Source organism: Spinacia oleracea, chromosome 3, assembly GCF_020520425.1.
Source record: "Spinacia oleracea cultivar Varoflay chromosome 3, BTI_SOV_V1, whole genome shotgun sequence".
Lineage (NCBI taxonomy): Eukaryota > Viridiplantae > Streptophyta > Magnoliopsida > Caryophyllales > Amaranthaceae > Spinacia > Spinacia oleracea.
In genome coordinates this window covers 13,578,395-13,642,676 of record NC_079489.1, presented here as the reverse complement: position 1 = coordinate 13,642,676, position 64,282 = coordinate 13,578,395, and the positions used below count along the sequence as shown (strand labels likewise).

At 34.9% G+C, this 64,282-nt stretch overlaps 3 protein-coding genes, 2 long non-coding RNA genes and 2 other non-coding genes across 12 annotated transcripts; 3 read left to right on the top strand and 4 right to left on the bottom strand.

Moving 5' to 3' along the window:
- Positions 1 to 25,888: 25,888 nt before the first annotated feature.
- Positions 25,889 to 27,761, bottom strand: LOC110801492 (uncharacterized). Its single transcript, XR_002536928.2, has 3 exons — positions 27,195 to 27,761; positions 26,976 to 27,029; positions 25,889 to 26,336 (listed from the first exon to the last, which is right to left on the bottom strand). It is a non-coding gene; the product is annotated as an uncharacterized lncRNA (long non-coding RNA).
- Positions 27,762 to 31,822: 4,061 nt separating this feature from the next.
- TRNAI-AAU (transfer RNA isoleucine (anticodon AAU)) lies at positions 31,823 to 31,896 on the bottom strand. Its single transcript has one exon. It is a non-coding gene; the product is annotated as a tRNA-Ile (tRNA).
- A 1,434-nt stretch (positions 31,897 to 33,330) lies between these two features.
- On the bottom strand, positions 33,331 to 33,977 carry LOC110801484 (uncharacterized). The gene is made up of 2 exons (XM_022006852.1): positions 33,717 to 33,977; positions 33,331 to 33,633 (listed from the first exon to the last, which is right to left on the bottom strand). Exons 1-2 carry the CDS (start codon positions 33,975 to 33,977, stop codon positions 33,331 to 33,333), a joined length of 564 nt encoding a protein of 187 aa, XP_021862544.1.
- Positions 33,978 to 36,688: 2,711 nt separating this feature from the next.
- Positions 36,689 to 36,785, top strand: TRNAY-GUA (transfer RNA tyrosine (anticodon GUA)). The gene is made up of 2 exons: positions 36,689 to 36,725; positions 36,750 to 36,785. It is a non-coding gene; the product is annotated as a tRNA-Tyr (tRNA).
- A 346-nt stretch (positions 36,786 to 37,131) lies between these two features.
- On the top strand, positions 37,132 to 45,094 carry LOC110801476 (actin-related protein 2/3 complex subunit 4). Of its 3 annotated transcripts, none has more exons than XM_022006843.2 (9): positions 37,132 to 37,305; positions 38,143 to 38,208; positions 38,317 to 38,369; positions 38,644 to 38,671; positions 40,638 to 40,712; positions 40,821 to 40,925; positions 41,391 to 41,480; positions 44,362 to 44,500; positions 44,604 to 45,094. In XM_022006843.2, the coding sequence occupies exons 1-8, from the start codon at positions 37,303 to 37,305 to the stop codon at positions 44,449 to 44,451; spliced, it is 510 nt and encodes a 169-aa protein (XP_021862535.1). In that variant the 5' UTR covers positions 37,132 to 37,302; the 3' UTR covers positions 44,452 to 44,500; positions 44,604 to 45,094. The 3 variants fall into 3 exon arrangements, with proteins under 3 accessions (XP_021862535.1, XP_056694730.1, XP_021862534.1); XM_056838752.1 differs by having other exon boundaries at positions 37,162 to 37,305; positions 38,066 to 38,208; XM_022006842.2 differs by lacking the exon at positions 37,132 to 37,305 and adding an exon at positions 37,667 to 37,802.
- Positions 45,095 to 45,394: 300 nt separating this feature from the next.
- On the bottom strand, positions 45,395 to 52,351 carry LOC110801459 (serpin-ZX). Of its 3 annotated transcripts, XM_056838751.1 has the most exons (3): positions 51,827 to 52,351; positions 47,540 to 48,001; positions 45,395 to 46,828 (listed from the first exon to the last, which is right to left on the bottom strand). In XM_056838751.1, exons 2-3 carry the CDS (start codon positions 47,906 to 47,908, stop codon positions 46,019 to 46,021), a joined length of 1,179 nt encoding a protein of 392 aa, XP_056694729.1. In that variant the 5' UTR covers positions 47,909 to 48,001; positions 51,827 to 52,351; the 3' UTR covers positions 45,395 to 46,018. The 3 variants fall into 3 exon arrangements, with proteins under 3 accessions (XP_056694729.1, XP_021862517.1, XP_021862516.1); XM_022006825.2 differs by lacking the exons at positions 45,395 to 46,828; positions 47,540 to 48,001 and adding an exon at positions 50,268 to 51,104 and having other exon boundaries at positions 51,827 to 52,263; XM_022006824.2 differs by lacking the exons at positions 45,395 to 46,828; positions 47,540 to 48,001 and adding an exon at positions 50,268 to 51,180 and having other exon boundaries at positions 51,827 to 52,262.
- A 2,501-nt stretch (positions 52,352 to 54,852) lies between these two features.
- LOC110780518 (uncharacterized) lies at positions 54,853 to 58,324 on the top strand. Of its 2 annotated transcripts, none has more exons than XR_008929967.1 (3): positions 54,853 to 57,052; positions 57,175 to 57,251; positions 57,485 to 58,324. It is a non-coding gene; the product is annotated as an uncharacterized lncRNA (long non-coding RNA). The 2 variants fall into 2 exon arrangements; XR_008929968.1 differs by having other exon boundaries at positions 57,175 to 57,583; positions 57,860 to 58,324.
- The last annotated feature ends 5,958 nt before the right edge of the window (positions 58,325 to 64,282 follow it).

Genomic DNA, 64,282 nt, shown 5'->3' with positions numbered 1-64,282 from the left:
CTTAATTTTCACCCCAAACCCCAACCGGGAAGAACAAAAAGGAACAGAGGGAGTATGATTTAAAGTCTCAGTTTGCCACCTTGGGGGTGTTTGGTTAGGAGAGGTTTGAGTGAAAAAGAGCTTTTTGGGGTGAATTATAGGTTTGACCTTTAGAAAAAGCTAATTGGGAGTGTTTGGTTAGGAGAAGATTGGAAGAAAGTTTTGGGGTGAAAAAACTAATTTTGAAAAAGCTCAATATAAGAGCTTTTTGCAATTAGAGGTTTGAGAAAGTGGATGAAAATGACTATTTTGTCATACTATTGCCTATTATTACGACCACTATCAACCTTGGTACCCTACATATTTTTCTCCTAAAAACATTATCACACTTTCTTTTTCATTTCACCATATTTACTAGATTCGTTTTTTGTTGTAATAAATTTTATATTGGTACTTTGAAGCAATTGAAGTATATTGCGATCATGCTTAAAATTTCATTAGTAATATTTATCTATTTGAAAAATATATATTATTAAAAAAATTAAATAAAGAATAATTTTAAAAAAAAAATTATTTGATTTAGTCAATGTTTATTAGAAAAATATAGAGAGAAAAAATTAACACAATAAAATATTTGTCTAATATTAATAAGAAACAAAGTGTGTCAATGTCCGTAATGGTCATTTTACATATTAAACAGCTAATAGCTATCAGCTAATTTACCAAACACTTTTATACAAACAACTAATGCAACCAGCTAGTCAACTCAGCTAATGTAAATAGCTAACCGCTAACAGGTAGTCAAACCAGCTATCAGCTAACATCTCATAACCAAACAGGGCCATAATCTTAAGAGGTGGGAAGACCATAAGTCCATAACTTATCCATCTAAGGGCCCAATAGCAAAAATAGACGGATCTAAGGATCCTCTAGAGTTCTAAAATAACTCTACAACGTAGAGTTTGAGCATATCTACCATTGAATAAAAAATCAATGGTTTGTATATTATCTTTCCAAAATTCTCCCTATTTTTCTCATCAATATGAGCCATTGATTTTAAAATGTATGGTTGGATCCGGACTCGTTTTGTTAAGGTCCTTTCTTACCAAAGTAATTACCATATAAAAGGCTATTTCTAACAAATTCCAATAAAAGAGGTTTGGATTTGAGGGGGGAAATATGTTTCTTAAAAAAGATTTCCATGGTCACATGATAGGTCAACACCGGAAAATGATGGTCAACTCCGAAAAATTGTGGCTAATGCCCTTTTTTTTTTTTTACCAAATGTAACAATCAACAAAAAAAAAGGTTCATTAAGGTACCAATTTGCCACTTTACTTATAAAAGTTCTTTTTTCACGTCGTCCACCTTATAATTAAAAGGTCTTTTTTGACATATTTTTTTATAAAAAGTTCCTAAAACTCTTTATCTTACCTAATTTAAAAAAATCACTATAATAGTAAAAGACTAGATGGATGCCCGTGCGATGCACGGATTATTTTTTCTTTTGTGTTTTATTTGACATTATTTTTATTTTTTTTTGTCAAATATTGTTTTTTTTTTTAATCAATCATAAGGATATATACGACGGAGTGGTTTAGAATTTAGATGATTGTTGACATCAATTCTATCATTATTATTAATTATCTATCTAGACTATATTTTTTTAAAAAATTACCCTTGAACATACACTATTTTTTTTTTACCATAATAGCAATTTATGAGAATCCAATAAAACTTAATGCTTATAATGAAATTGCTACTCACCGGCCTTTTGTAGGTGGGTACACTTCATGAGATTTTTATCCAACTTTATAATAGCTTTAACAGTACGTAGTGCTACGTCCAAGAACAAAAAATATTATTGGTCATGACTTAGTTCTTCAATGAGGACGATGTCAAACAATTCTTTAAATCTAAAGTTTTACGGAATGAAACCTTGTCTATTTCGAAAAATACATAATCCGCACCATGTAAAATTCTTAAATGAGGACGATGTCAAACAATTCTTTAAATCTAAAGTTTTACGGAATGAAACCTTAATTATATAAAGAATATACCTGCAATGGCTGCAAATCATTTATTAATTAAGAAGCAATAACAAACAATTAGGGCTACTTTTTTTTGTATTTGTTAAAAGAATCATGAAACCATACCTGGATCATTCTTAAAATATTCTTCCTCCGTTTCTATATAGTTGCAGCATACCCCTCTACACGGTATTTAAGAAAGTGGTATTTAAGTGGGGCCACAACCACTTTAGTCACATTATTTACTTCATCATAGGTTTTCCAGATTTTTCCAGATTTTTCGATGTTTTAAAAAAGGTCGGAAAATCTTAATATTTTAATTTGTTTCCTTCTTTATATAGATTACCTTATTTACATATTTTCGTAGTAAAAATATTGCATTGATAGTAAAAATATTCAGATGATGCATAGCCTACGTGGCGCCTATATGTACTAATTAAACTCCGACAAAGATTGCGACAACTAAATGTTTTCGCAACTTGCGACCTTTATCATCACCCGACTAAAAAATGTTAAATACAATAATAATGAAATTATATGAATTTTAACCTACAACACAAGTCATAACCTAGCCTCAAACTATATTTTATTACAACATATGTTATAAAGCTACAACATTGTATCACTCGGGGGCAAAGTTTATCTGCCTAACCTAAAAAAATAACACAAAAGTTAACAAAAAAAAAAAAATACTCCCTCCGTCCTAAAATTATAGTCCTGTTTTCGAAATCGGACGTCACAAAATTATAGTTGTGTTTCTAATTTTGGCTATTAAGGTCTCCACTTTCTCATGTACTATATTAATTAAAAATGCATTTAAACCCCCACCCATGTACTATATTCCACTTTCCTACGTACTATATTCTCTTTTCCATGTACTTTATTTCACTTTTCCATGGGAGCTTATACACTTACCCCAGGGTAGGTCTAATCACCATACCCTGCAATGGGCAATGGACACGTCAGTAAGTGAAATTTCATTTTGCGGGGGGAAACATCTAACGTTAGGGGGTAAACAATTTGGTGATTACCGCCATAATCACCTGTATTAGCGGGATCTGTTTTCACCATATTTCCTCCCAAAAATCTGCTGCCCAACATTTCCATTAATTAAAAAAAAAATTACAAAAAATACAAAAAGAAATTAGATTATTTTTCTCATAACCTCCATTATCATTACAATTGGAAGTTTTACAAGGTAAATTTCTCTTCATCTTCTAAATGTAGTTGATTGTTAATCATTCAAACAGTATATGTTAATCGAATTCAAACAGTATATTTTTCTTCATCTTCTAAATGTATTTGCTTATAAATCTTCATATTCTTGTTTCATTACATCGTCAACAATGGAAGGACTTACTCATTGAGAAAATGATTTCTGCAAAACTAACAGATGCAAGACACTTCGGTATCATCGAAAACCATTTTTTGCTTCATCTAGGAATTTCAATATAAAACGAAAAAATGATGTTGCTGAATCCATTAAAACGAAGCAACATAGGCAGAAAGACAACAGATTATTATTTCCCAAAGTTGAAACAACAAATCAGATCAAGAACCATTGGAGATACAAACCACTTAGGTTTCATCGACATTTCATATACTTCCTCCATTTTTTTTAATTGCACCATCTGGGATTTCACGCTTGCCAATGCATTATTTTAACCACTAATATCTCTCATTATACATTTTGAAAAAGCATAAAAATTTGATAATTTAAAAGTATATTTCGAGACGAATCTAACAAGATCCCACATGAATATATTTTTCCTTGCATATAAATCATAAAAAAAACTATATAAAAATATGTGAATAGTGCTAAAATCAAGATGGTGCAATTATTAAAAAATGGAGGAAGTATTATTTTTTTTTCTTTTGTTTTAATTTACTTTTTGAATTTCAAATTCAAATCAGGTTTCAAATTTTTTGGGCCGACTAGGAAGTGACATGGACATGATTAAGCAATTGCAACCAATAAAGTTAGAGGTATGCTGACTAGACCTACCATGGGGGTAAGTGCAGGTTTAACGCTTTTCCATCCAATTCAATCATAATTGATACTTTATTCTACTTTTTCATATACTATATTCCATTTTCTTAAAATTCGTGTTTTTGGTCAAACGAGACTATAAATATGGCACGGAGGGAGTAATATTTGCTTGAATTTGAAGCTTTAAAGATTTAGAGAAATCACATAGCTTATTTTTCTTAAACATAAATTTTTTGAAAACAATTCTTGAAAAGTAGTTGAAAAATAACAAGTTATAAATATGTATTGTATAACAGTATGTTTAATTGACCAATTTGAACTAATTATTTTTTACACAAGTGTGAAATTTAATATGTTGTTATTTTTCATCTTTATCTCATACTTTTCAATCACGTACATGTAACAAAATCCAAATAAATTTTATTTTGCTGAATACCTATAAATTATTGTTTACGGGGAATTAATAATACTCCGTAAATAAATTTAGACATTTATGTGTTTCATGGTTTCTAAGCTTATAAGAGAAATCTAATATGACCACAACCTTAACTCCATAAAATTTAAAGTTTTTATATTTGTAATTAGAGATGATGAACTTGCTATTTTTAGTATTTTTAACATTGCATCCTTTTGAAATTTAAATTTTTTAGTATTTGAATTCTTTTAGGGCAACTGAAATTAACTACTTGGGAGATGTGATATCTCAACATGGTGTAACAACTGAATCGGAAAAAAATTAAGGCAGTCATGGACTAGCCTCAACCTAAAACTCTCAAATAGTTGCGAGGTTTCCTTGGGCTCACAGGTTATTATAGAAGATTCATAAGAGATTATGGTAAAATTTGCAAACCGTTAACTATCTTGCTCAGGAAAGATGCATTTAAGTGGACTCTAGAAGCTACCACTGCTTTTGAACAACTCAGACAAGCTATAATCACTCCGCTTGTACTAGCTCTCCTTGATTTTCAGAAACCATTTGTTATAGAAACTGATGCTTTTGGTGTGGGAATAATGGTTGTATTAATGCAAGGAGGGCATCCCATCGCATACATAAGTAGGGCTCTATTAGAAAGGAACATTTTGTTGTCTACTTAAGAGAGAGAACTCTTAGCCATCGTTTATGCAGTACAAAAATGGCATCACTACCTCATGGTACTTCCATTTACTATAAGTATTGATCAACAAAGCTTGAAATACTTGCTCGACCACAAGATTGCCGCTCCATTCCAGCAGAAATGGCTATCTAAATTAACTAGCTGGATATGCCTATGTCATTGAATATAGAAGTGGAGCAGAGAACAAGGCGTCCGATGCCTTATCAAGGGTGTCAGGTTCAGAGTTGTTGAAAATGGATGTCACAACTCTTAATTCTACTTTACTGGAAGAGATTCAGAGAGAGTGGCATGATGATCTTAATATGCATCAACTGATCAAGGAGTTGCGGGTCAATCCAGGTTCCCATGTTCACTTTAAGTGGAAAAATAATCAACTTACTAGGAAAGGAAAATGGTCATTGGTAGCAACTTAGAGCTTAAGATTAAGATCCTTATATGGTTACATCACTCTGCCTTAGGGGGGCATTCAGGAGTGGAGACAACTATGAGAAAGGGTCAAAGGTCTGTTTTACTTGTCTAGACTAAAGAGGTATATGGCCGATTACAAGGCAATGCGGTGTATGCTAGAGGTGTAAGTATGATCACAGTGCCTATTCGGGTCTAATTCAACCTCTACCTATTCCGAAATAGAATTTGGGAAGAGGTGACAATGGATTTTATAGAAGGCCTTCCTAAATATCTGAGAAAGGATATGATAATGGTGGTTATTGATAGATTAAGTATGCTCACTTCATAGCACTTTCCCACCCTTTCACTGCAATCAAGGTGGCTCAAGTATACGTAGACAACGTGTACAAGCTCCATGGGTTCCCTAAAGCAATTATTTCTGATAAAGTCAAGGTAATCTTGAGCCACTTTTGGTCTGAGTTCATGCAATTATAAGGAATCCATTACAACCTCAACTGCATACCATCCACAAACCGATGGTCAATTTGAGGTTCTTAACAGATGTCTTGAGACTTGCTTAAGATGTATATGCAACAACAATCCTAGTGAATGGGCCAAGTGGTTACCACAGGCTGAATATTGGTACAATACCACTTATCAGTCAGCAATACAGAAAACACTATATGAGGTGATATATGGGCAACTTCCTCCTATTCATAGACCTTATATGGTGGATGTTAGTGTCGTTGACAGTACGTGTAGATAGAAGCTTACAACAACGAGAAGCTACAATCACCGTGCTCAAACAAAATTTAGCTAAAGCACAAAACAGAATGAAGCAATTGCTGATAAACATAGAAGTGAAAGACAATTGGAAGTAGGAGATTGGGTTTATCTCAAGATTCATTCGTACAGACAACAATCAGTTTAGCTAAGGGTCAATCAAAATTTGGCACCTAGGTGCTATGGATCATACTTGATACTCGAGAAGATAGGCAAGGTCTCTTACACACTTTATCTCCCGACATCATCAAAAATTCACCCCACCTTCTACGTCTCCCATCTTAAGAAATACTATGGTGAACCCCCTATTCAACCCGATGCATTTATCCACCTACCTATGCATCTGAAATGCCTAAGATCCCTATCAAACTGATTGATAAGAGATCAATAAAAAACATAACCATGTTGTGGTTCAATGGCTGATTCGGTTGTCCAATTCTGCTCCAGAGGACGCCACCTGGGAAAATATTGTTGACATAGAGGAAAAATTTCCCACACTTGATCCTTGGGGTCAAGGATCATCTCACGGAGAGGGCATTGATGCAAAAATTAGTACAATTACCCCTAAAGGTGACATCATTACTCCACTAAATGCTGAAATTAAGGTGCAATCAACGGGAATAATGAGTCGTGCAAAGGCAGAAAATAACAAAGGAATGCAAGGGGAAGATTCTGATACTATTACTGAGCTGGAATAACTAAATCCTTGATTTACTCAGGAAAGTTAGGAGATAATATTCCCCTGGAAATGATGTGGATGTATTGTTGTAATTCAGTTATTTATTTTTGTCTTGTTCTAATTCTAGTAATTCCCTATTTCTAGTTCAATGAATGTAAAATCTATATATGGCCTCATACTTTTGATGAGTGGATCATGAATGAAATTACACTCTCCTTCTCTAATAAACCTCTTTCTCTCTAAAATTCTCTGAATATTTTCCTCCATATTAGTTTAGCTCTCAAGGTTTCCTTTCTTCTATTTCGGATTACCTTCAAGCGAACTAACTTTGATCACCATTAATATTGGAATCTAATCAGGTACAAGTTGCATCAAACAATTACTCTCTTGGTCACTAAAATATTTCCCCAGTTACCAAAAGTGGATGTCTCTATTTGTTTGCCATATACCATATATGGCAACTCTTCCCACTTGCAACCATTTTTGTTCCCGCTACTTAGGGAAGAAAATAAGGCAATTAAACCTTAATAAATTAGGGTGGTGGGCTACATGATGAGAGAGATGGAGAGAGCAAACATAAATTAGTTAATTAACCCATGTGCTCAACTTTCTCTCTCCACTTAAATTAATTACACTAGTAAAAGACAAAATAAGAATCCATGTGCATTTCTTTTGCCTTACCTCTTAAAAGTGCAATTGGGTGTATAGGGCAATCTTTTAGGGACGGAGGGAGTACTCCATAACAGTTTCTCTTATGCCTACCCCGAAGAAACGTTTTTTTTATCTTTCCTAAATAATAAACAATTTACATTTAGTTTTTTTTCTTTAACTTTATTTTTGAAAAATTATTGGAAATTTTATTTCATCCAAAAATAGCTTCCTATCAAAAAGAATTACGTCATTGAATTGAGGAAGACTACTCCTAAAATGAGGTTACTTCCCTTTATTGGAAGAGCACTACCGGGATTTTTTTCACAAAAAAGGTACTAGCAGTTTTTTCATAACATGCGAATTAGTTAATTAAGGAATAAAAAATCTTCTTTCTATGGAAAAGCAAAAAAAATTGACATTATTAATTATCTCAGTTTAATAACTTGACTCTTATGAATGGTACTTATGTCCATTTTTTTTCTCTTATATCACATGAGTGGTCCACCTCAACTGGGTAAACAACTTAGTGGGTATTTGGAAAGGAATGGATAAGGTGTGGGAGGTTTTCAAATCCAACATCCAATGATGAATTGGGTCAGGTGAGTCGGTGAACTTCTGGTGGGATAATTGGCTCGGTATTGGCCCTCTTAGACACTTGATAAATGGTCCCCTAACGGCCTAACCCCCATGAAAATGATTTCTCTATTACAGATTGTTGTTCCTAAGTTTTGGTTGATGACACACACATATTGCAAACTTCCTGATTATGGTTGCTAAATGACTTTGAACAGGTAAATGCCCAAGTTTCTATTAGGATAGGAACTTGAATCAGATGGTGAAGTTCCTGATGTACACTTGGAACAGTCACTGGAGTTCCAGAGCTGGAAGTTGTATTTGTTCCAGTTTGAAGTTACAAGAGGAGCAACACAGTTACATAACAAGAGTTCCGAATATTCACAAGAACTATTACAGACTCATGGCCACGAGTTCCTATTTAAACATAAGAGGAACTCATTAATGTTCCTGAGCTGGAACAAGTGAAGCTTCAGAGTTGAATGCCTCACCAAAGGAAAGACATATATGTCTAGGTAGTTTATCTTGCTTAGATTATATGTAATATGTTAATATGTTAAGTAGTATATAAGGAACTAGAGGAACTTGGATTACTCGTGTGTTTTTGTCAAAATATCAAGCAACACAGTTTTAAGGAAAATACTTTAAATAAAATATCTTTTCCTGTTTAATAAAAATAAGATTTTCATCACATTCTGTTACTTAAATAAAAACAGTTTTTATCTTCCTAAAACTTCTCCTAAATATTTTGACAAAATAAATAAACATTTTTCAGTGATTGACATAGTCTTAAACACGTCCAGCAGTTGAGGAAGTTGTGTGGGAAGTGGTCTCCCCTTGTTCCTCAAGTCTAGGGACGTGAAAATCAAAGTGTCAGTTGTTGGCAGTTGAGTTTTTGAAGGGAACAAACCCTAAGGACAAAACTCTATATAAGGCCAAGAAGTTTTCTGAAAAAAATACACAAACTTTCTAAGAGTTCTTGCTTTCCTAAAAACGCATTGTCAAAGATTTTTCTAAAAACAGTTTGTGTCCTAGTTAATCCTAAGTTCCTAAGTGACATATATACACCAAAGCATCATTAATATCTAGAGTTATCCAAACACGAATTGTATTTGGTATTAGTAAGGATAGAGTTATCTTGTTGAGACTTAGAGTTTAAGTCTGAGAGAGAGAAGTGAAAGAGCTGTAATCAGAGTAGATTACTGTGAGGAACACAAGTTTGAGAGGAACTTGTGTTGGAGAGATTATTGTAATCGAGGCATTACTATAATAAAAGAATTCTCTTCTTGATTAGTGTCAAGAAGTTTTCACAATTGTTGTTATTGTCTTCTCTATTCTCAGTTCCTTGATTGTTTCTTAAGTTCCGCAAGAAACTTTATCAAAGTTCTAATTACAATTCACCCCCCCCCCCTCTTGTGCGTGTTCCTACTGGAATAACAGTTGGTATCAGAGCCAGTACTCACTAAAACACAGGAAACCCTGTTTGAGTCAAGTTCCTGAAAGTATGAACTCACAAGAGAAACTGGAAGAAGGTTACTCGACACAAAGGCCACCTATGTTCAATGGCAAGTTCTACTCATACTGGAAGAATAGAATGGAGATATTCATCAAAGCTGAAAATTACCAAGTTTGGCGTGTAATTGAAGTTGGAGACTTCGAGGTAACAAAGACCAATGCTGAAAACGAGGTAGTTCCTAAACCAATGTCTGAATTTTCTAAAGAAGACTTTGATAAATATGAGATGAATGCCATGGCTGTCAAAATCTTGCATTGTGGGCTTGGACCTCATGAACACAACAGAGTCATGGGGTGCAAGAACGCAAAACAGATTTGGGAACTACTTCAAGTAACCCACGAAGGAACTAATGAAGTTAAGCGTTCCAAAATTGACCTTTTGATGTCTAAATATGAAAGATTTGAAATGCTTCCAAAAGAAACTATTCAAGAAATGTTCACTAGATTTACTAACATAACCAATGAATTAGTTTCTCTTGGTAGAATCATTCCCACAGATGAACAGGTAAGAAAAATACTAAGAAGCATGCCACAAGATGATCGTTGGAGAACAAAGGTCACTGCACTGTTTGAGACCAAGGACTTTACCAAGTTCAACATTGAACAACTTGCTGGTTCCTTGATGACACACGAACTGCATCTTGGAGCTGCTGTTCCTGAGAGCTCAAGAAGTCGAGGACTTGCTCTAAAGGCTGAGGAACTCGATGAATCTGAACCAGATGAAGAAGAGGCTGCCATGCTGGTCAGAAGAATGAGAAAGCTCTATAGGAACTTCAAACCAGGAAACCAGAAAGGAAGGAACTTTGCCAAGAAAATCACTAGTTCCAAAACTGAGCAAGGTTGCTTCAAATGTGGAGAAACTGATCATCAAATTCGTGAATGCCCTCTGTGGGAGAACGACAAGACCAGAGGAAAAGGGAAGGAACAGGTCAAAGATCGCTTTAACAAGTCTACCTTCAACAGACCAAACTTCAAGAAGGCCATGATAGCTGCATGGGGCGAAGCAACAGACTCAGAAGACGATGAGGAACAACCAAATGAAGAAACTGCAAATCTCTGCCTTATGGCTAGAACAGAAGGAACTGATCAAGTTCCATCAGAAGAAGTAAGTTCCTCCACTCTTCAGTGTCTCTCAAAGTCAAAACTAATTGAACTGTTGCTAGAAACTCTAGATGATTACAAAAAGCTAAGTATATTAAAAGCACAAAGTGATAGAGCCTTGGAACTCAGTAAAGACCACATAAATTATCTGAACAATATTAGATCTGATGTCCAAGGCAGGTTCTTTGAATTACTAGATAGAAATACCTCTATTAATGAGTCATTCGAAAAAATTAGAAATGAAAACATCCTTCTACAAGTTCAACTCAGTCAATATAAGATGTTTAATCTAAGTTTAGATCCTACAAAATCCTTGGAGATCAACATGGGAGTTTTTAACATCGACTTAGAAAATTTAAACAAAGATCTGATCACCACAAAGGAACAAAAAGAGAAACTGGAAAGGGAACTATCCATGGCCAGGGCACAGAGACAACCACCTAAAGTTCCTCCCAAATGGATTGAGAATGCTCAATCTAAGAAAACAGAAGGATTGGGCTTTAACCATAAAACTAGTCATAAGAAAAGGTATGTGGATCTTCCTAGTGTAAAAGTCTGTTTCTCATGTGGAAGTGGAAGTCATATAAGTACTGAGTGTTCCAAGATGAAGGAACAGGATCAAAGAAACATAAATTACGTAAAGCAAAAATGGGTCAAGAAGTCTGAAGTTATAGTTGAAAAGGAACTCGAGGAAACCCGAGTTCCTGTAACTAACCTTTGATCTCTTTACAGATTCTAGTGAAGGGGAACAGCTCGTGGTATCTCGACAGCGGGTGTTCCAAACACATGACAGGAGACAAATCTAAATTCCTCTCACTAGAAGCCTACAATGGAGGAACTGTGACCTTTGGAGACAACATGAAAGGAGAAATAGTTGGAATTGGAAAAGTTGGAAGGTCAAGTTCCTACGCCATTGAAAATGTATTTTTAGTCGAGGGTTTGATGCACAGTCTACTAAGCATCTCTCAATTCTGTGACAAAGGAAACTCTGTAAGTTTTACTTCTGAAAACTGTCAAATCATAAACAATAACACTGGGAAGGTTATTTTGGAAGGAACTCGTAAAGGGAACACATATTCTGTGGATCTCAATACAGTTCCCAGGAACAATCTAACCTGCCTCAGTGCCCTTGAAGAAAATTCCCTACTATGGCACAGGAGGTTTGGACATGCTAGTTTCTCTCTGCTTGACAAACTAAGATCAAAGGAACTGGTTCGAGGACTCCCCTCAATCAAGTTCCTAACTGATAAAGTGTGTGATGCATGTGCAAAAGGCAAGCATGTCCGAAGTTCCTTTAAATCTAAGAAATTGGTAAGCACCACAAAACCATTGGAACTCATCCATATGGACTTATGTGGACCAATGAGAATTCAAAGCAGAAGTGGGAAAAAATATGTATTAGTTATTGTTGATGATTACTCTCGCTTTACTTGGGTCATATTTCTAACAAGCAAGGATGAAACGTTTGATGAGTTTGTTACATTTTCAAAGAAAATTCAGAAAACCACAGGTCATCAACTGATCCATATAAGATCAGATCATGGAACAGAAATTGAAAATTACAAATTCGATGAATACTGCAAGGAACAAGGTATGGACCACAATTTCTCAGCTCCCAGAACTCCACAACAAAATGGAGTTGTTGAGAGGAAAAATAGAACCTTAGAGGACATGGCAAGAACCATGTTAATAGCCAGTTCCCTGCCTAGGAACTTCTGGGCTGAAGCAGTCAATACTGCTTGTTATATTATAAATAGAGTTATGATTCGAGCAATCCTAAACAAAACCCCCTATGAGCTACTAAAAGGTATAAAACCCAACATCTCTTACTTTAGAGCCTTTGGTAGCAAATGTTTTGTCCACAACAATGGAAAAAGGAACTTGGGGAAGTTTGATGAAAGAAGCGATGAGGCAGTGTTCCTAGGATATGCCTTGAATAGCAAGGCTTATAGAGTTTATAACAAAAGATCTATGTGTGTTGAGGAAATTGTACATATAATATTTGATGAATCTAACAAAACTGATATAGTACAGGAACAAGAATTTTTCGAGATTGGTTTATCTCGTGCTGCAGAAAATGATGAGGAGTTCCAACCAAGCAAACACACAGCCAGAGGAACTGCTCAACAAAATCAAGAAGTTCCCGTACTAGAGGAACAAGCAGAAAACCAAGAAGATCCAGAAACAACACCAGAGGAACCCCACAATGACCAACAGGAAACTCAGGTCATAGAAGGAACTGACGAAAATGCCACAACACCAGTAGCTCAATTTCAACCTAAACCTTGGAAGCATCAAAAGTCCCACCCAATGGAACTCATTGTGAGTGACATCATAAAAGGAACTCAGACAAGGGCACAACTAAGGAACTTTTGCGCATTCCACGCGTTCCTCTCCATATTTGAGCCAAGAAATCACACTGAGGCTCTGGAGGATGCTGACTGGATCATAGCCATGCAAGAAGAATTAAATGAATTCAAAAGAAACAAGGTATGGCACTTGGAACCCAAACCAAAGCACCAGAAGGTGATAGGGCTGAAATGGGTGTTCCGGAACAAGAAAGATGAACATGCAACAATCATAAGGAACAAAGCAAGGTTAGTGGTCAAAGGTTATAACCAACAGGAAGGTATTGACTTTGAAGAAACATTTGCACCTGTTGCTAGATTAGAAGCCATTAGAATCTTAATTGCTTTTGCTGCTTTCATGGGCTTTAAACTTTATCAAATGGATGTTAAATGTGCTTTCTTAAACGGTTTCTTAGAGGAAGATGTTTATGTGGAACAGCCCCCTGGATTTGAAAATCCCGAATTTCCAAATCATATTTACAAATTAGATAAGGCTCTCTATGGACTAAAACAAGCCCCTAGATCTTGGTACGAGAGATTATCAAAGTTCCTCCTTCAAAATGATTTTAAAAGAGGTAGAATAGACAAAACCTTATTCTTAAAATCTAGAGGAACTGACTTGTTAGTAGTTCAAATTTATGTTGATGATATATTATTTGGAGCAACTAATGAAAATTTGTGCAAGGATTTTGCAAGCTTGATGAGCAGTGAATTTGAAATGAGTATGATGGGGGAACTCAATTTCTTCCTTGGTTTACAAATCAAGCAAACCGAGGAAGGAATCATGATACACCAACAAAAGTATGTGAAGGAACTCCTAAAGAAATATGAGCTAGAATCAGCCAAAGTAAATCACACTCCCATGGGAACTGCTACCAGATTAGACACTGATCCAAATGGGAAAAGTGTGAATCAAACGAAATACAGAGGTATGATTGGATCACTATTGTATTTAACAGCCAGTAGACCTGACATTTCTTTTAGTGTAGGACTATGTGCAAGATTTCAATCAAATCCAAAGGAGTCCCATCTAACTGCGGTGAAAAGAATACTAATATATCTCAAAGGAACTGATGACCTATGCCTATACTATCCAAGAAGTGGATCTTTTGAGCTAAGAGGATATGCGGACGCTGATTATGCAGGTGACTTAGTGAATAGAAAAAGCACATCAGGTATGGTACAGTTCCTAGGTCCATGCATGGTTTCTTGGGGTTCCAAGAAACAGAACACTGTTGCTCTATCCACAGCTGAAGCTGAGTATGTAGCTGCTGCAGCTTGTTGCTCACAAATTCTATGGATAAAACAACAGCTAAGAGATTTTGGTATTATCTATGATTGTGTTCCTATCTATTGTGATAACACTAGTGCTATTTGTATTTCAAAAGATCCGGTTCATCATTCCCGGGTCAAACACATCCACATTAGACACCATTTCCTTAAAGATAATGTTGAGAAAGGTTTGATCAAATTAGATTTTTGCCAAACTGATCACCAAATTGCTGATATTTTAACTAAGCCTTTGAACAGAGAGAAACATGAGAAAATGAGAATGGAACTCGGAATGATCAAGCTAAGGTAATTGCTAAATTGAAGTTCCTCTAAGGCAAAAGCAAAAATCATGGTACATATAGACTATTACAAACACAAAATATTGTGTGCAAACATAGTTGAAGCTTACCATCGTGGCAAATTCACTCACACTCCAAATGAGCAAGGTAAGCAGTTCCTTTCAAACTAGTTAAGTCAGAGATACGAAATTAAGCAAGTCAAAGTCAAACACAATTTTTTTTCTACATTTTCCTTTTATTTTTATTTATTTATTTTTTAAAATTCAAAACCGAATACCCATATTCAAAGAATGTTTGGAACGGTTCCATTGGCAATAAATAGGAGAAACTCTTCCCTTTCCACATTCAATCCATGCAACCCCCTTTCTCTCTCTCCCACACGCCTTCTCCACTGACATCACCTCTCCTTTCACCTATAAAAACCTTCACCATGGTTCTCACAAGCAACAACACTGATCTCACTTCCCTCAAACGAAAGAGAAACCCTTCATCTCCAGTTCCCATGGATACCTCACCCATTCAATCGCCAATTCCTCTTCGATCCCACAATCCAATGCTCGCAATCACTCAGGGGGAACAAACCGACACTGACATCGAAATGAAATCCCCAATCTCAAACCCTAGATCCTCCACAAGAAAATCCAAAAAACGACGAGTGGAAGCTTCTGGTGAAAACATCGAGGAAACAGAGGAGAATGCTCAAACTCAGGGGGAAGCAAAAGGGTCCAAGAAACTCACTGCAAAGGAAAACAACCTGGTCGAGGGGTTCGCAATCAACTCAACATGGTGTGAAGCCACGAAATTTAAAGAGTTGATGGAAATCCTTGAACAACAAAAATGGGTAAGTCTGCTGAGTACCTATGCCAAATCCCCCTTAATTCCTGAAGCTATGAAAGAATTCTGCAAGAACTTTGCATGTGTTGATAATGTATGTTCAAGTAAAGTGAATGGAACTCGCATCGAATTTGATGCCTCTTATCTGGAACAGCTGTTTGGTACACCCAATAGGGGTTTTGATATGTGGCTCAAAGGTCAAATCACAGTGACCATAGATAATGTAGATGAGAAAGATATAGTTGGTTCCATTGGAGGAGATTCTAAAGTATCCACCTCCACCTCACACAACTGCTTTTCACCTCTTCAAAAATTACTGTTTAATATTGTGTGGAGAGGTGTAGTTCCTCGAACTCAGAAAAGGAACATAGCAAGTCTGTTTGATGCATGTCTCATGTATTGTCTTGAAAGGAAAATTCCCATAAACTTTCCTGCAATCATGATCAAACACTTATCCACCTGTATCCCCAAATTCAAAATTCCATACTCCTCCCTTCTTACAGAAATCTTCAAAAGCTTCTCAGTTGACCTTAGCCCATACTTTGTGATTCCCTTAAAATCCACCCAAATCCTTCAACTTGAAATGCTCCATCTATTAAATCTTAAAGTGGTTCAGGGTAAAGTCATTAGGGCTGGAAAGGAAGAGAAACAAGATGAGGAAGATCAGGAAGGAACTGTAGTTAAAGAAGAAGTGGAGGAGGAGGAGGAACTCGAACAAATAGAGGTCCCTTTATCTCGAGGGAACAGGAAGAGTGTAGGATCCCAAGGAAAAAGAAAGAGCTTGAGGGTGGCAATGAAGGAGAACAAGAAAAGAGGGTCTGTCTTCATGGAAATAAGTGAGGAAGGGGATGTCAAGGAGATGCCCATAGAGGAGGATGCTGTTCCACTGAATCAAGAGGAACTGCCTGAAACTGTTGGGCCAAGAAAAAGGACACCCAGATCCTCCAAAAAGTCCAAAGATCGTCGTGTTCCATCTGAACAGGAACATGTTCAAGATCATGGGGGTGCCTGGAACACAAAGGATGATCAGATATTGGAGCTGAAGGCAACAGTTGCTCGTCTGGTGGAACTGCAGGAGGGAACAGATCACAGGATTAGCTCAATGCAGGCCCACATAGGTGCATTGGTTACCAGTGTCAAGACTCTCCAAACCACTCTTCACCACTACTCAGAACAAGCCAATGCAACTCGTGCCACAATCCTCACCAAGATCAACAATCTGGAATCTTTTGAGGAGACTGTGATAGAAGAAACTGCTGGTTCTGGTTTCCCATCCCAAGCCTAATCACCCTATCCCATGTTTCTTTTATCTTTTGCCATGGAACAATCTTTTTAATTTGCTTTTGGTTTGTATAATTTTCAAACTTGGGTATTTGTTCCATCTTATTTTGACTTGCTTGGTTACACCTATCTGTGCTTTCTAGTTTTGATCATTACTGCTTGCTTTCAATTTATTGTATGAGTTGGTTTAATACTTTGAGGCTAGCTTAACTTGCCAAACGTTGATCGTGGGGCACTGTGTTTGGAATGGCTATATTTCGTGCTATGCTTTTTGTTGATGTCAACAGGGGGAAGTCAAGGGTGCAAACTTCCATGGCACACTCAATCCCAGTTCCTGCATCAATCTCTCTGAATCTCTCTGTAAGTTTATTTTTCTTTCTTTCTTTCTTCTCTTTAATCTTTCTCTTTTGTTTTTCAATTTTTATGTTCTGTTTCACAATAGTCTGTATAAGTTCCTGTTTGTACTTACTCTCTTTGTAAAAAGTTTGCAAGTGTTGTCATCACCAAAAAGGGGGAATATTGTTGTTCCTAAGTTTTGGTTGATGACACACACATATTGCAAACTTCCTGATTATGGTTGCTAAATGACTTTGAACAGGTAAATGCCCAAGTTTCTATTAGGATAGGAACTTGAATCAGATGGTGAAGTTCCTGATGTACACTTGGAACAGTCACTGGAGTTCCAGAGCTGGAAGTTGTATTTGTTCCAGTTTGAAGTTACAAGAGGAGCAACACAGTTACATAACAAGAGTTCCGAATATTCACAAGAACTATTACAGACTCATGGCCACGAGTTCCTATTTAAACATAAGAGGAACTCATTAATGTTCCTGAGCTGGAACAAGTGAAGCTTCAGAGTTGAATGCCTCACCAAAGGAAAGACATATATGTCTAGGTAGTTTATCTTGCTTAGATTATATGTAATATGTTAATATGTTAAGTAGTATATAAGGAACTAGAGGAACTTGGATTACTCGTGTGTTTTTGTCAAAATATCAAGCAACACAGTTTTAAGGAAAATACTTTAAATAAAATATCTTTTCCTGTTTAATAAAAATAAGATTTTCATCACATTCTGTTACTTAAATAAAAACAGTTTTTATCTTCCTAAAACTTCTCCTAAATATTTTGAAAAAATAAATAAACATTTTTCAGTGATTGACATAGTCTTAAACACGTCCAGCAGTTGAGGAAGTTGTGTGGGAAGTGGTCTCCCCTTGTTCCTCAAGTCTAGGGACGTGAAAATCAAAGTGTCAGTTGTTGGCAGTTGAGTTTTTGAAGGGAACAAACCCTAAGGACAAAACTCTATATAAGGCCAAGAAGTTTTCTGAAAAAAATACACAAACTTTCTAAGAGTTCTTGCTTTCCTAAAAACGCATTGTCAAAGATTTTTCTAAAAACAGTTTGTGTCCTAGTTAATCCTAAGTTCCTAAGTGACATATATACACCAAAGCATCATTAATATCTAGAGTTATCCAAACACGAATTGTATTTGGTATTAGTAAGGATAGAGTTATCTTGTTGAGACTTAGAGTTTAAGTCTGAGAGAGAGAAGTGAAAGAGCTGTAATCAGAGTAGATTACTGTGAGGAACACAAGTTTGAGAGGAACTTGTGTTGGAGAGATTATTGTAATCGAGGCATTACTATAATAAAAGAATTCTCTTCTTGATTAGTGTCAAGAAGTTTTCACAATTGTTGTTATTGTCTTCTCTATTCTCAGTTCCTTGATTGTTTCTTAAGTTCCGCAAGAAACTTTATCAAAGTTCTAATTACAATTCACCCCCCCCCCCTCTTGTGCGTGTTCCTACTGGAATAACACAGATGTTCTATCCAGTGGCAACTGGGATTAGTCAAGAATCTCCTTTTCTCTGCCTCCCCATATCCAAACTATTTTGGCATATGTGAATATCCTCCATGTGCTGAAAGATTGTAGTATAGCAAAAGAAGTGTGGGAATTGCAACCTGTGAACATGGCCTTCTTTTTTTACCCTCTTAAAGTTTGGCTAAAACATAACTTGTCTCACCAAAACCACAAACCCAGAGGTGATAACACCCTCCCATGGAGCTTGATGTTTTCTTACATTATGTGGTATATTTGGAACATGAGGAATGAGTGCACTTTCAAGAATACAACTCAATCCCCCCAGTCATGTTTATCCAAAGCCAAAAAAATGGCGTGGGAATTTAGTGCATCCACAAATATACCACAAAAGAACTTGTTTCCCGACCCTCACTCTCAACCAAAATGGATCCCTCCCTCCATGCTTAGGTTGTTATCAACTGTGATGTGTCTTTTGTGAACCCCCATAGTATTGCAGCGGGGCCTGTGGCAAGAGTTTGTAGGGATGAGGATGGTGCATGGCTCTGTGGATTTCAGAAAACTCTTCAGTGTGCTTCGGTTTTACAGGGTGAATGTGAGGCTATCTTGTTAGCAATTACTCTGCCGGGGGAAAAAGGCTGGATGAATGTCTCTATTCAGCCGCACTCCAAAAAGGCTATTGACAGACTCAAAGGTGAACATCCTCCTCGGGACTTAATGTACTCTACTATATGTCAATACAGAGACCAAATGTTAGAGACTACTACATGGAGTTTGAGTACACCCCAAGAGCAGGGAACAAGGTGGCAGACCGCATGGCTAAGGAGTAAGTATTGCAGGAAATCTAAAGCGATGGATGTAAAATTTGTTTTGATCTCTCACCCCCTAGTTTATTACAAGACTTATTTTGGAGGACAAAGGGTCTCATGACTATGTGTAGACGCCTACATTTGTCCCTAGGCCCGAAGCGGTGAGTTCGATGATGAAACTATAACCCGTTCGCCACAAAGCACTATAACCCACTATTAGCTGAAGAACGGCCCTCGACTGGCTGAAGAGACCATCCGGAACAGAAGCTGTTAAATATAGTAACTTCCACAAATAGAAAACTTCCTAAAATAGACTAGACACATATTTAGTCGCATTCGCATCCCGATACGGCTTAATATGTGGTTGCATCGACAGATAGATAGTATATGATTGTCCGCGTTAAAACACACCTGTACGCGCCATAATGTTCTAGTACCTGCCTTTAGGCTCTAGAATAACACAGCTCTAACAATATCACTTCTCAAACTCATACTTATTGGGCATGTTAACCCAAGTTACTTAAAAATGCTTACGAGTGCCTAGAATATGCTCGTTAGCCCGTTTAGCAAATGATACATCCTTACGAAGTCAAAGTCTGTCTTATACATTATGATTTGGGTCATGCACATCACATGACTGTATAGGCCTTGGAATAAGATTTTCATAGACTTATCATAAGCTCAAATCCGATTTAAAACGAATAAGTTATAAGGCTTTTACTTGGGCTTCGCTAAAACAGACCGACCTCCACTCTTTGGGACATAACTCGAGATTTACGAAGCCCATTGATGCGAGACTGGCTGCATTGGAAAGCTGGATTTCGTAGCTTCCTAACAAGATATTATTTGCAAGAATCCGAGTCCACATGAAGAACTAATGAGCTGTTAAAGGTTAAGTTTTCTGGAAATCCGCAGATCTGTCTGCACTGGAAAATTTCTAGCGTTGGCAGAGCTGCGCTGAAATATTTCTAGCGCTCTAATTGGAGCGCCACTTTTTTTTGGCGCTTGATTTTGACTCTCACTGAAACTCAAACTCTTCAAATTCTATCTTATGTGCGCTAGAAATTTTCTAGCACTACAGTGGCAGCGCTACTTTATTCTAGCGCACGCATGACCAGCGCCACTTTTTTCTGGCACTCGAACTCTTCAAATATCTATCTTATTCCGACTACCTACACTATAAATACAACCCTTTTGCACCCCGTTTTCAACCATCAATTCAGTTTCACTCCTCTGATATTCTGAATTCTTTCTTCCCTCTCTGGTATACTAAAAATATGTTGACGTACCGCCCCGTATTTGTAATGGTTCTGCCGTATTAACTCTTGTTAAGCAGAACTATGTCCGTACAAGCATTCAAACCTTCCCAATTACTATCAAAGTTCTAGCCAATTCATAAGCCAAAACCAAGGAATCTAAGAAGAAACTTGCCGGAATTGAAGGAATTATCAGGATCTGAAAAGTCAGTATAAAGGTTGTTCTAAAAGCTAAAAGGAGGCTCTGCTAAGGCAAGTGGTAGGTGTTCCTGAGAAGCGCAGTATATCCCTACGCTATATTTTAACCTCAATCTACATTTTACAACTTTTATCACCATATAAATCCGTTCACTTTAATCTGCTATATTACTCACGCCTAAATGAGATAATTCTCGGACAAACCGGTTTATTGCTAAGCACCTTAAATTAACCTAAATCATCATTTTGACATCTGTTTAGTGAATATCTGTGCATTAAAATCAATTCGGAGTAGTAATGTAGCGTAACACATGTCTCGTCGTCGTCACATTGACTAGTAAGGACCGCCACATGGGCTAATGCTGGGCACTCCCCGTATTAGTAAACGTCCCCCGAACTCTCAATCTCTACTCCGCACGATGTACGTTGAGCGATCTCCACATGGGATCACAAGGGAACCTATGGCCGTTGTGAGTCAAATATGTTTACACTCCAGGCATATCACGATAACCGGGTTTTGTCAGTTTTTTTAAACTGAATGCGCGACTCCTATAGACTAGTAAAATGAGGCTAACGCCCACAATTAGTTCCTATTTACTTAATGCTTTCTACATCCAGAGGGGAAAAATCGTGCGGGCCGTATACTCTTTTTAGCGGTGCCCCGTCGTGTTTTTCGACCCCCCTCACACTATGTAACTTAACTCTTGTTTATTTTAATTATTTTGTCTGCCTGCTTTGCATTAAAAAAAATAGCAATGTTTCAATCTCCGCCTATTACTTATGGAGTACCAATTATAATTACCTAAGGAATAATAATTTTTTTCCCCACATTGGGAGTTGGGGAGAGTTTTACCTTTGTTATTTAATTTTCATAAATCTAAAATTATGTGAAGTACATGTTTATTTCTTCTACTTTAATGTGATTTTGTTGATCTTATTTGCATAATAGGCCTATATTTTATACTCTATATAAGCTAGTACGGAGTATTATTTATATCTCTATTATATAAAGGAACAGTTGGGGGTAATATAGTAACTACAGTTTTAGTGTCCCCTTTTGAAAAGACTAAACTACCCTCTGCACTTTCACAATTCTATTCAACCCTAAATTTGATTATTCCAATACAACTTATGACCCTAAAACCATTAAAAAGATAGAATTCATTCTTATATGTGTATAAAATTTAATGCACAAATTTATGTTTATGTATGTATAAATTTAATTAATGCCCAAATTTATGTATTTGAGTAACAATATATGATAACAATTTTTTTCTCCTTCATTTTACTCAATAAAACATAAAACTATTAAATTAACAGAGAAAATAATTATATAAAAAAAAATTAGTTGCGCTTTCTTTTAGCTAATAAAACTAGTTAGTGGCCCGGGCGACGCCCCGGAATGTTGCATATAGTTCGATTTTTCTAGTCATTTCAAATTCACTTGTAATTTTTTTTATACGCAGTTGACAATAATATGAATTCATTACGTATGCAATTTACGAATAAAATTGGTTACCGGTAACTAATTTTTGAGTAATTTTGCATTACTTGTGTAAATTTTTTTCTTTTTGTACCTACTTTACTTATGACTTGTAAGAATTTTTGAAGTTACAATTGTGTATTGATTACAAAGCCGAAATATATTTTGGTGGAAAAAAAACATATTTGATTAGCAAAAAGAAAGCACAATATTAATTTTTCCTATTTCATGGTTTTGTGTCTGATCTAAATACATTTCTAGAAAAGATAAATGATTCGATTAGTAAATGAATAAAAGTTAAAAAACTTTTTATTACCATAAATTGTTATTCAAATATAAAATTGGGCATTAAAGGTTTATACATTCATAAGTATGATTTTTTTCTTTTTTAATTGTTTTAGAGTCTTAAGTTGTGTCATTGGAGTGATGGTTAAAACTTTGCATTAACATATAAGAGGTCATGATTCAAGGATGGATAACAATAATTTTTTTTTATGAGGATGTAATGAACGATAATGTGTGCGTATGACATGACACGACTATGCCATGTCAATTGCCAAGTCATCACGACACATGGAGAGATGTCATAAAATGCCATGGAGTTTTAATATATATATAGATGTGTTTTTTTCCTCCAAAATGTATTTCGACTCAATGTACAATTGTAACTTAAAACATTTCTAAGTTATAAGTAAAATTGTTTATAAACTAAAATTTTACCCAAATAATGTAAATTACTCAAAAATTTAGTTTACCGATTGTCGGTTAACCAAATTTATTCTTAAACGTTATGTATAATAAAATTCAATATAGTATTCTCAAACTGCATATATAAAGAAATTTATAAGTGAATTTGAAATGAGTAAAAGAAACTCAAACTATATCCACACTCCGGGACATCGCTTGGGCCACTAACTAGTTTACCTCCAATGATCTGATCCATATCATCTACTCCAATGAATTATGACTATCACTTATAGTATAGCTACTTAATTGTGAAAATAATTACTGCCACCTCATTAGAAAAGCTATATATAAACTACCGACAATGGAAAAACGATAATGTGAGATTTAATTCTAACTCTATTTGAATTATACGGAGTACTTTTATGTTTATATTTTCTCCACAACCTTTTACATGCAACTATTACACTTTTCCATTATTGCTGACAAGTATGAAAGACAAATTATTGCAAGTAGAAGAGAACAAAGTAAACATTATGTTTCGTGTTAATAAAAAAAATTGGCTTTCCACGACAATGTTTGGCTTTCCACGACAATGTTGTTCAATAGAGTTTTGCACGGGTTTCGTTTGCTAAAGAGCTGGATTATATTTTTGTTCTTCATTTATTTTTATTTTCCGTTGTTCTGTTTCTTCTTGTATCTTTTGTAATTGAAAAAAAAAAAAAAAAAAACCAATGTTTGGCTTTGACCCTAGGAATGGTAATACAAAGTATTCAATAAATACTTGGCAAATTTGTCAAAAACTACCTTATAAAATATGATTTTTGTGAAAAACTATCTTATAAAAAAAATGTTATAATAAACTAACTTATAAAAATGTTATGTTATAAGATACTACCTTTGGCCAGATTATGAGCATTAATTCAAAATTACGACGTTGACTTTACTAGGTGCATATTACGCGACATCTAACGGGAAAGACGTAATTAAATGGCACGTGACATATATATGGTAAAGTCAATCCCGGAATTTCGATCAAACGTTCGTAATTCGGAAAAAGGTAGTATCTTACAACATAAAATTTTTGTAAGGTAGTTAATTGCAACATTTTTTTATAAGGTAGTTTTTTTAAAATAATTAATTTTACCCAAATTCTTATATGAGACTGTCCTCACCATCAACTGATGGTGAGACCAGTTCACACTTGCGAATTTAGGTATGTTACTTCTATAGTTTAGACATGTTACTTTTTTTTATAATGTTAGAGGATGTACTTTTTTAGTTTAGGTATGTTACTTCTATAGTTTATACATGTTACTTTTTTTAGACGGAGTACTTTTAGGCCGGGGAGATACCTTCTTAGTTTAGATATGTTACTTCTATAGTTTAGACATGTTACTTTTTTTAAAAAAACATTTAGAGGAAGTACTTTTTTTAGTTTAGGTATGTTACTTCTATAGTTTATACATGTTACTTTTTTCATACGGAGTAGTTTTAGGGGAGATACCTTCTTAGTTTAGGAATGTTACTTCTATAGTTTAGACATGTTACTTTTTTTTTAATAATTTTAGAGGAGGTATTTTTTTTAGTTTAGGTTTGTTACTTCTATAGTTTAGACATATTACTTTTTTTATAATTTTAGATGAGGTACTTTTTTAGTTTAGGTATGTTACTTCTATAGTTTAGACATGTTACTTTTTTTTTATACGCGATAGTTTCAGGAGAGGTACATTTTTAATTTAGGTATGTTACTTCTATAGTTTAGACATGTTACTTTTTTTATATATATAATTTTAGAGTAGGTACTTTTTTAGTTTAGATATGTTACTTCTATAGTTTAGATCTGTTACTTTTTTTTTTAATAGTTTTAGAGGAGGTACGCTATTGGTTTCGCGCTCGTCACACCATCAAGTTGATGGTGTGACTGGTCTCACAGAAGACACGCTGTTAATTTTATAAGGTAGTTTTTGACAAATTTGTCTAAATAATTTGGTTACAAGTACGTATCTAAGAGTCTCTCTATCGGTCTATTGTCTATGACACTAGTTATAGATGTTGATCTGCGAGATGTTTCAAAGGCCATATAAATACACAACGACGTTCATTTTGTAAATCAACGAAGCAACATTGAAAAGAACATTAGTTTAAAACTATTCTCTTCATCACTGGTTGCCTCCTAAGCTAATACATTATTCACAAACGGTGCACAATGCTCATTGCACCCTATTTTTAAATGAGCATTTAGTATAAAGAACGTATTATTTATACCCAAATAACATATCTCGTATAATAAATGGACATATAGTTCAAATCCAAAAAACATATACTGTATTAAAATGATTACTTTCACTTGGTCTAAAACTAATAGTGACATTAATAATTTATGTATATGAAGATTAATGTAGAAGGTAGTACTTCCCTCCGTTCCACAGTGATGTTCTAATTTAAAATTTTGATATTTTTCACAATTAGAGAGAATCTTCTAAATTATTTTCAATACATAAGAAAAATATATTCATGTTGGGTCTTGTTTGATTCGTCTCAAATGAATAATTTAATAATATCAAAATTTTATAATTTGTAATAATGTATAATTAGATATTTATACAAAATGTGCCTTGGCAAACGTAAAAAGTATAAATTGGAACATTATTATGGAACGGAGGGGGTACATTGTAGATGAAGCCATGTAGGGATTTAAATTGGTTTCTAGCTCCGGAAATAAAATGGCACATCACCGAATAATAATTGCCAAAATCAATTAGGAGTAGCGTAAATTTTTTATTTTAATAGAGATGGAGTTGGATTTTTTATACATTACTGTATTTACAAAAATTGGCCGACACAAAGTGTAACGCCCCGACTTCCAAACACCATTAATTAGGTTAATTATCTTTAATTAGCAGCAGAAACCCTAATTTAGTCGGAGCGTCACTTGCCGTATCTCCCTCGTGGGAAATACAAGGCGACATAACCTTTTACATTTACTGACTACTGTTGAGTAACAGTAACTATACTTCACTTCGATTAATTCTTTAAAAAAATTCATTGAAATCTAAGTAAACCTTAATAAATATTTCTAACATGTTTAACGTTAATTTAAAAATCTAACTCAAATCGTGAAATCAAACTTAGAGTTTAATTAATATATCCCTTCATTACTAATAACATAGTTATCTTTATTAAACATCGATCGTGAATTTGATGGTTGCATCCTCACTCTAAGGCATCCCACGATCTTCTTCGTACCTAAAACAAAAGCAACATCGTGAGCCGAGGCCCAGTAACATACTACCCTAACAGCGTAAACTCATTTCAATTCATTTTATTTACTTTGCAATCAGGGAGAATAGAACATAGTAAAACATTTTCATAAATGCAATAAAACATCATTTATAACTTGAAACTTTGATAGTTCCCATTATCTTTCTTAAAACCTTCTTTTTACTTGGTAACTGACAAGTTAGCCTTGCGGGACGTCTCCCACCTTGCGATAGTCCTCAAGGAGCACTCTCCCTTGTTGGACATACGCCCGTACCTGATTCGTTTCTTTTTTTTTTAGCTTGCGGTAACCCTCAAGGAGCACTCTCCCTTGTTGGGTGTCCCGCGGTACGGCGGTACGTGCACGACCTAGAAATAGTAACCCCACTAACTGCCAGAACCGGTTACACTTGTATTTATCATGTTTCGTATCTTATTATTAACTCATAGACATCGTTCTTATAAAATCATACATAAACATGCTTGAATATAATCATCATAAAACATACTTTATAAACACATTTCATATCCCACAATCCAATAAAAACATATCATTATAAACATATTTCATAATCTCATCAAAACACATTTCATAAGGGAATTGTGGGTGTTAACAATAGATGTTACCTCAACCGTAGTTTGTACTTCCTGTTCAATGTACCGTATCTCCCGAGCTCAGCACTATTTATAGTTTATAATTTAAGATGAAAATTATTAATTAGTAGCTATTAAAAAAATAATGCAATTTAGCTAGTACGTATGTAGTAATTGTTTTAAAACCATTTTATAATCATTGAAAATACACTAATGCGTAAACTACTAAAAATCCAAGCAAAGCAAACTTACTCATTTTATTTGGTGGTTAAAAGGAAGCAAAGGTTGACTTTTGGATATTAGGTACAGTATACTATATTACTCCAATTGGGGGAATTGGTTTCAAGACCAATTTGGTCTCGTGAAACAGAGAAGCACGAGACAAGGAGGAAGATGGGTTGCGTGTGAGGCGGCACAAGAGTGGTACTGTTTTGAGAGTAGGCGGTCGGAGGTTCATGGAGGCAGCTTCTGGGTGGTGGTAGACGGTGGTGGCTCGCTCTAATGAGGAGAGAGAGAGAGGGACTACGTGATTTCGGGTTTCGACTCGGCTACGGTTTGTTACAACTTGACTTGTACATAAAGGACAATGGTTTCACTTTGTCTTAGTTAACGAGAGGAGGTGCTTATGGTAGTAGTGGGTTGTATAGGCGGCGGTGCCGCGGTGGTGACAGTGGTGGTGATGCGCGAAAACAGGGGATAGTTACGGGAATTACATAGCTAATTTCTTGTGCTTATTTTTCTGTGACTTGGTGCTTGGTTGGGTGAGTTTTATGGCCTGATTTCATGAGTATTTATAGGGAAGTTTGGGAGAGGAATCACGTAAGCCATGAGCTCATGCTAATGGTTTTGCAAAACCTCCAGATGAAAACCATGGAAGCTTTTGTGAGAGAAGTAACTAAACCGGGTGCTTTTGCACTTGATGAGTAAGCTCAAATGGGTGAGTAACCTGATTTTTGAGTGACATTTGGAAGGAAATTCGTGGCCTTATTGAACTGCTTCCACGACAGAGTTGGGGAAGAAGAAGAAGTGGACTTTGCCTCTTTTGTGAGTTGACTTAGGGGTAGTTTCGTAATTCTAACAAACTAGAGAAAATTTTCTGATTTTTTTTTTATTTGAAAAGAAAGAGCGCAGATTTGGGTTGTTTCGTATACTACTTATATTAATTTTATAAAAAAAAATAAAATAAAATTATCTCTATTACATAAGGGAAGAGGGGAGGGTTATTTGCGTAATCACGCTTTTGGTGTCCCCAATCAAAAATACTAATATACCCTCTACACTTGCACAACTAAATTCAATTCAAAATCTGATTATATACTGATTTAAAAAATGTTGGATATTAATTCATTTTAAAAACTTAATTCAACAAATCAGGAAAATCATTTAAAAAAAACGATTAACCCAAAACCTTCAGCAAACCCAATCAATAACAAATTTTTGTGTTATTTGTTAATATTGATGATTTGATCTTGATCTTACACTATGCTTGCTTAAGGAGATCAAATTTACTTTTTTTATATTCGCACGCATCGCGTGCATATAAGACTAGTATAAAAAAAATCAAGACATTTATTTTTAAAGAGTTAGTTTGTAAAATAATACGGAGTTGTAATAATAGGTTTTCCAGAGATCAAAATTGATTAGGACGTTTTTAGGCTAATAATAGTAATTAATATTAATAAAACGTGTTTTGAAACTGTGGGGTGTTACACAAAGTTTGAACCTGCAACCTCAATGTTGATAGCACCACGTAATTAAGCTCTAAATGGATTGAGTAATTATTCTTTCTTTTTTTTTCTGAAAAATAAACTTGGAAACATTTATGCCCAACATTTGAAGTTGCAACTTTGGTGTTATTTATAATCATCATTTCTAAACCCTTAAACATAACGAGCAAATCGACCCGATACTAGTGACAACAAATCAACAATAATTAGTGTGTGGTTCGGACGTTACTCCGAGTTTTACTTTTAGTAGGGTTTACTTTTTGTAAAAATATGCCCATTTTTTAAAGATTGTATTTAACATTTATATTGGAAAACATAACATATATTGTATCTAGTTAGGTATTTACACTAATATAAACTGGTCCATGCTAACTTAGCGTGGACCAGGGCAACGGAGTAATTTGTATGGGTAACATATGTAACTGTCACGTCAGTTATTTTGTAATTTTAAATAGTAACTATATGCGTATTACAGTAACTATGTGTTTTAAAGAGTTACTATGTGTTTTGAAGAGTTTTAATGCGATTTGTGTCTAGCCCACTTTATATACGTTTTAAACTTTTTTATTTTTCAAAATTTCAGATCTACATTCTGTTCATTCTCTTTCATTTTCTCTCTCTTCATTTTCTCTCTATGCTTTTCAAAATTTAGCCCAAATTTCTAGGTTTTGTTCGATTTTCTTCGTAATTATCTTTATAATTCTTATGATTGGATCTATTAGATGAGCAAAAATTGGAGGAAGTAGTAGATCAAGAAGGAGGTTCGTCGTTGCCGAAATCAAATCGAAGAATTTGCGCTCGCCTACAAATCTTCGCAAGAATATTTAAAGATCACATCTCGGTTTGTTGTTTTTTAAAGAATTTTAAGTCTATTTTTATTTAAAATTGAAAATATTTGTTGTTTTGAAAAAATTAATGTTTGTGTTTTACCGAAGTATCGTTTTCACTTCGCGAATTCGATCAGTGACTTCACGATTTTAAATAGTAACTATATGAGTAATACAGTAACTATATGGTTTAAAGAGGTACTATGTAATTTTAATGGTTACTATATGTGTACAATAGTTATTATATAATTTTAATGGTTACTATATGTGTACAACAGTTACTATATGTGTACAATAGTTATTATTTTGTTGAGTGATTTGAAATGTTTGTTGTTTTGTTGAAATTAGGGTTAGTGTTTCACATAGTTAGTATATAAATGATATAGTCACCTTTAATTTATGTTGCGAAATAGTGTTTTTAATAGTCACTGGAATGTTCGTTGTGTTTATTTTAGTAGTAGTTTTTAGAGTAACTATATTTTTTTAAAAAGTTACTATAACTTTAAAACAGTAACCATGTGTTTAAAATAGTCACTATATTTTTTAGAAAGTTATTATAAGTTTAAAACAGTAACTATGTGTTTAAGATAGTTATTATGTTATGAACAGTTTATAGTGACTTTTTGATAAATAATAGTTACTATACGATTACATTATGTACTATGTTATTTAGAGTATGTATTTGTCCGCTTCTTAGATAGTGACTATATGATTATAATGGTTACTATATGTGTACAATAATTACTATATTATTATATTAGTTACTATATGTTTGAAATAGGTACTATGTTTATTTTATAATGATTTGTTACCATATGTTTATTTTCTTCAATAGTTACTATATTATTTATATAGTTACTATATGTTTGAAGTAGGTATTATGTTTATTTTGTCATGATTTGTTACCATAAGTTTATTTTCTTCAATAGTTATTTATGTTTTATATAGTTACTAGCTATATGTTTGAAATAGGTACTATGTTAGTTTATTATGTTATGTGCATGTTTTTATGTTATTCTATATTTTTAATGATATAGTTACTGTATTATGGATAGAATTACTATATTATTATCACATCAACTATGTCTGCAACTATGTGACTAAATGACCATCAATAATGTTTATTAGTATTATATCTTGTATTATAGTAACTATATGTTTGGTATAGTTTTTTATGTATATTATAATGTTCTTTTTATGTTCTTTGTTGTCTTCTATGTTATTAGTAATAAGAGTTACTATGTTATGATCACAACAACTATATGACCATAACAATAACTATATCTACAACCTTGCTCGTATATGACTATCATTAATATTAAGAGTTACTATATCATGTATAATAGTAACTATATATTTTTAATAGTTATTATCTTATCATTATGTTCTTTTAATGATCTTTCTTTGTACTCCATGTTATTATTAATAAAAGTGACTATATTATTTTGACAGTAACTATATGACTATAACAATAACAATAACTATATATGCAATTATGCAAGTATTTTACCATCGTTAATTGTAAGAGTTACTATATGATGCATAATAGAAACTACACGTTTTACATAGTTACTATGTTATTTTTTCATATTTAAATGTTAAATTATTAACTTAGTTTAAATATTATTGATTCAGAAATACAAAGATGATGCACCCAAAATTGAAATCGTGCAAAGAATAAATTCTGCAAGGAAAACAAGAGCAGGAGGAGAAAAATAAAATCCTGACAACAATGGAAACCAAGAACGTGGTAGAGGAAGGACATGATGTGTTGGTGGAAAAAAGAGACGTGGTCCACGTGGACGTGTCTGAAAATATAGTTACTATTCTGAAAATATAGTTACTTTACAGAACCTATAGTTTCTATAATTTACTCTTTTTGTCTGTAAGAATGAATATATAGTAGTAATTGTTTTACAGTGAAAATTACTTTTCTATATGATATAGTTACTATTTGGATAGAATAGTTATTCTTATCATTATTATGTTCATAGTTATTATTCAGGAAATATAGTTACTTTACAGAACCTACAGTTTCTTTAATTTACTCACTGTTAAAATTACCTAATTACCCTGGTCCATGGTAATCTTATGGTGGACCGGGTCCATGGTAATCTTATGGTGGACCGGGTCCATGCAAATGGAATTGCTAGTCAAGATGGTAAGAAGTGAGACTTTAATCCATAAGGAGGGGTGCACGTGACACATAAACGTTTTAATAAACGCCTTTTAATACATTAGTATAGATACTCGGAGTAGTAACTTTATAAGTAAAAAATACTTGCACTTTATTTTTCTAGTCCCCGAAAAAATAAACATAAAAATGTGGCCCATGCAGGGGTCGAACCTGCGACCTTGGCGTTATTAGCACCACGCTCTAACCAACTGAGCTAATGGGCCTTTGATGAGGGATTTGCGTGTTAAATTTATATATTGTTTGACTTTTGTTGGTTTCAGCAAATTATTATATCCCACCAGTCAATTGTTGGGTAGTCGACTAGTCGCCAACTCATTGATAAAAGGTTTTTTATTTTATTTTTTAAAAAAATTATTTCTTAAAATATATTTTTATTATTAGAATTTTCATAACTAAATTTCTTAATTCCCAATTTCTTTTTTATTATTATCAGGCGGGTTCATATGTATGTAGACCTGTTAAAAATCGACCCGACCCAAAAATCGATCCGAAATCGACCCGAAAATACTTGATCTTGAACAAGATTTTGTGACCCGTAACCGGTTTTATTCGAACCCGAGCAACTCAAAAAGTAATGGGTCAAAACCCGACCGAACCCTTTTTGACGAGACCGATTGAAAATCATTGTATTTATTAATAAATGAGATTATGAGAAAATTTAAGCATAATAAATACGTTGTTTTTACTATTGTTGTGTGTAATATGATTTTAATTTGAATTTGACTAAATATAAACTTGTGTAGGAACATTTGTTAATTTGAGCCCATATTTTGTATATTTATCACCTAAATTAATGAAAATATAATGCGCGATTTAAAATCACTCAACCCGTTGGGTCGACCCGAAAAGACATGCCATTGGTCTCACAAAACTTTCATTTTTCTCTCGGCTTTACCATTTTGGGATGAAGTATGGGGGAAAGATAGACGAAAAGACATGCCATTGGTCTCACAAAACTTCCAAAAAGTCCATTATCAAACTCCCCCCCCCCCCCCCCCCGCGTTGTCACATTGAATATTCATTATATGTCTTTCAAATTGAGTATGAATACGAGCCCAAAAAGCCAAAATATGGAGTATACTTGAGATTTTTTGGCAATTGAAAATGTCCACAAAAATTTTGAAAAATCATCCATGAATAATAAATAGTATTGATGTCTCGAAGAACTCAAAACAAGAAAAGTCCAAAGATCACTATGAATAATATCAAGCAGTAACAAAGTACTAGACGTACTAGCAACAAATGGAAACTTAATATGCTTCCCAAGTACACAAGAATGACAAACTCTAAGACTACAGAGTTTATTGCATTCAATGTGCTTATTAATTCTAAGAAAATTCAAAACAAAATCGCCCCGGGTGACCTAGATGATCGTGCCAAATAGACGGTACCGGAAAAGATGATGGCTGCTCGGTGGAGTTGGGAATGGTGGAGGTGATACAACATAGATTTCCCGGGCTCTCACATCTCATTAGGTTCCTCCCCGTCTGTAAATCCTTCACAGAAAACCCAAAAGGATCAAATTTGACAGTCACAAAATTATCCGTGGTAAATTTACGGACAGACACAAGATTTTTAATAATATTGGGGGCATGGAGGACACTATTCAAAGACAAGGGGGGGTTCGGTGGAGATAATTAGGTGTGACCACAACCACGAACAGGAATCATATGACCATTACCAACAATTTTACCATTTTTATTGCTCAAATTAAAATAAGATATGAGATAACCTTGGGAAGACGTCATGTGAGATGTGGCACCGGTGTGCATGTACCAATTTACATCTGGGGGTTCATGGACATAGTGTGCATAGTCGCCTCTATATCTGTTGGTGCGTAGGGCCGACATTAAAGGCATGTAAGAGGGCATTGCAGCCATGAATGCTTGATGTGGAGTCCAAGTATGTGGAACTAGAGCAGGCCCAAGCACACTTGGCTGCTGCATATTGGGCCGAACAGCAGGACAGGCCCACCCCCGAGTTGGAAAAGGACAAGGGGGGAGAGCCCATGGGTTAAACCAACCCCATGGAGACATTGCAGGCCACGACCCAACTTGTTGCTATCCTCCATGTCTCTGGTTGCTACCCCAGAACCGCGGCTGTCGGACTTCCTGCCGCCGCCGCCACGGCCAGACCTGTTGCCGCCACCACCGCCGGATTTCTTACCCCCACCGCCGGAATTTCTACCCCTATTATTGTTGTCATTTCTCCCACGATGGTGGGAGTTACGGAGAGGGTGAGCAACCTCCGAATTGTCATCGAAATCCATAGAAGATGCTACCATGGCGGAGTTACCACCACCACCGGTTGCGAAAATGGCGACCTACCCCTTTTCCTCAAGACAGAGGCTCGGACGGGCTTCATAGAAAGATTGAAGTACCTTGCTTTGACGAATGTTTGAGATGACATGCTTGTAGGCTTCCGCCAACCTCGCAACCATATGTAATACCAACCGATCATTGGAGACCGGAGCACCCACATTTTTCAGTTGGTCCGAAAGCATCTTGAGGTACTGGAAATACGCTGATGCATTGGGAAAATCCTCCATACGAGTATGGGTGAGTTCTTGCTCACAGGTGACCGCACACGAGTTGGCGTGGTCGTGAAAAATGCTCTCCAACCTTTCCCAAGCCTGCATAGCAGTCATGTCTTCCTCGATGATGGTTGTCAAGAGGTCGTGGGATATCGTGGCAAATATCTAATCAAGGATCGTGGCGTCGAGGGTAATCCACAACTCATTGTCCACGGTTTCTTTCTCGGCATGCTTCTCATGCGCGATAATATGATGAAGGAATCAGTGAGATCAAGCATGGACCTTGAACAACTCCGCCCACGTTCCATATTGAACGTTCTCTTCAAGTGTGGCGGAAACATGGTTCTTGATGTTGGAGACGGCAAGGGCTGGATGGAAAGATGTCTTGGCGTCGGACATGGTGGTGAACGACGTGAAGAAAGAATGTAAAAGAAGGAAGAAGAAGGAGGTAGGGAGCGGCTAGGGCACAACGGAAGATGAGAGAAAAAATTATCCCTAGACAACTGATACCATGAAAGAGTATTTTCCGTCACGATTTCGTTAACCTCAACGGGTTTATATACTAGCTTACATTAGGAATGAAAATTTACACTAAAATAATAGCTATGATATATAGAATAATATCTACGATATTCAACCGGATTATTTATATAATCTATTAGGTGAAAGATTAGGGATTCCCTACTATACTCCAAACCAAGGAGGAGAAAAGCAGGCTCCGGAGCCCGTGGAAGATGAGGGATTCCTTACTAAACTCCTAATCATAAAGTTATTTGATAGAAGATTGAGTGCTAAATGGTGCCTTGCGAGAGACGTAGCTTTAACCGATGTTGGACATGCGTATTACGTAGTTATGACCTAGGTTGCACCAAAACGGATATGTACACAGACACAATACATGTACGGGAAAACGCCATCTTAAAAACAGTGGACACGAGAAATAATAAAATAATATAATATATCAACAAAATCACAATCAGTAATTAAAAATAAAAAAGTAATTATATTACCATTAATATAAAATACATTATCTTACTTCCCAATTACTATCACCAAATATAAAGTAACACAATTGATTGATTACCCATACGAAACTGTATGTATCATAAATCGATCTTTATATTTAAAATACAAATATAAATTTACCAATTAAGACAGTAGAAACAACAAGAAGATAGGTTATAGATATGAATAGCGAATCATTGACGGATGCACCATAACAACAACAAAGAGTGTGAAGGTTTTAGTCTTGAGAATGAGTTTGTGGACTTACATAAACCTTTGAAATAATTGAAAAAAGAAAATAAATATTTGAAAATTGGACTAATATTGAAATATGTGTCCAATATGTGTCCAACAAGTGTGTCCACCGCGTATCCGGTTCGTGTTCTCGTGTCCAAATATTTCAAAAAAAAAGTCGAACACTTGATTTGGCGTGTCAGACACATATTTCCATGTGTCCACGGAATATCCGTGTCCAATACGTGTCCGACACATGCCACATCGGTCAGACGGCGTGTCCGTTCTTCCTAGGTTCTGACTATGGTAAATTCCCTAAACACTATTATTGTATTTTACACCCTCTTTAACTATAAATAGTACTTGGGCCGGAGCGACCCCCCAAATTATTATGTGAATAATAAGTAATTATTATATTCTTTAATGAAATTATGTTTGAATTTTTTTTCACAAGATAATTATTCTATATTATATTAATATTAATTTTGAAAAGATAACATGTAAAACGTTGGATAAGGCTATAGTATTTAACTCGAAGGTTACAGGTTCGAATCTTATGCAATGGATCGAGAGAGGGCGTCACATGACATGTATATAGTATCCCCTCAAGCCTTCATAATTATTCCACAGAAAGTTTGAAAGATTTTCTACCAAAACCTAAATTATCTAATAATTCTCCTCTATTTTCTTACCACCAACATCTATACGATAATATAAAAGGAAATATTTACAATGTAAAGAATAAAATGGACACGCTAAACGAAATACAACCTTCGTTTCATAAAGTTATTTACAGTTACTATTGGCACAAATATTAAGATAAAAGTAGAAAATTTGGTAGAAAATAATAAAATATGGATAAAGTAAGAGAAATGTGTGAAAAGGTGGGTGAGTGTAAGAAAAAAATGAATAAAGTAAGAGAAAATAAGTGAAAGTTGTAAATATTGTGGGATAAGAAGGTAAGATAGCAAATTTTCATATCCAAAAATAGAATAAAGCAAACAGACTAAAACGGAAAGTGTAATGATCATTTTGAAACGGAGGTAGTACCAATAACAAAAGGGGATGGAGCCATGGAGGGGATAGTTAGAACTATTTTGCACGGCCATAATTGAGAATCTTCCTATCAATTTTTCCAAATTTTAATCAATTGTTAAAATTTAGAGATGTACTGGAGTACCAAATATAATATTAAATTATTATGTACGTTCTATATCAGCAATCCGACCTTAGCTCAGTTGGCAGAGCGGAAGACTGTAGTAGGTACAACAAAAGCCTTCAGGTATCTTTAGGTCGCTGGTTCGATTCCGGCAGGTCGGACATTTTTGTTTTACAATTTACATTTTACATTTTACATTTTCCCTTCACAAATTCTTATTTACAATGGGTGTACAATAAATATTGTACACCGGAGTAAAAGTTAACTCAAAATGCTTAAAAACTAAGCATATATATGTAAAAGTTATCTATTTTTAAGTGATAAATTTTTTCATTTTAGTAAAACTTATTTCTTCAAAATCACTAATAATGTATAAAATTAATAATTTAACCCTTTAAAATATTTATCTATCAATTTTTTACTAATATAAAAGTTAATCAAAACTAAGTTAAAGTTACAAAAAAAATAGTTAAAATTATCTTAGTGTACAATAAATTTATTGTGCACCTTGTGCGCGCAAGACCTTTTGTTTTCCCTTTCCTCGCCTCTCTTTTTTTCTCAATCTTTCACTGCCCAATTTCCAAGGAAACTCTGTTCAACATTAACAAAATCAAATATCTGATCCATTTTTTTTTTGCTTTTCTGGGAACATTTTGCGAATCAAAATCTCATCTTTCAATGGTATGTCTTCTCTAATTTACCAAAAAAAATCAATCTTTCTTAACTGGGTTCATCATTTCTTGTTAGCATTATCTCGCAATTGGCCTTTTAGGCAAGAAAATTGATGCGATTTTTCTATAATATATCTCATTGTTAGTTTAAACCTTTTATAATTACATAGAGTATCATCCGAATATGGTTGATTATATAAAAAACATCTCCCATTTTGTTGAATCACCTGAATGGCATTTTTTTAGATTAAGTTTCAAATATGGTTGATTAACTTCTTATTATAATGTATAAGTTGGTAGATTGATGATAATTATTTAATTGACAAGTCTTCATTTCAACCTGTAAAAATTGTTTTATTGTTTAATTACAGGAAATGGAAGTTATTCTAAAGGAACAGGTCTTAGATCTTAGTTCACCAGCCAAGTCTATGTTTTGAGTTTCTTGTTGACAATACAATTGGGTATTTTTGTGTTAATTTTTCAAGGATGTCTTCTTCTGTAGAAAAAGTAAGCATGATTAGATCTAGAATTTGAATTGCAAACTGTGATGTGGTTGTTTTGGGGCATATTTGTTGAGTTGATATGACAAATTTGATTCTTGTTGCTGTAAGCAGTATATTTCTTTTCCGTTTCGCTTTTAAATTGCATTTATTCGGATTTCGGAATGCCCGAAAGTGTTTGATAGATGAAAGTTATGAGGAATCTGATATGCATTGCTTCTCGTGTAAAGAAATTTATAAAATCATCAATAACAGGAGCTTTATGTTTAGGTTCTTGGTTGCATGTGTATTGAAATCTGCAGCTGGCACTATAGTGGCTATGCTAATTAGTCTTGTTGGATGCGCAGGCGACCACAATGCGGTTGTATTTGACTTGCATAAGGAATACTTTGGAGGCTGCTATGTGTCTGCAGGTGTCTCTTATTCTCTGCATTGGTTGTTTTTTATGTGCTTGTTTTGTTTTACTGAAATACTTCCTGCTTTTTTGGAGATTCATTGTATTGTGGTGTGTTTTGTTGCAGAATTTTCCATGTCAAGAAGTGGAAAGACATAATAAACCAGAAGTTGAAATGAAGTAAGTGACACAGACATAATAATTGTATTGTGTTATCTTTTGTGATTTCTCTCTCTAGTTGATTTTATTCCGTTTTTTCATCATGTTCACTTTGTTTTGCAAGCTAATGTGATCATATGCAATATCAGAATACCATTCTATCTTCATGTTCATGTTATTCTTACTTCTATGAATTTTCATGATTTTTAGCATCTATGTTCCAAATAAAGGTCTGCTATAGCAGTTCCTAAGGTTGCCGCTACTTGGTTCTTATATTTCTTTATTTGCCTTTCAGGACGAGCCCTGAGCTTCTGCTAAATCCTGTAAGAAGATTTCCTACATTCTGCAAGACTGCAGTTACTTGAGTAATGTCTCGTGCAACATTATTTTTCTGCCTTCAGTCCTATCCTCCTTGTCTTTGTTTTCTAGAATGTGTCCTCAAAAAGGTCTTTTTTTTACTGTATTCTAAAAAGGGAAAACACATCTGTTTGAACATTGCTGTTTTTCGTCCATGTAATCGGTTACATAGAGGCTGTAAGAAGTGTTTGCATATGATTTTCATTGACTTGGAGAAGGCATGTGGCAATTAACCAATTAACAAGGTGCCCAGAGACGGGTTTTGGAGAGCAATGACTAAGAAGGGTACCCCTCGCAAGTATATTGACTTAGTAAAGGATATGTATCAGGATGTAAAAATGAATGTAATTACTTGCGGTGAAATAACGAAGGATTTCCCTATTACGATTGGGCTACACAAAGGGTCTGCATTGGGGTCCTTTCCTCTTGCAGGAATATTGGAGAATTAACAAGGTCTATCCAGGGTGATACACCGTGTTGTTTACTGACTATATTGTGTTAGTGGATGAGGCTAGGTCAACACTAAATTTGACTATTGGGACAGTGGAGGCAACAACTAGAATATCGGGGGTTCTTGACATAGTCAGAGCAAGACCGAGTATATGGAATGTTGTTTTAGCACTCAGCGGAGTCAATCAGGGATGTTGTAACATTGGACAGTAAGGAGTTGCCCAAGGGTGAGTATTTTAAGTACAGTTGGGTCGATTCTGCAGAAGAATGGACAAATTGATCTTGATATGCGCCACCAGATTAAGTTCGGTTCAAATGGAGAGCAACAACCGGGGGTACTTTGTGACCGTAGTTTACCTTTGAAGTCAAAGGGAAATTTTATAGGATGACTACACACCAGCGCCGTTCTATGGATTTGATTGTTGGACATTTAGGAAAGGTCATATTAGGAAGAAGAGAGTAGCAGAGATGCGTATGTTGAGTAAAATGTGTGAGAACACCTTAAAGGATAGAATTAAAATGAAGATATTAAGACGAAAGTTGGAGTGCGGATATTGAGGATAAAATAAGTGGGAACTGATTGTGTTGGTTTGGGCATGTGAGACGGAAAGCAGACGATGCTATTGCAAGGAAAGTAGAGGGTTAGGATCATGGGAACTTAGAAGAACCCGAGGGAGACCGAAATGATTTGGATGGAAGGAGTGAAGAATGATTGGATAAAAAGGATCGTGGTTGTCGAGCACATTGGATAAAATGTTGGTTCATGTAGCCAACCCCATCATTGGGATTAAGTCTTTGATTGTTGTTGTTGTTGTTGTTGAGGCTGTAAGAATTTTGTTACAGTAGCAGCTTTCCTGTCAAGGCCTTCTGTGAAAATTTGCTACAGCTGCTGCTAATGTGAATGGATTACTATTGACTCCAATTTGATGACTTCCTATACGGCTTTACATATCCATGTTAAGCATTAGACATGGGAGGAAAACCCTTGATTGTCAATTCAAGATTTGAAATTTTGAAGCTTCTCAGAGTTGAAAGTTGGAACCTGATCTTAAGTAGAATCATTAGGGAATCTGTGAAACATATATCTTCACTTATAACATTGTTGTAACATATGGTGGTGTTTTGAAACTATAAAGTCAAGTATGGCATATTGTTTGTAACTTTTACTATGATGTTAAAACCTGTATCATCTTTCATCCCGTAATGTGAAGAGCTTGAGAACTGTGAGCAGAAACAATCTTCAGGAGAACTATCAATAAGAATTGCTTAGGATGCACTCGAAATACCTCTAGCAGTTCCTGTAATATATCCTAATCTTTTGTAGCCTATGGATCTTATTGAACATAATTGTTGGCAGCTTGGCATTTGTGGTTCATGCTAATGCTATTGTTATTTTTCCTTCTAATCATGAAAGTTTCTAGTTTTATGTTTCTTGCAACTCTTTTTTGATTCATTCTATTATATCCCGTGGATGGTTTTCAGGTTATGATTTGCAGAAATGAGGCTGAAAAGTGTTTGATAGAAACATCGATAAATTCCTTAAGAATCAGCCTCAAGGTAGCCATGTATTCTCGCTTTTATGGCCTGGTTTAGTTAACTAGAAGTTGTTCTCTCGGAACTATTTTCATTCTGCTCAGTATATGTTTGTGTGTCCGTATTTTACAGGTTAAACAGGCTGATGAACTTGAGAATATACTGGCCAAGAAGTTCCTTAGATTTTTGTCAATGAGGGCCGAGGCATTTCAGGTTCTGAGGAGAAAACCTGTACAGGTATCCTGTTTGCGCTGAACTTCAGTAAATTATACTTCCTCTGTTCATTTTTACTCGATATTTTGGTCAATTTCACGCATGCCAATGCACAACTTTGATCATTAATATCTTTAATTCTCTTTAAGCAAATATTATAAAAAGTTGATATTTTGAAAATACACGTTAAGACTAATCTAACAAGATCTCACTTGACTATGTTTTATCTTACATATAAATCACCAACAATAGTCAAAGTAGAATATGTGAATAGTGTAAAAAGTCCAAACGTTGCTAGTATTAAAAAACGGAGGAGTTAATAAAGTATAAAACAAAAGTGCCGACAATTGTATGCTCGTGATTGGTCTAACCGTCTTTTATTTTTCACCAAAGTAAATAATAATACTGTGTGCAATGAAGCATCATATTGTGCGCACGAAGGCAAGACCGCTTGACAGTTTGCCTTCTCTTACTTAATTCATTTTGCAGGGTTATGACATTAGTTTTCTTATCTCCAACTTTCATTGCGAGGAGATGCAAAAACAAAGGCTTATAGATTTTATTGTGCAGTTTATGGAGGTAAGCCATTTCCCTTTATCCTTGTACGGAGTATTTGGTTTCACAATTATATGATTCTTTTGAGTACGTAATGATTAGTTTGAATATCTCTTCTAAGCAATTAAATGTGATTACAAGCCCTGTGTTCTGGGCCACATTATTCTTCTCTGTTTTGGATCAATATTCAGTTTCCCCAGACCAAAATTACATGTCCAAGTGCACGTTATCAAATTAAATGACATATCTATCTAACTTTATACCAATGTTACATGTCATGCCACATTGTTAAAAACTTAAAATAGATTCATGTCTTTGTATATCATTTTACACTTTCAAACAGGTATAAGCTAACAATTTTACTTGGAATCAATTAGGAAATTAGATTACAATCAGTTAATCAGACCAGCTGATTTATGTCAAATACGCTTTTACAGTCAATTTTAGCTAACAGCTGTTTGTCAAACAAGGTCTGTATCTGAAATTTGAGGTGCTAATTCTCCCTTGCCAGAGGGCAGTTTATGGAGTATAGGAATAAAGACGTGTCTACATCCAATTCAGGATGTTGACTTATATTTCTAATGACTTTACCTCATTGCGCTCTCTCAAATTGCTTCTTATGTTGGATTAGTTGTCAAACATTATACTTGTGAGACGTATACTAAGTCAAGATTAGTTAGTTGTTAGATATGTTATTCATTGTACTTAAGTCTTTACCTATTCTTTTGTGAGTTTTTTGAATCTGTGGAAGGTATGAGTTGTATCATTGAATACTATAAGGCAGATTAGATCCTTAAATACAAGAGTTGTAACAACTTAGAGGATTAAATGCTAACAAATAGATAACAACCCTTAGGGAGAGGTAAACATCTAAGTAGAATGAATAACTTATCTAACAAACCACTTTATCTTGATTTAGTATCCCCTGCAAGATGGACGGTCAAACGGTAGCCAGTGTTGGAGACGTTTATCTGAAATTGTATTCGAGCCAACAGAATAGCCAATTTTTCCTTCGTTGAGATGTAGGATTCTCAGAGTGTGCCTAATTGCACCAGTTCTCTGACTTCTCTCACAAAGTGATAATCAAGACCAAGGTGTTTCATCTTGGAGTGGAACTTGGAATTAGCAGCTACATATATAGCACCCATAATATCTTAAGAAGTTGCAGTCTGCATGGTAGAGGACATATCCAAGTTCACGCATAAGATTAATATTTGGTTGGTATACGACTTGGTTGTGCTCGTAGAATGAATAGAAATGAATCAGACACAATATTGATAAACCCAATGGAAGGAATATAGCCTTTGTGTTCATTGTACCAGGGCTTGTTTAAGACCATATATCTTCTTTTGGCCTTTTGGAGTTTGCGCGCATGATTAGGATAGACTTGATCAAAGAAGCCAGTGGACTTCCCATGTATACATCTTCCTGTACCGTATCTTGGAGAAACGCGTTGTTTATGTTAAGTTGACAGAGAGACCACCCTTTGTTGACAGCTAGAGATAGGATGGCTCCAATGGTCGGTGCCTTGACATGAAAGTTTCCAAGTAGTCGATGTCCAGTCTTTGACGAAATCCTTTGGCAACTAGCCTTACCTTAGGTTTGACAAGCGCACTTGGTTCTTAACACCCACTTGCATCCTAACATGAAAATTAATTCCCATGTGTCATTCTTCAAAAGAAGCATCGTACGTTCTTACTCGGCTTGCATGACCACAAGTTCAAGTCGGAGGAAATGAGGAAGGAGAAGGAACCACATTATCCCGACTTGGCGGTTCAGCATGAGGAAATTGTTTTTCGGAAGATAGGGCAATGAGACATAGTGGCCAGCTTTAGCACTTCCCAAAATAAGGCTTCGATTGCGGCTTTGAAGAATCTTGTGAGATTTGTTTTGGCAAGATAGGTTGTGAAGTTGTGGAGGGTTGGTAGTGTTGTCGCCCTTTGCTGCTTTGTTTGGTTGCATTAGTAGTAGTAGCAGGGTACATCATAGGAGTAGCTCGATGCGCAATCGAAAGTTCCTTATTGAGGAGCTTCTCGTGCATGTCTCCAACTTGCACAATTGAATCATAGTCTGGGGCCTTGAGTTGCTCAATAACTATCTGAACAAGGTCATCTTCATCAAGCGGTTATCCAAGAGGCCCCTATTGATCCACACAATATTTGACATCATAAATATGTTCTGAGATAGGAGGAGAACCCTTGATGATTTTATTAACGCTTGATTTACTTGAGATGACCCTTAGAAGGGTTAGCAAAAGTTTTGACAAGAGTTTTCCAAGCTTCAAGAGATGTAGCACATCAAGAGATAAGAGGCACAATAGGGCCCGAAAGAGTTCCAACAAGAGCTCTGTATAGGAGCTTATCTTGACGTACCCATGTGGTGTAAACCAGATTGGAAACTTCGACCTCCTCGAAGGTGATGATTTTTAAGGGAGCAAGGAAAGAACCGTCAAAATATCTATGGAAATCATAACCTATCAAGGTAGCTTCGAGTTGAGTTTTCCATGAGATGTAGTTGGTGGAGGTAAGTTTGAGAGTATGAATGAGGGAGACAAGAATGGAAGGTTGAGAAGGTTGTTGAGCTTGGAAATGAGAGATGATGGCGAGGAGCCTTGAGGAAGAGGAGAGAGTATAGAAGCGGTGCAGTTGAAGATTTATTTTTATTTTTGAACAACTAGATAACAACCTTTAGGAATAGGTAAACGTTTGAATACAATGAATAACATATCTTACAGGCTAAACTAATCTTGACTTGACAGAGGTTAGTAAGAATTTAAGATAGGCAGTAATCCTGAATTTTGTTTTTATATTTTGTTATTCCCGTATCCTATTTTTCTTTCAGTATATAATTCAAGAAATGCAATTAGCTTTAGATTATAAATTCTTGATTGCTTTTCAAATTGCAGGACATTGATAAAGAGATCAATGAGTTAAAAATGTCTGTAAACACTCGGGGCAGGCTTGTGGCTACCGAATTCCTTAAACAATTTGTATGACGGCTTGAAGTCAGAGTTTGACAATCTTAAACATGGTTTGAATCCAAAGGTACAATTCCTGCATTTCATCTAAACTAAAGCATCTACCTAAGAGTTAAAATGATGTTCACTCTTGCTTGCAGTTCATAAAATTAAACCATCTCATCTTGCAGGTGATACAAATACCTCAGCTTGGAGAAGTGGAGGCGAAGCCAATTAGTACTGTCGGACTTTCCATTTTTCAGCAAGCAAATGAAACTAAGCATGGAATTCATATAAAAAAGAAGGGAATTTTCATAACCTTCATTAGGAGCAGGAGGGTTGTAGTTTTGGTAATTAATTTGTAGTATGTGATTGAACTAAGTCATTGAATGTCTGATGTAAATTATGTATGATGCCTACTGTTTTTCGGCTGCTGTGCAATTCCAGTAGCTGAAGTTTCTTAAAATTCAGTGTTGGATTTAAGTTTGCAAAGAAGTTGCCGCTGTTATTTGAGCCGGGAGGAGGCGAAGAAGGAGAAAATAGTAAATTTATATAGAAGTCCTTGAGGACTAATTTGAACTTGGCTTTGTATAAAGCTAAAGTTCTTACTAGGTGTTCAGTTTGATGATGCTGAAATCATACTACAATCATGTATTATATTATATTATTATGTGTTCTACGACGAGACCAGGTATTATATTATGTGTTGTACGACGAAAAGCAGCTAAGTTGGATCAAGAACCAACGGATTCAGCGCATCTTTGCCCTTTCTATTATCTTGGTGTCCCGTGCTTGATCTAGCATTCTTGGGCAATTTAGGATATTTAAAAGAAAGATAAGCTTACTTGCCAAAAAATAAAAGAAAAAAGAACGATAAGCTTACTTGCCAAAAAAAATAAAATAATAAAAAGAACGATAAGCTTACTTGCCAAAAAGAAAATTAATAAAAAGAACGATAAGCTTACTTGCAAAAAAAAAAAAAAAAAAAAACGATAAGCTTTGTGAATGCAACCACAAGAAATAGGAACGATTAAGTCTCGGACTACTACACTACAACACAAAACGGGATTTCAACGACCGCCAAAATCGGTCGGCAAAATTTAACAGTGGTCGTTAAACTGGTTACCGAGCGCTAACGATCGTAAAGGGTTGTCGGCATACCCTTACCGACTGTCGTCAAAAATTTACCTACCATTTATGGGTTGTTAAATTACCCGTTTAAGTGGTTGGTAAATAACCTACCGACCGAACGGTCGGTAATTTTAATTAAAAAAAAATAAAAATTAAAATAAAACGATCAATTGGAAAAACCCAGCCACTGGTTTTGGTTTCTTCCAAAATAAAAATTTTGATTTTCAAATCAAACATATAATTTAATAAATTATGCTTCTAATAAAAAAAAGCTAAAGCAAAGAGCTTCCAGAAGTAGTAATAATTATACTTGTAAAGTAAATTATGGTGCAAATTAACATAAAAAAAACACAACTGTTATTATGTAAATATATCAATGTATCACTTGCTATTAGAACTACCAAAAAAACACCAAGACATTATTGCTAAAACTGAATTCGTTCTTTAGACATAGATCAATCCTTAACGACGAGGATTAAGAACCGTACCCATGAAAAGTATAGCACCCGAAAAGTCTGAACATAAATGGATGATCAGCAACGAATTCCACGGGTGGTGTAACACGGGGGGGCCTACTTCCGTATCCTCCACTCATAGCGCTAACACATGCAGCCTCTGTCCCTTTTTCATTTGTCTCGATACGACACTTTTGTAAGATCTCCGAGACATACAACAATCTACCATCTATCGTCGAGTCTAAAATCCCGGTAAGCTCCCCGGGAAACTCAAACGGTAGCGTTAACCCTAGTGTTTTCATTATGTTGGAAAGTTCAATCGTACTCTCAAATTTAAATTTTGGTATTAAAATCCGGTCTAGTTCAACTTCAGCGAGCTTGATTTGACCTTTTTCAAACATGTTGTTGTCAAATTTGATGCTCTTCATTAGTTCGGGGAGTCCGTACTTTTTGTTAGGTAAAAATACGTACATAGAGAAAGCTCTCTTATCGTATTTACCGTCCAAATACGGTAACTTAAGAACTTTGCAATTCTTGTACGAGCCGTACTCGTACCGACGATCATCACCACCACAGTATCTACTCTCGGTAAATTTTGATTTTTGCATGAAGGATACTTGAATTGTTTCTCCGTTAAGGAGATGGAATTTTTCTGGTTTGGTCATGGATGGATCAAAAGTTTTAGCCCAAGTTCCTTTGAAGTATAACGCATTGGCTAGTAACATTGTCATATCTTTTCTGAAAGTATGATTTGGAGAAAGCACTTGTGGTATTAACCCTTTTGTTTGTTCCTTCACCCATGAGTTCATATCCTTCACTGCTTGTCCAGGCTTCACAAGAAAAAATCAATTATACTAGGAACCAAGGAAGTATTATTTAGAGAGTGTCATGATAAAGGTGACAAGTTGCCATAATTAAAATACATCATAAACTCACAATCCTATGTGTCACTCTTCAAGGGCGTCACATAGGCCGCCACTCATCAAAATATTTTTACTTACTATCAACTCCATATTTTTACATGAAAATAGTTAAATAAGGTAGCCCATAAAAAAATCTATTATAATTATACTAAATATATCTTTCCTTTTATCTTATAAATTAAAATTGAAAAATATAAATTACAATCTAATAGTGATATATTTTTATGTAATTGAAAAAATAGTTGGAACACAAATAATTTGTTGCAAATTGCAACCTAATTATCACTTCTGCATTTAGAGAAACTTATGACCTAACAAATCATAAAATAATGGAAAGGGGATCGGATATATAATAGTACTCAGTTTCATATTAGTTGAAACATTTCTTTAAACACGTTTGTCAATGTATATATGATTTCAAACATTAATATATTATTTGTTAACACGAATCTAACAAAATTATATAAATTAATATTTTAAAATATATTCTTTGACACGAATCACAAGACCCCTACATGACTGTTATTTTGTTATACATAAATCAGAAAATTAAGATCATAATAAGATATGTGAATAGTGTCAAAATCAAAACTGTGTCAACTGACATTTATGAATTACCTGGTCTTGGAAATCCACAACCTTAAGTTGTGTTTGATAAGCATAACTTTGAAGAAGTTCTTTGTAGGAAGGATTTAGAGAAAATCTCCTATCTAACCATACTCCATTTGCAGAAGCGATTATCGGTCCTTTACCATGAATATTGTTTGATCTTGCAATGGACTCCATTCTGCAGGCAATAGCATTGACATCTTCCATGTTATTGTAATCAAGGAGGCTAAGTAGTTGCTCCAATGTTTTGCCTTTCGCGCCGGCGACCAAGGTGTTGAGAATGGTGGTAATGGAAAAGGGAGAGCAAACCATGTTTTTGCTGTAAACTGATGGTGTAATATCTAGAACCTTTTTGGCTACTTGTAAACTCAAGTTCATGTTAATTTTACCATGTTTTGTTACCGTCACATTGTTGTTGGTTTCACCCACATTCTTGTATTGGGGTTGGTTTTGAGCTAATGTGCCAAATCCCTGAAAAATAAAAGTTAAATTTATCAAATATTTTGTTGTTCTTGTGTATTCTTAGAGCATGTTTATCAAAGACAAAAAATTTGGATTTCCTTCCAAAAAAAAAAAAAAAAAAGTTCATCTTTTCTCTCACCCAAACCCCAAACTCAACACCAACAATATTGTGAACAAAGAATGAATGTTGAATATTGTAGAAGAAAGAATGCGAGCATTGAATATTGTAGAAGGGACGTTGATTTACTCACATTAATGTACCATGATTTAGGGTTTGCGAGTCCTCTACGTGCAAGATTTAACATCTTTGCGCCGAGCTTCGTAGGATTTTGAGACTTGAAAATTTTCTATGCAACAAACCTAATGGGCTAGACAGGCTACGGCAATATATTGAGTAAATTGTTTAGGAATTTTTTTTTCCGAAAAACTTTACACTTTGAAGTGACATGCCATAAATATTTTAGTATAATGAACGGAGTAATAGAGGGATAAACCTTTGATATCAGTTTAAACCTTGGTAATTTGATATGGAACCGAATGGGCTGAATGGGCCAAGTGATCGTCGGTTTTAATGCCCACCAAAGAACAGGGGGTTGGAACCGCAAAATTTCAAACTTCGTATCTGCTACGGTGATTCCCATACCCGTCCTACTGGACATAAACTTAAATCCATATTTGCTCCACCAAGCAAGTGGATATCCGCTATCACTTGATACCGGATTATAATTTATAACCAGGGGTGGCAATTTAGGTCAATGGGTCAGGTTCGGGTTTGGTTTCAGATTATGTCAAAAAATATTAGAAATATTGTAAAATTTATTATTACTTGGTTAGAGCTTCCATCCCGGTTCCAGGTGATCCTGGGATCGATTCTCATCCCCGCCCTTGTGGCTCATTTGTACCAAAAAAAACAAAGTATGATAATATGAGTCAAATCAGGTCGTTTTCAGATCATCCGAATTCACTTCAGGTCTGGTCCGGGTTTCTCTCAATAAATTCAGGTAGAGTTCGGGTCGGGTCAGAGATTGTCAGTCTTAGTTATAACCCTGCTACCTATACCCGTTTGGCACTAAAAATTGAAAAACCGTGGATTCATCCTGATTTTCCTAACCACATTTGTTGTCTTAGGAAAGCAATCTATAGTTTGAAACAAGCTCCTAGAGCTTGGTATCTTCGCTTCAGCAGTTTTTTGTTAACGGTGATTTATTATCCGATCCTACTGAGTATCGCAGTATGGTTGGGGCTTTACAGTACTTGACTATGACAAGACCTGATATTACATATGTTGTGCATTTAGTTTCCCAATTTATGCATGCACCCCGCACATCTCACCAGTTGGTTGTTAAGCGTAATACATGTACTTGCAGGGTACTTCAGACTACGGCCTATGGCTTTTCCCCGCCCCTGATATGTCCCTCATGATTGTCTACTCAGATGCGGATTGGGCAGGTTGTCCTGATAGTTATCGTTCCACCACCGGTTATGCTATTTTTCTTGGAGACAACCTAATTTCCTGGCGCTCGAAGAAGCAACCCACTGTCTCCAAATCTTCCACGGAAGCAGAGTACCGCGCTGTTGCATACACGTTACAAGATACTCTTTGGATTCGTTCCTTGTTAGCTGAGCTGGGAATCGTCATTCGCGCACCCGTGAAGCTCTTTTGTGATAATGTTTCTGCATCCTATCTTGCGGTGAATCCAGTTCAGCATGATCGTAGCAAGCATATCAAAATAGATTATCATTTCGTTCGGGAGCGTGTTGCTCATGGTGATTTAGTTGTACGTTTATGTCCCTACTGAGTTACAAATCGCTGACATTTTTACGAAATGTTTGTCAGGTCAGCGTTTTGAGTTTTTTAGATCCAATCTGCACGTGGTTTCCCTTGCACAGATTGATGGGGTGTAATAGAGGATACTAAAGGTATACTCGTAATTGTACTACTGTACAATATTATTATATATATGAGTCCAGACACCCGTATTAGGGTAAGCCGTATCATTATATTCACAGATATGTATATATATGGTTGGGTGAGTAGATGTGACCATGTGAGGTGGGGTAGGCACGGGTATGATCCAAATAATCCACCATATACCCACCACCTATGCGGATTGACCGGCATGACTCTTGATATCCATATTCACCCTTATCCACCAAATTTAATTCACACCCATATCATCAACAATATAATTGGGGTAGATGTGATGCGAAATCACAAATTTGTATTCACTTAATCAATGAATTACGAATTACGAATTGAAGACAAAAGATGAAATGCAACAATAAACAAGGGAAACTAGATATAAATTAAATCAGGCACACTACACTACATAAGGGTCTTGATATTCAAAGGCTTAAGAATTGAACAATTTCAAGTACCTTGAAACAGTACCTTGAAACAAAAGGCAGAACATGAGTTGTATACACTTCTATGGCTCTACCTCTAGCCCTTTAATTACCTACCTAATGTTGAAAAGGTCCGTCAACATTTCCCTAAACTTATCGGTGTATCAAGACTTTTGACTCGACAAAGAAGTACTCAGCATCGTGCTAGCAGAAATAACCGCACCAGAGAAATCTTCTTGGATCTTGAACATAAACGGATTTTCATCAACAAAATTCATCTTAGATGGTAATACGGGAGAACACCGATGTGAAGGACCGCAGAGAGTTGTGTATGTCACAACAGATAAAGATGTTCCTCCCTTACTAGTTTCGATACGAGACTTCTGAGTAATATCTGCGACATACAATAGTTCTGAAACAGGGGAATTAAGAAATTTCATGAGCTCCATTTTACCAGCCTTAAATGGGAATGTCAACCCTAATTGATCCATGGTACTTGACAACATAACATTACTTTCAAGATCGAATTTTGGGATTAATATTTTTGAAATTTCCTCCTTTTGTTCCTTGATTTGCTTCTCGAAAACTTTCCCATTCACCTTCATTTCCTCTATGAATTGTAAGAGGTTCTTTTTTCCATAAGAATCACTCCAATTCCCAAGAAGGCCAGTATTTGTTTCAGATGGAACAAAGATGTACATAGAGAAGCTTCTAGGGTCTTGACCATCTACATATTTGCCTTGTTTGTACGGCATCCTAAGAATCTCTGAACCATCAAAATTTCCACAGTAATGCAGTAATCAGTGGCGGAGCCAGGATTTCACGGATGGTGGATCACCATTCTACGCCGCTCACCATACAATCATAAATCAATGTTTAAATTTAAAAAAATATTAATACTTAAAAAAATATTCCAAATGTAACAAGTACTAATTATTACAACCAAACTAATTCCTAAATCAACAAATTCCTAAATCAACAAATTCCTAAATCAACTATATAAATATCAAAATCAACAAATTCCTAATTCCTCAACAATTCAACAATTCCTCAACAATTCAATTCAATTCAATTCCTCACAAATTCAATTCAATTCTTAATTCCTCAACAATTCAATTCCTAATTCCTCAACAATTCAATTCAATTCAACAATTCAATTCAATTCCTAATTCCTCAACAATTCAATTCAATTCAACGATTCAATTAAATTCAATTCAACAATTCAATTAAATTCAATTCAACAATTCAATTCAACAATTCAATTCCTCACAAATTCCCAAATATCACAATTCACAAACAATATGTAAATAATCCAAATTCACAAATTCACAAATATCACAATTTACAAATTATCAACGTATTTCAATTCACAAATTCACAAATCAAAATTCAATTATTATCAATAGTGTAAAATTTATAGGTTTAATAATTAAAAATTTAATGTTTAATAATTAAAATTGTACAATTTAAACAATTAAACGGTTATACCTCAAAACTCAAATCACGATTCACGACTCACGAGCCTAGGCAGAAGGCACTGCTCGACGACGGCTCCTCCTTGAGTCCTCGCCTCCTCCACTCCTCCGTCGGTGCTCGGCTAGTCGCTGCTCCTCAGCTCCTCCTCTTCCTCGGTGCTCAACGGCGACTGGTCACGACTCACGCTGCTCGGTTCTTCTTCCCCGAATCCCCGCGACCACGGACTGACTCGGTTCTGCTACGGATGAACGGATCTGGGTTCGGTCTTCGGTGGTCGGAACTCGGATGACCTGGTGGAGTGGTGGGCCGGTGGCTGGTGGGCCGGTTGCAGCCTGCGTGGCTGCGCCGAAGAGAGAGGGAGTCAGGGATTAGGTTTTGTGTTTTGGCTGCTACTTCCCTGCTTTCCAACTTCCATAGAGAGATAGAGTAGAGAGCGTTATTTTTTTTTCAAAATTATTATTATTATTATTATTTTAATATTAGTGGGTCACGTGACCTAGGTTGCCCAAGCCTAGGTCCGCCAATGGCAGTAATGGTTGTGTTTTGGACGAATCAATAGTTTCGTCTGAACTCTCGAACTTAAAATGTAATGCATTCACTAATACCATAACTGTGTCGTTGTAGTACGAGGTCTCCTGTAGAATACTTTTGATCATCCCTTTGGTTTTTGTTCCGCTCAGTGGCGGAGCTAGGTAGGTGCATGGGGGGTCCACCGACCCCCCAAAAAAAAACTTGGGAAAAAAAACTTATAGCTGAGATCTAGGAGACCTGTTATTATAGGGAACCGATCTCTTAGGTTATACTTAAAAACACAGAGATAAACCTAGAGAACATTCTTTAGAAACAACTGTTCTCTTAGACTTTTGAATAACTATTGGGGATTATCTTAAGAGAGCAGTTTTTAGAAAAACCTGATCTCTTAGAGTTTTGAATTTAAATACCCGCTCTCTTAAATTAAGTTATTCTTTTCAGTTTTCACCACACATATGAAAACCGTAGAGAATAATTGTAATAATTTTGTATGATTGTAATATTAATATTGACTAATTTAAGGACGATACATTTTTTTTAGTAATATATTGTGTGTTGTGGAGGATCACCCGATACAATACTCTAAAAATCCTGGGAACGTCACTGCCGACACCCCAAAAAAAAATTCCTGGCTCCGCCACTGGTTCTGCTCCATAAGTCGATTTCCTCCTTCACTTCATCGATCAGCCTTCAAAACACAAGTGCAATAGCATGTAATTAGACTCTATTCTGTTCGAATTATTTTGACTTATTTTTGTTAAGTTCAAATCAGTTTAGTTAAGCTCAGATAAAATCAGTTAAGTCCAGATACGTTCAGATAGTTCATTTAAGTTCAAAAAAGTCCAGTTAAGTTCAGATTAGTTTAACTAATAAGAATTCGGAAAAAAATAAAATTTATTTCAGACATTTAAAATTTTAGAAAAAATAAATATTTTTCACATAAAATAAGTTCAGATAAGTAAGCTAATATAAGTTTAAATAAGTTCAGTTAATATAATTTCAGACAAAATAAGTCGAATAAAATGAAGCCTTAATCAAAATCCCGATTCATAAGCAATAATAGGATGACAAAATCTGTTAGGAAAAATATTCATATGTATTTGTTTTATGCATACCTTGTACAAGAAATCAACACTCTTAACATGAGCTTTATGAACACTGTGAAGCAGCTCTTTATATGACCGGGTTAGTACCAATTGTCTGTTGGTTCAGTGGGATTGAAGCTGAACTTGGTAGGGAGAACTCGTGTTTGATCCTCCGCAACAACAATTGGGAGAGGACTGTAACCTATCCACCCAAAACTCGCCCCGAATCCGGATTAGCCCTAAGGGTGAATCGGGTGCTAACATGTTTAGTTTTTCCTCCTTTAAACCAAGAACGTAACATCAAGAAACTGATCAAGGGTTTGTCCTTAAGATCCAGGGACTAGCATGTTTAGTATGGCACTCGTTAAGACAGGGGAGCATAATATATTCTATTGAGGTGTTCTTTTTAATCCATCCAACAAAGATTTTTTGGCTAAATCGAAGCTGAAATCCTGTTCATGAGTTTTCTTGTTTAAATCTTTGCAAGCTATGCTAGGCACACTGGTAGTGTAACTTTGCTGTTTCCGCCTAAATGAATTTTTTCCCTGCATTGTTTTTGTTACCTCGTCAAAAATCAAACTCTACAGTAAAAAAGAAAATTTCTAAAGGACATACTAGTGACACGATATTGTAACAAGTTTACGAGCCTTTCACACGATCCAATAGGCCGAGACATTCAATTCTTATAAGAGCAACTCTAATGATTGCAGTTTACTATTTTAGGGATTTACTTGTGATTTTCAAAAATTTCAAGTAATTAAGTAGCTAAACCATTGGAGCAATTTTGTTAAATGAGCTAGATAAAGCAAATTAGTTCTACCAAGCTAATTAGCTTGGGAAAAAAACAACAATTTTTTTTCCCAAATTATTTGGAATATAATCATGTAAAGGTAAGAATAGAATAAAAATTAAAATAGAAAAGGAGTTAAAAAAAGCAAGCTACTTGTTAACCATTGGAGCATATTATAGCTAGAAAGTGTTGTTGCTTGAAACATTGATGTGGCATATATACCAAGCTACAATGGTATTAGCTAACTATGAAAGATGTTATAATAATCCATCATCCCATGACCTATATTAATGAAGTCTTGGCATAGTGGTTAAGACTGAGGGCTTGTATATGATAGTTCTCAGGTTCAAATTCTCCACCCCCATTTATAATTTGTATTGCCCTTATGACTTATTCGCAACAAAAAAAAAAAAAATCATTCCATGACCTATTTGCTAGTCAACATTTAGTAAATAAAATGAATCATACAGGGAAGACTTTTCAATGGCTACCATAAAATGATAGCCACCATAATAAAATGAATCTCAGCCTTTTAATTTTATTGACTCCTCAGAACCGTAGATTATGCTGACTTTTATTAATAAAAATGTATTTTCTTTTCAAACAAAAATAATAAAAATCCTCCCCATTACGTTCCCCACGTTCACTTTTGTTTTAAGTTTTTTTTTTTGGGTATTTTCGTATCTCATAGACCATGCTTTCTCATCTTTCACCAAAATTTTGATAATTGTTTATTGTTCTATCATTTTCCAAAAACATCCGATACTCCATACTTTTCTTCACCATAAACTCATAAAATTGAAATCTGAAATTCGTTCTCTTTGGAAATCAAATTAGGGGAAATTTCGATTCAATTTTGATTTGAGGAAGTTGATTTCTTGTTCGAGCTATTCGTAGGATCTTTAAAGTATTATCTACTACGAAATTGTCGTAGGTAAGAACAAACATCGATCTTTATTCTCTTAGCTATGTTCATATATTATTTTTGGGTAATTTCGATTCAATCTTATTAGCATGGAATGGTTGAGTTTGAAATGAATAAGGGTGTTCTTGATTAATTGGGTGTAAAACTCAAGTGTAGTTTAATAGCCCTTTTTTTAATTGAAAGTTATGTTTCTTTTATTTGTAAGTGCTAGCGTGCGAATTGGATTGATGGGTTGTTTGAATTAGGGTGTTCTTGATTAATTAGGTGTAAAACTCATTGGAATGGACTAATGGTTTATGGGGTTTGTCTTTGGATAATGCCTACAAAGTACAAACTGTTTGATGAAATGTCTCAACCAAATATTAGAGCTGGCAATGGGTTGGGTTGGGTCGAAATCAGATCAACCCATTTATAAACGGGTTGAGATTTTCCCAACCCAACCCGACCTGTTTAATTAAACGGGTTGAGATTTTCAACCCAACCCAACCCAACTATAAACGGGTTGACCTGAAGTTGACCCGTTTAATTTTTTTTTCCCACTTTTAATTGTAAATTGATTTGACTATAGACTTGCGAGGTGATTTTGTTATGGCATATCTCATTGCAAAAAGTAATTTTTCAATATGTATTTGACATGAATCAAAACGTCAAATAATTATTCAATGTTGAAGGGGAAATGAGAAATAAAATCTTTCAAATCACATTATACATATATATATTACATACTTGCTTGCACTTAAACGGGTTAGACGGGTTGTTTTCGGGTTGAAAATTTCAACCTGACCCAACCCATTTAATTAAACGGGTTGGGTTGGGTTGACCCATTTAATTAAACGGGTTGAAAATCTTGACCCAACCCTTTATTATTGGGTTGGGTTCGGGTTGGGTTGGTGGGTTGGGTCAATTTTTGCCGGCTCTACCAAATATTATCTCTTGGAATTTGTAATTTCTGGGTATGTACATTCTGGGAATTTGTGGAAAGCTCTGTCACTCTTCCTTGAGCTTTATCAGTCTGACCTCCGAGATGATGCATACTCCTTTACTTCAAGTGACCTGAATCTGTGTTGGTGTTCAAGCATAGCACAAAATGGAATCAAGTGTTGTTGTGTTGGTGTTCAAGTATATATAGCTGTACGCCTGTACTACGTCCACCCAATAATTAAACTAGCATGAAACACCTAATAATCTGGCCCTTAACAAACACTCCAAAACTACAATAGAATGAGCATAAAATCTTTTTTAAATTCATTTTACAGTATGTTCATTCATAATAACAAAAAAGAAGTAGACAGAAGGAGCACCGTAGCACTAGTACCACTATATTTACTATTTAGTAAACTCAGCAAATAAACTCTCTTGCCCTCTTATTTTATTTTATTTTTATACAAAAATAATGATGTGGCATTAGCTCTTATTTATAAGAGCTAGCTCTTATTTCAGAAATTTCTCTTACAATCTATAATCTATAACTATTACTAAAACAAATACCGCTGACATCATTATTGTCCACATGTCAGCTTCTCCAAGCAAATTTTCCCGCCTAATCTAATAATGACGTCATTAACTATATAATTTTACCGGGTTGTAAATTGTTAGTCTACTCCACTGTTCGATGCAATTAATGGCATGCAGTACACATTCTCCTTTCCCAAAAAAGAAGCCTGCAAAAATACTGCACACTTTACTATTCACAAAACCGCTTTCCTTTCATTTTCTCTCTTCATCTTCCTAATCTTTCCTCTCCCTCCTTCGGTGCTTTTTCGTAACTCCTCTCTTCTCATAATCCCTTTTAGAGTACTTTTTTATTTGAATTTTGGTGATGGGTTTTATATATTCATATTTGAAGGATTTTGTGGTGGAGATGACAACATTCTTTCTGTTTGGTTTGAGGCTGAGAAATTGATAAGGTATAATAATATAATTTGTGCATTTGTGGCTAATGAATTTGTTATGAGAAGATATGATACTATAATTCATCTCTTTCGATCTCTATTTATTATTATTTTTATAAATATTTTCACTTTCTCAGTTGAATGTTATCAGCAAATGCGTCCACAATTAAGGAAAACATCTGTTTGCATATCTTGGGCAATTCTTATTTTTGAGGTTATCACTCTATCTATTTATTTTCTCCATTTTTTTTCATTTTTGTTGCAATTATTTTTGTTGAAATGGTAATTTATTTTTCATTTTCAATTTAGCTGGCCTAACTCGATCCAATTAAAGTCTATCAACTATAGTTATGTTATACGGAGTAATGAATTGAATTGTTTTACACATGTTTTCTTACTTTTTTTTTCACAAAAAAATTAATTGGATTTGATCGAAATTTTGGCTAGGTAGAAAATAGGGTAGTGTCGAAGAATTGACTGCAATTGGATTATTACCAGGAAGTTGGGAAGATTCAATTCTGCAATTTGCTACGAGAACTCGAGAAGGTCTAATTCGATCATCTATAATTCCCTTATTCTGCATTACTTTTTCTTCAATTAATTTCTAATACGATGAAGTAGTTTTTGGTTTTCACTTTCGTTTTGAATGTTATTAGTTGATTTTTCTACCGTTCATTTGAATAATTTACTACTCCGTATAATACTTCAATAATTTTGTATGGAAATTAATTTACAGCTACTTTGTCTAGAATTTTAATGTTGGAGTTGATATTTGGTTTAAATTTTGTTGAATTTGTTATTGTGGACCTTGTGGTTGTGCAGGTTGGAGTTTGTATTAGCAAGTTTTTACTATAGTGGCTTGACCTTTTTAAAAATGTTAATTAAAATGCATCAAGTACACTAGAGTGACTTTGCTACAATGCCATTAGAGTCAATTTTTTTATTGTAATGATTGTCAAGTTTTCGAAGAGGAAGCTTCCATTAGAGTTGGCTTTCAAAGAAATATCGCTAATCGTATCAAGCTCAAGTGGGAACTATTATTGTAACGCTTTTGTTTTTTACCCTAATCGAACAAGTTGAACTCACTTTTCCACAACATTTCACTAATGCATTGTATTTATACATTTGGTCAAATAGAAAACATTATTACTTTTGTAAATATCAAATATTGTATTTTTTACATTATTTATGTACATCAAATTGTTACTCCCCGTATTCCATACCAACTAATTACTTAATAAATATTTTAAAGAGTTTTGTTATAATCGTGCATCGCACGGGTGCTAACCTAGTCTCCAAATAAGAGACTCCCATTACACACCTAAGAGCTAGCTCTTATTTTTTCTCTCTCCTTAAGAGTCACCTAAGAGACTCCCCTTATTATGAGCTCTTAGTATCCAACTGGCACAGTTGTGACTGTGTACTTTAACTTATGGGGGGAGAGGAGTACTAGCCTTTAATCCTTTATGCCAGAGTTGTGTGTTTGGATTATGCCCCAAATATCGTCTCTTGGAATTCTGTAGTGTATTGAGAAAATGACTAGATGATGGATTTTGCCTTGTTAGTGGATATGAATGAAACCTGTAGGTACAATGGCACTGAGGGATTATTAATGTACGTACTCCGGCTGGTTAAATGGTTGGCTATCATTATGCGTGGAGTTTCTTTATAATCTGTTAGCTGGAATTTATTGCTTACTGAGTTGCTGTGTGGAAGTAGTAACTGTTGGATGTTGAATAAATTTAAGGTGAAAGAGAGAGTGAGATAAATAGCCCAATATAATTGCTTTATTAATAAAATAAACGTACAATAGAGATTTATACTACTTAACAAAACTAATAAACCTAAAATCAAGGAATAATAATCCCATGATGACCCACTAACCAGAAAACTTATCCCATTAACTTTGACCCACTATTCCCACTAACCCATGCTTAGTAAACAACTAGGTAACTGACTCCTAGAAAAACTCTAACAAAATACTCCATCCGTTTCAAAATGTTTGTTACGTTTGGATTTTGGCACGTTTATTAACGTATAATTAAGATTTTTTTTTAAAAAAATTTAAAATGTTCTAGATTCCATTATAAATCTGATTTCATCTTTTCAAATTCTGACATTTATTACTCTCTTTGAATATAGTGCAAATTTGCTTTCATCTTTTATTAAAAATATACCTCGATCCACTAATCATTGAAACAACCAATAAGATTGTTTTATTATCAAAATGAACCAATAATTAAAAATCACACGGATTGCTAACTTGTCATAATGTGACTTTTGGTTGCATGAGATTTATAGAGTTGAAAAGTTGGACCAATTAGAAATAAAAGTTGGCTCAAAAAATAATAATAGTAACAAGTTTATAAATAGAAAGATTCTTTATGTAACAAACATTTTGAAACACTATTAAAGAAATACGTAACAAACATTTTGAAACGGAGGGAGTAAATATTAATTTGAATCCAATAATCTAACATCCTCCCTTGATTCAAAATCACGTACAAATGCTCAACCTTGCTATTGTCTTCAACGATCCATATTGCGGTGGACTCCTACTTGAACTCTGATTTTTTTTTTTTTTTTTTTATCTCAACACGAATTCTCGACAAACAAGAACACACGACAAGAAGAGGTTACTTTCTTCTCCTTCGACATTTTGAACTAAATTGGTTTTCTCTTTCTTAACACGTGTTGCTTATCCCAACACCTATCTTCTTTGTGACCATACCTTTTGCAATAGTAGCATTGAACGCTACTCATGGATTGACGTTGTCCTTCGAATCGACCACGACCACGACCATCTCCATCACGAACACGACCACGACTACTCATACCGCGACAACGACCACGACCTTCACCATAATACCAATCACTCGACATTTTCCCCGTAACTTGAAAGGTTTTTTCCTCGACGTTTTCATCCGTAGACTTATCCATTCTCTCCTCATGAGCCATTAATGAACTCATCAACTTATTAAATGTGTAAGTTGTTATGTCCTTAGACTCTAAAATTGCAGTCACAATATGTTTATAATCACTATTCAAACTCCTTAAAACCTTGCCCACAATTGTCTCATTTGAGATATTATCACCATATATCTTCATTTGACTAATAATTGAAGACACTTTAGATAAATAATCTTGAATTGATTCTTTCTTTGTCATTGTTAAACTCTCAAATTGTGTACGAAGGGTTTATAATTTTACCGCAATTACCTTCTTATCACCAAAATACTCTTGCTTGATAATCTCCCAGGCTTGTTTCGATGTTGACGCAGCGGAAATTCGTGGGAAAATTTCATCATCCAATGCCGATTGGATAAAGAACAGAGCCTTTGCATCTCTCTTCCTATTTTCCCGTAGCCTTTGATCTGGTTCAGCCGGTGCCTCTGTCGGTTCCGTATACCCGTTCTCCACCATATCCCACAACTCTTGAGACTTGAACATAGTTTTCATCTTGAGACTCCATAAATGATAATTCTCCCCCTTAAACAATGGGATTAGGGGCTGAGAACTAGAACCACTACCATTATCATATACACTTCACTCTTTTTCCCTTCAATCGAGTTTTTATCCCACTAGATTTTTCCTAACAAGGTTGAAATTGAGGTAACATGCCAAAGCATATAACTACAAAAGTTGTATTGTTTTTGCCTAGATAAAGTTTTTTGTCCCACTAGGTTTTATCAAGCAAGATTTTTAATGAGACAACTAGTACATAATTAGGGATGAAAATTCAAGGAGGAGGGATATGAAATATTCCTAAGACGGTGCGTGTCTTATATACCCTGCAAAGCTATATCTCTGTATTTGAAAAAAATGCTTGACAAAACTCACTTTGCATTTATTGTAGTAAAATTATCAAACACACTGTAACAATAACAAGTTTTTGCATACAGATACTTGTCATAAATTGTAGTTTTACACAACAACGAAATGTAATATATATCTAGATTTGTAAACTTTATGTCAGATAGTAAAAAAACTTTATTTCTTTGTGTTACCTCACAACAGTCACACTATTATTGTTCCAATAAACATTATTATTAATACGCCATGTATTGAGAAAAAGTTACAAGAATATCAAAATAAACTGCACAAATAGAAATGTATATGAACGAGCTATCAGTCTTATTAAGTGATCAATTTTTTTCCCAGATTAATCTCTGTTTTTCTTTTTGTTGGATTTCCCAGACTTAATCTTTTTTCTAATTTTGCCGGATTTCCTAAATTTAATCTCCTCTTCATCCTGGACACATAAAAGAAAAGATTAAATTAAATAAAAGATCAAGCATCCGAGAACATAATCATATAAAAAATGTACAATAAATTGATTCCTTCATGCATTACCATAAATTGATTCATTCATTATTGTTATATACAAGCTAAATTTGTCTAATAAAAATATAAACAAGATACTCACATACTAAATATATGAACATTTACATATATATACCTTAAAATATTCAACTTAAATTTACTTTACACCTAACATTTTCTAGATTCAATGTAAAATCCCCTTTAAAAATTAACATAAGTACGATATTATAACTACTACGCCATAAATAATTGTGAATCCTAGGCTGTTTTATTTTTAAAAAATTGTTAGTAGAAAAATTAAGCTAAACTTATTTCATAATAGACTAATATTTAATTTAACTATTTAAAATAAGCTATATTTATTTGATAATAGAAGTATAGAACAACATTTTATCAATGAAAAATGGACATAATGAATACCAACTATGGTAGTCCACGTTAAAAGGTCGTAACTTTTGTTTAACTTAGGGTGATCCCAAATTTTTGTGGTACATTTCAAAACGGTCTTCGCCCATAACTAATTTAACTTGCTCAATCGTTTAATATAGTCAAGTGAATTCGGACATGGGGTTGAGCGAAGAAATAAATAATAGTACGTGGTAGGGCTAAATTTTTGTGTCTATATTAATCGACTGAGCATGTTAGTTATGCATAAAGATTATTACTAGATAATACTCCTAAAAGTTGGAACCACTCTGAATAAATCAAAAGTTTAAAGTTGGGATCTTTTGAAACAGGTTAACCATAGTTGGCACCATTGATGTCAATTTTCCCTTATATTAATTGTTTATTGTGCCACTAAATATAATTATACGAAGTATAAATAAAAAAAACAGGCTTAAATATTGTTTACATACACAATTGTCTGGCGGGTCGCTTGGATCTCTTTCACAACGTGTCTCTTTCTCACATCCTCGTTGATATTTGTTTGCAACGGATCCGATCCCTTTAAACTTTTTAGGAATAATATTTCCATGGGCGAGGGTACCATATCCTATATCACTACCTTCTGCTTCATATATTAAAATAGAAATAAATATCATCCCAATGATGATTATAATGAACCTTATTGTTGAAAAATCCATTGCGTAGAATTAATTACTTTAAAATTGCATTTAATTATGACTAAAGAAGATTTTCAAAGGGACTAGAAATGTTGTTAAAAAAATCTCAATTTATAAGTGAAGTTTATTTTCTAATTATGACATCTGTAATAATAAATACAGCAATTCAACTTTTTTTAAAAATTATGTCCTATATTATAATGTTTGGAATTTGATCGTTTAAACACATTTATCTAAATTAAGATTTTTCTATTGTAAGTTATATTTTTGTTTATTGGAAAGGTGAAAGCTAAGCATTGACTTATTAAAGTTGTAATACCTTGATATGGATCGCAAAAATCTTTTACGTAGTACAACAATCTTTGAAAATGTCGTAGGCTAGCCTTTTGTGTTATTTTTGGTGGAGCTTTTCCCCTCTTTTGCAAAAAAAAAAAAAAAAAAAAAAAAAAAAAACAACTTTGAAAATGTAGCCACAATAATATTGTTCAATCTTGACCCTTTAATATTAACGACCAATCATCTCTTTTCATTCGTATAAAAGTTAAAAAAAAAAAAAAAAAACTATACTACTCCCTCCGTCCCGGAGTACATGAACCAGATTAAGCGGCACAAATTTTAATACAATGTAATGACTTAAAATTTAACTAGATGGTAGTTGATAGTGGGGTATTTTTTAATATAGATAGGAGATATGTGTCCACTTTATAAAGGGGGTATGGGGATGCATGAGACCACAAAATGACACATGAAGGGGTAATTGATATAATATTAATAAAATTTTACCATTTATAGAAATGGTGCAAGTAATCCAGGATGACTTTATAAGGAAAGTGGTGCAAGTATTCCGGGACAGAGGGAGTAATATATTAAAAATTGTTGTGAAAAAGTTATATGTGCCACGTAGTACTCTCCCCTTTACGCCACGTCAACCACTTATCAAGTGTTATATTACGCCATGGGCAACCGAAAATCAATACTAATGAGGCTCGAACACATGACCCCAAGTGTCAATAATAACTCTTATTACTATTGTGGAAAGTGTTTAAAAATATATTCCCTAGTCATCCCGTCATCTTCACCCAAGATGAGTTCTACGTTGAGGATTATCAAATACCATCATTCACCCTAGGCATGTACGTACCTCGACTATAGTTTCTACGAGGGGCAACAATGTCTTGAGAAACTACTCCCACTGGCTCTTCTAAAGGCCTTGGAGGGTTCACCTTGAACTGCTTCTAAAGAGTTATTGGTTCATTGTTCGTCTCGAATCTCTTCGAGGTCTATTATTTTCCCACTTATCGATTTGGAAATGTGTCCAAACAGAGACCGTCATGAGCAACGAATACTTTGTTCTCTGACTTGTTGTAGAAGTAATACCCCTTAGTTTTTTTGGATACCCAACAAAGAAACATTTGTCAGATTTTGGTGCTAGGTTGTCCGAAATTGACTTCTCAAGGGTTCATAATTTGTCTTCCAATTTTGATTCCCACATCTCCTAATAGGCTTTGGCCCAGGAGTTAGGAGTTAGCAGTGACAAACCAATGTCATAACCTTACAAGATGTCAAGAACGAAAGGATGTAAGGGAAACCTAAGTCCAACTCTAAAGGCGGTCGTATAAACATCAACCTCACCCGAGGACAGACGATCCACGCGCGATGCTATGAGCAGTAGGGCACTTAAAGCTGAAGCCATGGGGCAAAAAGAGAAATCGTGCGAAGTCGCGCCCCTGCTCAGCTAGGTATCGGAGCCATTTCCTACTAGGGAAAATGGCAAATGGAAAAAGATCCAAATCCTCTCTCCCTGGAATCATGGGGGGTGGTTGCCTTGTAACCTCACTATTTGAGAAAACGGACGAAA

What these genes read in the sequence shown, in the direction of transcription:
- LOC110801484 (XM_022006852.1), bottom strand. Translation starts at nt 33,977, where the DNA reads ATGGTAGCATCTTCTATGGATTTCGATGACAATTCGGAGGTTGCTCAC. An exon ending in GCCTGCAATGTCTCCATGGG is followed by an intron (nt 33,634 to 33,716) that starts GTTGGTTTAACC and finishes CCCAATATGCAG; the next exon opens with CAGCCAAGTGTGCTTGGGCC.
- LOC110801476 (XM_022006842.2), top strand. Translation starts at nt 37,782, where the DNA reads ATGTCTTCTTCTGTAGAAAAA. An exon ending in CTGAGCTTCTGCTAAATCCT is followed by an intron (nt 38,672 to 40,637) that starts GTAAGAAGATTT and finishes GATGGTTTTCAG; the next exon opens with GTTATGATTTGCAGAAATGA. An exon ending in TTATTGTGCAGTTTATGGAG is followed by an intron (nt 41,481 to 44,361) that starts GTAAGCCATTTC and finishes TTCAAATTGCAG; the next exon opens with GACATTGATAAAGAGATCAA.
- LOC110801459 (XM_056838751.1), bottom strand. Translation starts at nt 47,908, where the DNA reads ATGAACTTGAGTTTACAAGTAGCCAAAAAGGTTCTAGATATTACACCA. An exon ending in TTGTGGATTTCCAAGACCAG is followed by an intron (nt 46,829 to 47,539) that starts GTAATTCATAAA and finishes TTTCTTGTGAAG; the next exon opens with CCTGGACAAGCAGTGAAGGA.